Source organism: Hemitrygon akajei, chromosome 2 (genome assembly GCF_048418815.1).
Source record: "Hemitrygon akajei chromosome 2, sHemAka1.3, whole genome shotgun sequence".
NCBI lineage: Eukaryota > Metazoa > Chordata > Chondrichthyes > Myliobatiformes > Dasyatidae > Hemitrygon > Hemitrygon akajei.
Window position 1 is genome coordinate 87,128,439 of NC_133125.1, and position 72,089 is coordinate 87,200,527.

Genomic DNA, 72,089 nt, shown 5'->3' on the forward strand with positions numbered 1-72,089 from the left:
TGCTGAAAGTAGCCATCTTGATATTATATTGGGGTAGTGATGAGATTTGCATAGATTTTGGTTCAAGAATCAAACGTTCTTGAACCTGCTGATGTGGGTTTGAGGCTGTGTACCACCTCCCCAGTAGTAGCTGTGAGAAGATAGCCTGGCCCAGATGGTGGGGATCTTTAACAATTGCTGTTGTCTTCTTGAAGTAGTTATTTAGGATGGTGAGCAAGGAATGCATTCATGATGTAAACAACTGAGTCCACTCCTCTCAGCAGCTTCCTGCACATTTGGATTGCCATACCAGACCATGATGCAACCAGTCAGTCAACTTTCATCTGTAAGAAGTCTGTGAAAAGCTTTCAGTGTTGTACGGAATTGTCTTAATCTAAGGAAGTAGAAACACTGGCATGCCTTCCTTTGATTTTATCTATCTGCTGAGCCAAGGACAGGTAATCTGGTCTGTTATCACCCATTAACTTAAAGCTGCTGACCCTCTCCATCACCGATCCACCAAAGTAGATTGGCACAAGTTCATCCTCCATCCTCTTCCTAAAGCCAATGATCAGTTGTTTAGATTTACTGATGTTGAGTGAGAGGTACCACTCAATCTCGCTGCTGTACACTGCCTAATACACTGACCACCTGTGATTTGTCAAACAACAATTTTGCTGGAATGTGTTGCCATGGCGGTAGTCAAGGGAGATCTTGCTGTGGATCTTGTACTTTGCTGTACTGTCCTGTTCTGTGTCTGGCTGAGTCAGCTAAGGCTTTTCTCTTTGGATCAAAGGCAGGTAAGAGGAAACTTGATAGAGGTACGTAAGATTACAGTTTAAGAGTGGACAGCCAACTCCGTTTTTCCAGGGCACTAACATGTAATAGCATAGGACATCCTATTATGGCGAATGGAGAAAAAACTTAAGGGAGGTGTCAGCGGTAGGCTATTTACACAGTGTTAGGTGCCAGTGCTGGTGGAAGAGGTGGGCAGATTAGGGACATTTAAAAGACTTGCACACAGGCACATGGATGAAGGGAAATGGGCAATGTAGGAGGAAAGGATTAGATAGATAAGTAAATGAAAGGATATGGAGATGGATAGGGTTATGGCATTAATGAATTCCTCTTGTAGAGAGCAAGCAGGATTTAATGGGCAGAATGGCCTCCTCTGTTGTAACCTTTGTGACTCTAAAAGCCGTGGTTAGCAAGTTCCTTTCATGCACCTCGACCTCATAAATGGCATTGGGCTGACACAAACTCTAATTAGCTCGCGCTTGGATTTGCAAAGCTTGCAGTTAATGGATTCTTGAAAATGTATGAGCTGACAGTTTGCCCACAAGGCATTCACTTGGCAAAAAGGAAATCTTCCAACGTGAATAAAAAACATGATCTTCTTTAACAAGATCCTGTTACGTTGACACTTGGCAAGCAGAAACTTTTGTAAACTGCTTGTAAAACAGTTTCAAATCTGCAAGCAGATTTATTTTAAAAGATCAGTCATGTTAGAAATCTGTCAAATAGGGGCAGTTGCTTTTATATAGTGCCTGTTATCATCTCAGCCAGTCCCAGTATCTTTCACAGCCAATAGGTCTGATAGCTCTGGGCCTGCACTCACTGGAGTTTAGAAGAATGGGGGGGGGGGGGCGGTGGGTTCTTATTGAAACCTCCTGTATATTGAAAGACCTGGATAGAGTGGATGTGGAAACAATTCTTCCAATAGTAAGAGAGTCTAGGACCAAGGTGCACAGCCTTAGAATACATAAATGTCTATTTAGAACAGAGATGAGGAGGAATTTCTTTAACCAGACTGAGGAATTCGTTGCCATGGATGGTTGTGGAGGCCAAGTCATCGGGTATATTTAAAGCAGAGATTGATAGGTTCTTGATTAGAAGGGTGTCAAAGATTACAGGGAGAAGGCAGAGGAATGGTGCTGAGAGGCCCTGATGGAATGGCGGAGCAGACTTAATGAGCCAAATGGCCTAATTCTGCTCCTATGTCTTATAGACTTATGCTCTTTTAGGACATGATGTTATTGCCTGTCACAGAACACAGAACAATAAACATAGAACAGTACAGACAAGAACAGGCCCTTCTGCCTGTGACAAATGGACTGAACACAATGCTACCATAAACTAAATCTCACCTGCCTGTGCATCATCTATATCCCTCCATTCTTCATCTTCAGGTGTTGGCAGTTTGTCTGTTATAAGAGGACATAACGTTAAAGTGTCAGGAGGAATGTATGAGGGGCATGTCAGAGGTAAGTGTTTTACACAGAGAGTGGTGGGTGCATGGAACACATGACCAAAGCCAGTGGTAGAGGCAGATACATTAGGGAGATTTAAGAGGCCCTTACTTGGCCACATGGTTGAAAGGAAAATGGAGGCCTATGTGGGAGGGAGGGGTTAGATTGATCTTGGATTTAGATGAAAGGTTGGCACAACTGTGCCACGGACATCACTGTAGCATAGTGGTTAGTGTGATGCTATTGCAGCTGGGTGTTGGAGTTCAAGTATGGCATCATCGGTGAGGAGTTTGTACGTGAGCTCCGGATTCCTCCCACAGTACAAAGACGTACCGCTTGGTAGGTTAATTGGTCATTGTAAATCGTCCTGTGTTTAAGATAGGGCTAGGGTTGCTGGGCATTGCGACTCATTAGGCCATATGGACCTGTATCTCTAAATAAATAAAAATAAGTAAATATTGTAGGCCGAAAGGCCTGTAAAGTTCTATGTTCTATTTAACAGCCTATTGATAACCACTGCCACCTCCATCCATCCAGAATGTTCCAGGCACCTACTGACCTCTTGGTAAATAAAACTTGGCTTGCACATCTCCTTCAAACTTCCCCTGCTTTCCCTAAATGCATGTCCTCGATGGTTGACATTTTTACATAATCTCTCACTTAATGTCAGCAAGACCAAGGAACTGATTGCAGATTTTGGGAGAGGGTAACCAGAGGTCCATGATCCAGTCATCATCAAAGGATCAGAGGTGGAGAGGGATAGCAGCTTTAAATTCCTGGGTGTTACTATTTCAGAGGACCTGTCCTGGACCCAGCATGTAAATGCTATTGTGAAGAAAGCACGACAACACCTCTACTTCTTTAGGAGTCTACTGAGATTTGGTATGACATCAAAAACTTTGACAAACTTCTATAGATATGTGCTGGTGAGTGCATTGACTGACTGTATCATGGCCTGATATGGAAAGACCAATGCCTTTGAATGTAAAATCATTCAGAAGTTAGTTGATTCGGCCCAGTACATCATGGGTAAAGCTCTTCCAACTATTGAGCACATCTATATGTAACTCTGTCATAGGAAAGCAGTATCCTTCATCACAGATTCTCACCACCCAGGCCATGCTCTTTTCTTGCTACCAAAGATACAAGAGCTCAGGACTCGCACCACCAGGTTCAGGAACAGTTACTACCCCTCAACCATCAGGCTCTTGAACAAAGGGGATAACTTCACTCCCTTGCCCCTTCCATTGAGATATTCCCACAATCAATGATGCCACTTTAAGGACTCTTCATCTTGGTATTTTATGTTCTCATTATTTATTCTACTTATTTATATTTGCATTTGCAAAGTTTGTTTCTGCACTCTGGTTGATCTTTCATTTATCCTGTTATAGTTACTATTCTATAGATTTGCTGAGAATGTCCACAGGAAAGTGAATCTCAGGGTTGTACGTGGTAATATATGTGCACTCTGATAAGAAGAATCACTTTAAACTTTGAGTCATAGATCCTTCGACCCAACTCATCATCATCAACCAAATTGCCCATTTAACCTAGTACCATTTTCCCACATATCTCTCAAAACTTCCTAACCATGTACCTGTCCAAATGTCTTTTAAATGTTGTATTTGTATCACTTCTGTGGCAGCTTGTTGCATACACACATCACCCTCTGTGGGAAAACATTGATACACAAGTCGTTTTTAAATCTTTCCACTCTCACTTTAAATCTGTGCCCCCTAGTTCTTGACTCCCCTACTCTGTGGGAAAATGTCGATACACAAGTCGTTTTTAAATCTTTCCATTCTCACTTTAAATCTGTGCCCCCTAGTTCTGGACTCCCCTACTCTGTGGAAAAGACTGGATCTCTTCGCCTTGTCTGCGCCCATCCTGATTTTATAAACTTCTATAAAGTTTATAAACTACATATACCTGTCTGGACACGCCCCTCTGCTGACTGCTCCTGTGGCTCCTCCCACAGACCCGTGTATAAAGGCGATTGGAGGCACTGCTCCTCCCTCAGTCTCCAGGATGTTGTGTGGTGGACTCTTGCAGCTAATAAAAGCCTACCGTTTGCCTCCCGTCTCCGAGAGTTATTGATGGTGCATCAGTCACCCTTTGGCCTCTTACACTCCAGGGGAAAAATGCAAAATCTATCCAGTCTCACAAACAAAAGGAAAGTTCTCAAAGTTTCAGCAGGGTCTTGTCCAGCTCAAACAATGGCAGATGGAACTGAATTGAATTGACTTTATTTCTTACATCCTTCATACACGTAAGGAGTAAAAATCTTCACGTTAGGTCTCTGTCTAAATGTACAATTATAGTAATAGTATGTACAACAGGACAGTCAATATATCATAGAAATACAATTGTATCAGCATGAATTAAGCAGTCTGATGGCCTGGTGGAAGAAGCTGACCTGGAACCTGTTGGTCCTGGCATTTATGCTGCAGTACCGCTTCCCGGATAGTAGCAGCTGGTTAGTTTGTGGTTGGGGTGACTCGGGTCCCCAATGATCCTTCGGGCCCTTTTTACACACCTGCCTTTGTAAATGTCCTGAATAGTGGGAAGTTCACAACTACAGATGCACTGGGTTGTCAGCACCACTCCCTGTTCCCATACCAGGCAGTGATGCAGCCAGTCAGGATGCTCTCAATTGTGCCCCTGTAGAAAGTTCTTAGAATTTGGGGACCCATACCAAACTTCTTCAACTGTCTGAGGTGAAAGTGTCATGGACTAGATGGGCCAAAGGGCCTCTTTCTTTGCTGCAACGTTCCATGATTCTATGTAACTTAAAACCTCCAGGCTCAGTAATATCCCTGTAAAACTTTTTTTGTATTTTTTCCAGTTGATATCCTTCCTAGAGCAGGTATCCAGAACGATAAGTGGTATCGGAAATGTGGCCTGACCAGTGTCATTTATATTTGTAACATGACACACTGACTAATATCCATTGCAAAGCTGAGTCAGTGCTCTGGATTTTTTCTTTGGAGCAAAGGTGGACAAGAGACAACTGACAGAGGTGCATAATGTTCTAAGAAAGTCCAAGATTCAAGATTGTTTATTGATATTCTTCAGTATCAGAACAAAAGCATCTGATGCAGCATAAAAACACACAATAAGCATAAAGCACACAATTAAAACCAAAACCAATGCAATAAATATAAATATAAAAGCAATCCAATAAAGCACAGTGCACCAGTACCTGTGAAATACAATCATATTGTATGTACCTGCACATAAAGATGAGTGTAGCGATGTGCTACACACAGCGCTGAAACAATGACACGCAGTTGGAAAGTCGTTTGGAGACTAGTTTATTCAAACTTCGCGGCGCTGGCATTTAATCCCTAGCGCCCGCCCTCTCCGGGTGGAAATGACGTCAGAGGTGCATTACCAAAGTCTCCCCCAGTGTGCTGGCTATTTGTGAGCTGGTTCACCTGCACAGAAAGTGGGTCACCACATAAACCCCCCCCCCCCCCCCCCAGAACCGGCGATACACCCCCCAATGTCCACAGTCTGGATCAGCCTCTGTTTGGGAGGTCTGCCTCTGCGCCGCGGTACCTGAACCTCGACCGGCTGCGCCAAGTCCACATGGGCTGGTTTGAGTCGGTTCACCATGAAAACCTCCTCTCTCTCCCCAATGTCCAGAACGTACATGGACCCGTTGTTGTTGATCACCTTGAACGGCCCCTCGTACAGCCGCTGTAGCGGTGCCTGGTGTCTGCCCCTTCGTACAAATACAAACTTACAGCTCTGCAGCTCTTTTGGTACATGGGTCGGGGTCCGTCCGTGCTGTGAAGTCGGTACGGGGGCCAGGTTGCCGAGCCTTTCATGTAGTCTGTCCAGGACTGCTGCAGGTTCTTCCTCTTGCCCCCTTGAGGCTGGTATGAACTCTCCTGGGACGGCCACGGTTGCGCCGTACACCAATTCGGCCGACGAGGCATGCAGATCCTCTTTGGGCACTGTACGAATTCCAAGCAGGACCCAGGGAAGCTCGTCCACCCAGTTAGGTCCTCTCAGGTGGGCCATGAGAGCCAACTTCAAGTGACGGTGGAAGCGTTCCACTAGTCCGTTCGACCGTGGGTGGTAGGCAGTTGTGTGGTGTAGCTGCGTTCCCAACAGGCTGGCCACAGCCAACCACAGGCTGGAGGTGAACTGGGTACCTCTGTCGGAGGTAATGTGGGCCAGTACCCCGAAGCGTGCTACCCAGGTTGCAATCAGCGCTCGGGCGCAGGAATCGGCAGATGTGTTGGTGAGCGGGACCGCCTCTGGCCACCTCGTGAACCGATCTACCATAGTTAGGAGGTACTGCTCTCCTCGGGACACTGGTAGGGGGCCCACGATATCCACATGAATGTGGTCGAACCTCCGGCGGGTGGGTTCGAACTGCTGCGGCGGGGCTTTAGTGTGCCGCTGCACCTTGGCTGTTTGGCACTGCGCGCACGTTCTGGCCCATTCACTGACCTGCTTGCGAAATCCGTGCCACGCGAACTTGCTGGAGACCAGCCGGGCGGTTGTCCTGATAGATGGGTGCGCCAAACCATGTATGGAGTCGAAAACTTGCCGCCTCCAGGCTGCTGGGACGATGGGGTGAGGTTGGCCGGTAGCCACGTCGCACAGGAGGGTCCTCTCACCTGGGCCTATGAGAAAGTCCTGCAGCTGCAAACCCGAGACTGCGGTCCTGTAGCTGGGCATCTTGTCATCTGCCTGCTGCGCCTCTGCCAGTGCTGCATAGTCCACCCCCAGGGACAGGGCCTGGACAGCTGGTCTGGAGAGTGCGTGCGTCATGAAGTTGTCCTTTCCCGAGACATGCTGGATATCCGCTGTGTACTCGGAGATGTAGGACAGGTGTCGTTGCTGGCGAGCCGACCAGGTATCGGACACCTTCGTGAACTCGAAGGTCAATGGTTTGTGGTCCATGAACGTGGTGAACCTGAAGTACCTGAAATGCCGGATTGCCAGATACAGTGCCAACAGCTCCCGGTCGAAAGCACTGTACTTGAGTTCGGGTGGTTGTAGGTGCTTGCTGAAGAACGCCAGGGGTTGCCAGTGCCCCTCGATGAGCTGCTCCAGCACCCCACCGACTGCTGTGTCAGATGCGTCCACCGTGAGTGCGGTCGGAACGTCCGTTCTGGGGTGCACCAGCATCGTGGCATCTGCCAAGGCTTCCTTGGCTTTAACGAAAGCGGCCGCGGCCTCCTCATCCCAAATAATGTCCTTGCCTTTACCCGGCATCAGGGTGCACAAAGGGCGCATGATACAGGCTGCTGAGGGGAGGAAACGGTGGTAGAAGTTCACCATACCAACGAACTCCTGCAGGCCTTTGACCGTGTTGGGTTGGGCAAAGTGGCGGATCGCGTCTACCTTGGCGGGCAGACGTGTTGCCCTGTCTTTGGTAATCCTGTGGCCCAGGAAGTCGATGGTATCAAGACCGAACTGGCATTTGGCCGGGTTGATCGTGAGGCCGAAATCACTCAGGCGGGAGTAGAGCTGGCGGAGGTGGGACAGATGCTCCTGGCGACTACTGCTGGCTATAAGGATGTCATCCAAATAGATGAACGCAAAGTCCAGGTCACGTCCCACCACGTCCATTAGCCGCTGGAACGTCTGTGCAGCATTCTTCAGGCCGAACGGCATTCGGAGGAACTCGAACAGGCTGAACTGGGTGATGAGTGCTGTTTTGGGGATGTCTTCAGGTTGCATCAGGATTTGATGGTATCCCCGGACGAGGTCTACTTTGGAAAAGATTCTTGCCCCGTGCAGGTTTGCTGCAAAGTCCTGTATGTGCGGCACGGGGTAGCGGTCTGGAGTAGTAGCCTCGTTCAGTCTGCGGTAGTCGCCGCATGGTCTCCAACCCCCGGCTGCTTTGGGCACCATGTGCAGGGGGGAGGCCCATGGGCTGTCGGACCTCCGTATGATCCCCAACTCGCCAGGCGGAGCTTTTCTGGGGGGAGCCTTCATGCGCGGGCATGGAGGGGTCGGGATGTGGTGCTGAACCCTGTGTCTAGACATGGCTGCCGTGAACTGCGGTGCCAGAATCGATGGAAAGTCCACCAGGATTCTGGTGAATTTGTTGTCCGACAGCGTGATGGAGTCCAGGTGTGGGGCTGGCAACTTGGCTTCACCCAGGGAGAATGTCTGGAATGTCTCGGCATGTCCCAATCTTTTCCCTTGCAAGTCGACCAGCAGGCTGTGAGCTCGCAAGAAGTCCGCCCCCAGGAGTGGTTGGGCCACGGTGGCCAGTGTGAAGTCCCACGTGAACCGGCTGGCGCCGAACTGCAGCTGCACTGTGCGTGTGCCGTAGGTCTGTATCGTGCTGCGGTTTGCGGCTCTCAGGATGGATCCTGGCTTCCTGTTGCGGGTGTCATACCCCATCGGGGGCAAGACGCTGATCTCCACTCCGGTGTCGACCAAGAAGCGGCCTCCCAACTGTCTGTCCCAGACGTACAAGAGGCTGTCCTGGTGGCCAGCCGCCATAGTCATTAGCGGCAGCCGGCCCTGGCCCTGGCCCTTGCAGGGCGGGTGACAACGGCGGGCTTTTGTGCCCCATCGCTGGTGGTAGAAACACCACTGTTCACTGGCCTCCTCACTCCTGCCTCTGTGTTGTGTGCGCCCCCCTGCCGGGCCCGGTCTGGTCTGCTGTTGGGTGCGTGGCCTGGTAATCTGACCGACGGACCCCACGCTCTCCCTCTTGGCTTTCCACAGCACGTCTGCCCGGATCGCCACCTTCCGGGGGTTTCTGAAATCTGCGTCGGCCAGCAGCAGATGTATGTCCTCGGGCAGTCGATCTAGGAACGCTTGCTCGAACATGAGGCAGGGCTTGTGTCCGTCAGCCAGGGCCAGCATCTCGTTCATTAATGCTGACGGCAGTCTGTCTCCCAAACCATCCAGGTGAAGCAGGCGGGCACCCCGCTCACACCGTGAGAGGCCAAAGGTCCCAATGAGCAGCACCTTGAATGCTTCATATTTGCCTTCTTCCGGGGGCGACTGTATGAAATCCGCAAACTGGGCGGCCGTCTCCTGGTCAAGGGCGCTCACCACGTGGTAGTAACGCGTGGAATCAGAAGATATCTGCCGAATCTGGAACTGGGCTTCTGCTTGGTTAAACCACATGCGTGGTCGCAGCGTCCAGAAAGTCAGCAGTTGTAGCGAAACTATGTGAACAGAAGAAGAGTCGGTCATCTTTGGTCCAAATCCCATTTGGACCATCGGGGTCACCAATGTAGCGATGTGCTACACACAGCGCTGAAACAATGACACGCAGTCGGTAAGTCGTTTGGAGACTAGTTTATTCAAACTTCGCGGTGCTAGCATTTAATCCTTAGCGCCCGCCCTCTCCGGGCAGAAATGATGTCAGAGGTGCATTACCAAAGTCTCCCCCCGCACACTGGCTATTTGTGAGCCGGTTCGCCTGCACAGAAAGTGGGTCGCCACAAGTGTGTAATGGGGGCTGTATAGAATAAAGTGGCTTGGTGATGAGTGTGCAATGGGGTGTATAGAATAAAGAGAGGCTCAATGATGAGTGTGTATTGGGGGTGTAGAGAATAAAGAGAGGCTCGGTGATGAGTGTGCAATGGGGGAATGTACAGAATAAAGAGAGGCTCGGTGAAGAATGTGTAATGGGGGTGTATAGAATAAAGAGCGGCTCGGTGATGAGTGTGTAATGGGGCTGTATAGAATAAAGAGAGGCTCGGTGATGAGTGTGTAATGGGGCTGTATAGAATAAAGAGAGGCTCGGTGATGAGTGTGTAATGGGGCTGTATAGAATAAAGAGAGGCTAGGTGGTGAGTGTGTAATGGGGCTTGTGACGAAGGCCCGTCACTGATTACGGACGGCACATGGCACATTCAGTAAAACACTCAAAGGGTCATCCACACACATTATTCCCCTCTGTCGTTGTGGTGAGTGCACGCATCACAATAAATCCACAGTCACAATTTGACACTCATCCCCAGCAGTAATAGGTATGAAAAAAAAGAAACACACTGTGTCACAGTTTAATTATCTCAGGTCAATTTATTCATATTCATCTTTCCAATAAGTGTTTTGCCGAAGTGTCATGATAATCTGATGTTCCTCTCCTCCACAGTCACTGGGTCTGAAACAGAGCTGCTACATAGAGCTGTCTAATATAGAGGCAGCAGCGACCTGCACAGGTGTGCTGATGGTGGAGGATACCATCTTTAACTGGGTCAAGGATTATGTTACCTAATTACTCATCTTGTGGTAAAGTTTGGGGGTTTATTTAAGTTATTTAACTGGGAAATGGTGACTCCTATAATGAGGTATATGTGTTTATTGTGAGAACTGGCAGTAGAGTTCCAGATTGTGTGAAATGGAAGATAATTGAGTTAGTTAGCTTCTGGTTGGTCTGAGGGAGGGGCTTAGCAGTTATAAGCCTCGGGTTACCAAGGCTTTGGGGTTTTCTTTTCTGTTTAGTCTGAGAGTGGCTGTTAACCAGACAGGTGACAATTGCAAGCTGTATACATATTGTATTTTTTTTCATTCTTTTTCTAGTTTTGATGTGGATGTCCAGGTTTTTGTTTTTCCACTATTTTTGTAAATAAAAGCATCTCAATCTATTTTTGTGACTCAAGCCATCTGGTTATTCTCTTAGACAGTTGACCCACAGTTATTTGTAACAGGGCTGTACAGAATAAAGAGAGGCTCGGTGATGAGTGTGCAATGGGGGAATGTACAGAATAAAGAGAGGCTTGGTGATGAGTGTGCAATGGGGTAACGTTCAGAATAAAGAGAGGCTCGGTGATGAGTGTGCAATGGGGTAACGTTCAGAATAAAGAGAGGCTCGGTGATGAGTGTGCAATGGGGGAATGTACAGAATAAAGAGAGGCTCGGTGATAAGTGTGTGATGGGGGTGTATAGAATAAAGAGCGGCTCGGTGATGAGTGTGTAATGGGGCTGTATCGAATAAAGAGAGGCTCGGTGATGAGTGTGCAATGGGGGAATGTACAGAATAAAGAGAGGCTCGGTGATAAGTGTGTGATGGGGGTGTATAGAATAAAGAGAGGCTCGGTGATGAGTGTGTAATGGGGCTGTATCGAATAAAGAGAGGCTCGGTAGTGAGTGTGTAATGGGGGCTGTATAGAATAAAGAGAGTCTCAGTGATGAGTGTGTAATGGGGATGTATAGAATAAAGAGAGGCTCGGTGATAAGTGTGTAATGGTGGTGGGTGTGTATAGATTAATGATAGTTTCCTGATTGATCAGGGCACCAAAGGTTGCCAAGGAGGGCAGGTGTATGGGGTTGAGTGGGATCTGGGATCAGCCATGATGGAATGAAGGAGCAGACTCGATGGGCTGAATGGCCTATTTCTGCTCCTACGTCCTATGGTCATATGGAAGGGTCTCATAGTTAGGCACATGGATGAAAGGAAAATGGAGGGTTATGGGATACATAGATTGATTATTGAGTAGGTTGAAAGGTTATCCCAACATTGTGATCCAAAGGGCCCATGCTGCATTGGTCTATGTTCAATGTGCTGAGGTAGCAAAGGATATCAGAAGTGGAAATCGACTGGATCGTGGAGAAAACATGGATTGAAGATAAACATAAGTTCATTAAGGCAGAAGTGGCTGAAACAATCAGACAACTTAGACTGTCCTGTTTGTAGATTTATTAAATTTTTTAAAATTTTATTTTATTTAGAGATACACTGCACAGTAATCCACCCTTCTGTATCTACGGGCCCGCACCACCCAATTACACCCACGTGATTAGCTAACCTACTAATCCTCACGTCTTTGGAATGTGGGAAGAATCAGGAACATCTGGAAGACGCCCAGACAGTCACAGCGATAACGGAGAAACACATTATCAACAGGGGCAGAACTGAAGTTGGGTGGCTGACGTAATAAAAGCACGTACACCACGACATGACCACGCCGCCTCAAATCTGGAAGCCGTAGAGGGAAGTTCTCCTGAGGAAATGAGATCCACAAATATGTGAGAGACAGTGGCCTGATCCCCACTTGTGGATTCATGGTCCAGTGGGAGGTTTAGGAATGTGTCTGAGAGTTGATGTTCATCCTCTGATATCAGAGGTCCCAGTGGCTCCAGCCTTGTAATGTTCTGAAGATTGCTTCTTAGTGAGTGAAGTGATGCAAGTTCCAAAGAAGAGTGAGTGAGGAGACTGGAAAAATCTCAGTGCAATGTCATGTTGGCACTGAACGACAAAAACACCAAAGGGAGGATACTACGTGTATCAGGAGTGTGGAGATGAGGGAACATGGGGTGAGGATTTCTGGCAAGGAAAGAAGGCACAGAAATGGCAGAAGCTCAATGTTATGCCAAGCTTGGAGTTCACTAAGATGGTATCAAAGTTATTTTTTTTTACTGAGGACTGATTGTTCAGGAGCAGAGAGGAGTAAACCAAAAGGGATGGTACAAGCCGCACAGACAGAGAAACTGGAGGAAGAGATGAGATCAGGAGAGGGTGAAGAGGCAGGAAGTTCAGGGAGGGGTGTTGGGATTCACAAGCTGCTGGAGTTTGTAAATTTTGATGTATGAAAGGAAGGAAATAACCTCACCTGCTCATGGACTGTTTGTCCCACTCCCATCGAGGGGGAGGCTACATAGCTTCCACACCAGGACCACCAGAGTCAGAAACAGCTACTTTCCCAAAGCAGTAAAGCTGATCAACACCTCCACCACTACTTTATTATTTAACATTAGTCACCTTATGTAGAGTCTAGCATCACTTTATGGACATACAATCAATCTATGTATAGAAGCTATTTAATGTATTTATTTGTATTTGTTGTGCTTTTAAAGTTACATTCTTTATCTTTTGTGAATTTTTGAGCTGCAATTGGATCTGGAGTAACAATTCTCCTTTACATTGTGTACAGGAAATGATATTGAATAAATTGATCTTACTGCAGCATTGAAAGCACAGAAGAATAAAATGGAGCAGTTGACCATGACAGCTTTGTGGTAGAGTAAGTCAGTGTCGATGACAGACAGGACAAAAGCTGAAACCTTCTGACCAGTTGAATGTATGCAGAGTTTTATGTTGTAATATACCAACTCCTTGATCTTGCATAATACACCATTTGTCTTTTTAATTTTTGCTGCACTTATATAACCGTTATGACACATAAACAGGCCTTTTAGCCTCTCTCCTGAAGAATGTTTTTTTCTTTTTCATCCATAATTTCTCTAACTTCCATTTCCAGTTCTTCCATTCCTGACTTTTGCTTCTGCTCTTGTTTTGAGATGAAAGAGTTATGCTACTAAAACTGGCCCAAAAGGTAGACACAGGGAGATTCATAAACACAGGGAGATTCTGCAGATGCTGGAAACCTTGAGCAACATTCAAGAATGCAGAAACCAAAATCAGGTGAGTGGAGAGGAAGGAGTACAAGCTGGCAGTGACTGGTGAGACCGGGTGAGGGGAAAGTGGGTGGGAGGGGGGAACAAAGTAAGAAGTTGGGAGTGGATAGGTAGAAGAGGCAAAGGATTGAAGAAGGAAGAATCTAATAGGAGAGAGCAGAGGACCATGGAATAAAGAGAAGGAGCAGGGAGGTAATGGGCAAGTGAGGAGAAGAGAAGGGGTGAGAGAGTAACCAGAATCGGAAATGGAAAAAGAAAGAGAAGGAGGGAGGAGGAAGAAATTACCAGAAGCTAAAGAAATACAGTACATCTTCTGGCAAAGGTGTATTTGGTAAATGGGAAGCCTTCAAAACTGAAATTTTGATAGTACAGAGTGATATGTTCCTGTCAGAATAAAAAGCAAGGTTGACAAGTTTTTGGAACCTTGGTTTTGGAGAAGCATCAAGGCCTTGGTTAAAGAAACAAAGGAGGTGCATAGCAGGTATAGACAGGCAGGAACAACTGAAGTAATTGAGGAATATAAGAAATGCAAGAGAACACCTAAGAAGGAAATCAGGAGGGCTAAAATAAAACATGAGGTTGCTCTAGCAGACAAGGTGAAGGAGAGTCGTAAGGGCTTCTGCAGATATATTAAAGGTAAAAGGAGAGCAAGTGACAAAATTGGTCCTTTGGAAGATCTACGCATGAAGCTGATAGAGTGGGAAGATCTGAAAAGGATATTTTGCATCCGTATTTACTCGGGAGACGGACACAAAGTCTATAGAAGTGAGGCAAAGCAGCAGTGAGTTCATGGACCCTCTACAGATTACAGAGGGGGAGGTGTTTGCTGTTTAGAGGCGAATAAGGGTGAATAAATCCCCAGGGTCTGACAAGATGTTTCCTTGGACCCTGTGGAAGGTTATTGCAGAAATTGTAGGGGCCCTAGCAGAGATATTTAAAACATCCTTAGGAGGGGCTTTTGGGATTCACTAAATGAGGTGATTCAAAAAGTGAGGTGCTGGAGGATTGGATTACATCTAATGTTGTTCCACTGTTTAAGGATAAACCAGGAAATTGTAGGCTGGTGTGCCTTACGTCAGTAGTGGGAAAGTTACTGGATGTGTTCTATGGAACCGAACAGGTTAGTATACGAACAGACAGGGACTCATTAGCGATAGTTAACATGGCTTTGTGGATGGTAAGTCATGTCTAACCAATCTTATAGTTTTTTGAAGAAGTTACCATGACACTTGATGAAAGCAAGGCAATAGATGTTGTTACGTATTCAGGCAACAATAAATATATGTGAGTTAGGCAAGGGTTTTTATAACAAATAACACGTTTATTAAACACTGAAAACAAACCCCCCAAAAGTAAACAAACACTAACGTAATCGGAAATCAGCTGCTGTGCGGCAGCTTAAACAGTTCTTAAAGCGATATTGCCAAAAGTTCAAAATGCTCAGTCCATTTAAAAGGAGAGACTTTTTAAGGCGATTTAAATTCTCTTCCACGTCATTTTCCTTCAATCCCTGGCGTCGAACTCTTCCCACGAATAATTTTATGAAACGTAACGGCTTAAAGGCACTGACCTTCTCTTCCACACTATTCTCAATCTCCTGCTATCCCGCAGAGATTAACACGAGAACAGTCAATGAAATCCTTCCAAATGAGGATCACACAAGGTCGAACCCAATCCACCGTCGAAAATCGATTCTCCTCGATCTTTAACTTCCGAACTTTTATCTTCACTCTCCACAGTAAAGAAACTGCTGGCAATGACCTTTTAAACTCTAGGCATTAGATAAAACTTCATTTTTCAACTAAACTGCATCATCACATTAAATCACGCAGTGGCATAAAGTCAACTTGGCAAATCCAGCCACGAACTGCCCCTCCCCACAGGGTGGGGTCTTCCTTTTATAACCTGTAAAAAAACCTGTCACGTGACCTCTACTGGCGGGAAAATGACGTCACTCCACCATCACAAGAACATTACCTCAAGTCCAGTATAACTTCAACCCCAGTCACGTGACAAGGGTACCACTATCACGTGTCACGAGTACGTAACACCTCCCTCCAAAAAAACATTTTTGGTCTAACAAGAACAAAAATTTTAACAATTACTTACAAGAAAAACAAATGTATAAATTATATAACATACACAATATACAATACCATCATATAACATCTTACAACTCACAATACAGTAGGAGTGTTACAATTGAGAAAAAAAAACCACTCCATAAAAAAAATTACATTGTACATTCAACATCGAGATAGACAATCAGCAACCACATTATCTTTACCTTTAACGTGAGTTATCACAATATTGTACTCTTGTAACATCAAACTCCAATTCAATAATCTTCTGTTTTTGTTTTTCATCTTACTCAGAAAAACTAACGGATTATGATCAGTGTAAACAATAAGTGGTTTTTGAGTTGTACCAACATATACCTCAAAATATTCTAAAGCTAAAACAAGAGATAACAATTCTTTCTCTATTGTCGAATAGTTTCTTTGATGCTTATTAAATTTCTTAGAAAAGTAAGTTACTGGATGATCAACCTCATCACCCTCATTCCTTTGCATCAATACTGCTCCCGCAGCCTCATCACTAGCATCTACAGCTAATGAAAAAGGTTTTTCAAAGTCAGGTGCCTTAAGCACAGGTTGTTGACATATCATTGTTTTCAATTTTTCAAATGCTTCTTGACAAGGCACTGTCCACATAAACTTCACATTCTTCTGCAAAAGGTTAGTTAATGGAAGGGCAACATTAGCAAAACTCTTACAAAATTTTCGGTAATATCCTACCATTCCCAAGAATCTTCTCAGAGTTTTTTTCCCGTTGGAGTGGGAATCTCTAAAATTGCCTGAACAGGAGCTACCTTACCTTGACCCACAACATAACCAAGGTAAGTCACAGTGGCATGTCCAAATTCACTCTTAGCTAAATTAATAGTTAAGTTAGCTTTTGAAAGCCTTTCAAACAATTTCTCTACCGCAATAATGTGTGCTTCCCAAGTATCATTTCCTGTCACTAAATCATCAATATAGGCATCAGTATCTTTCATTCCCTGAATCACAGAGTTAATCATCCTCTGGAAAGTACCTGGGGCATTCTTCATCCCAAATGGAAGAACATTATACTCATATAATCCAGATGGAGTTACAAATGCAGAAATCTCTCTACCTCTGTCCGTTAATGGAACACACCAATACCCTTTCAATAAATCAATCTTTGTAAGGAACTTTGCTTTTCCAACCTTATCTACACAATCATCTACTCTAGGAATTGGATATGCATCTGTTTTCGTTACAGCATTCACCTTCCTATAGTCCATACAAAACCTAATACTACCATCTGGTTTTGGCACCATAACACATGGCGAACTCCAATTCGAGTTAGAATGTCAAATAATATCATTCTCTAACATGTATTCAATTTCTTTCTCAGCAAGTTCACATTTTTCCATGTTCATCCTATATGGATGTTGTTTAATAGGTTTGGCATCTCCAACATCTACATCATGTGAAGCTATAGTAGTCCTTCTCGGAACATCTGGAAACAAATCCTTATACTTAAAAATCAATTCCTTCATCTGCTGTTTCTGCTCTAGCTGTAAATGTGCTAATTTCTCATCCATATTTTCCAGAATGGTTGAATTTGGTAACCTAACAGAAACAATGTTAGATTTAGAATGAAAGTCAGATGAATCATCTATCATGTTCCCAGTTACATCAAACTCATTCTCACTAACCACAACAGTCACAATATCAGATTATTTCTCAAAATATGGTTTAATCATATTTATATGGCAAAGTTGTGTTGACCTTCTACGATCTGGAGTTCTTATCACGTAATCCACATCATTGATTCTAGACACAATTTCATAAGGACCATGAAATCTAGCTTGTAAAGGATTTGTCTGCACTGGGAAAAGAACCAACACCTTATCTCCAGGCTTAAACATCCTCATCCTAGCTTCTTTATCATACCAAGTTTTCATTTTCTCCTGAGCCAACTTTAAATTTTCCTTGGCTAAGCTACAAGCTTTATGTAACCTGTCCTTAAATTTCAAAACATAGTTCAACAAATTAGTGTGTACTTCCTTACTAATCCACTGTTCTTTCAATAAAGCTAAAGGTCCTCTAACTCTATGCCCAAACACAAGTTCAAATGGACTGAAACCTAAAGAATCCTGTACCAATTCCCTTACTGCAAATTAAAGTAAGTTTATACCCTCATCCCAGTCACTTTCATTTTCCACACAATATGTCCTAATCATATTCTTGAGGGTAGAATGAAACCTCTCCAAGGCACCTTGCGACTCTGGATGGTATGCAGATGAAGTGATTTGCTTAGCTCCCAATTTATAAACTATCTGTTGAAACAATCCAGACATAAAATTACTGCCTTGATCAGTTTGTATTTCCTTAGGTAATCCAAAATAAGTAAAGAATTTTATAAGAGCCTTCGTCACAGTTTTAGCTTTTATATTCCTTAGTGGTACTGCCTCTGGAAACCTAGACGAAGTACACATGATAGTCAACAAATACTGATAACCAGTTTTTGTCTTTGGTAATGGACCAACACAATCTACAATAACTTTAGAAAATGGTTCACCAAATGCTGGAATAGGTTGTAATGGAGCTACTGGTGTAACCTGATTTGGTTTACCCACAATTTGACGAGTATGGCACGTTTTACAAAACATCGCCACATCTTTTCTTAGACCAGGCCAGTAAAAATGTTTTAAAATCTTGTCCACAGTTTTCCTTACCCCTAGATGTCCACCTAAAGGCACACTATGAGCTAAAGTCAAAATCTCATTTCGATAAACTTTAGGAACAACTACCTGGTAAACAACATTCCATTCCTCACTTGCAGGAATTGTAGGCGACCTCCACTTCCTCATCAACACTCCTTTTTCCAAGTAATATCCTACTGACACCTTCTCAATTTCACTATCTAGTAAAGCTTGCTCTCTTAACTTTATAATCTCAGGATCTCTATTCTGCTCTGCTATCATCTCCTTCCGAGACAGAGATAAATCTTCATAGTCAGACATACTCCCAGAATCTTGTTCAAGCAACGCAGGTAAGAAAGTCTCTGACACATCCTCAAAACTCGAATCCTGAGTTGAACAGTCATGAGTAACAACCTCATTCTGCACATCAATCTTTTTAGCCATAGCTCTAGTCACAACACAGGAAAAATCTGTGTTAGAATTCATCTCTGGTTCCTCTGACTCCATTGTCAAATGCACTTCAGGAAAAACTTGTCCACCTCCAAGTCATTACCTAACAATAAAGAAATACCCTTCACAGGTAAGCTATGTTGTAATCCTACTTTAACAAATCCTGTAACTAACCCTGACTTTAAATTTACTTTATGTAAATGTACAGGCATAAAATCACTCCCAACACCTCTTATGTAATTTACCTCACCAGTATCACTCTCTTCATTAAACTTCAACACACTGTCTAACATCAGTGATTGAGAAGCTCCAGTATCCCTAAGGATTTTTATTGGTACTAGAGTAGATCCTTCTTTCAAGGATACAAACCCTTCAGTTATAAAGTGATCATATCCCTTTCTAACTTGGTCAGACTCTAACAAAGCCTCATTTGTGTTTACCAAATCCTGTAATTTTACAGGTGCTTCAGTATGTTGCACACAAGCATCTGGAACTGCTTCCTTCTCTTTCTTTTTCAATTTGAAACAGTTAGCTATTACATGGCCAAATTTCTTACAATAGTTACAAATAAGACCAAACTGTCTTTCCTTCACAGGTTTTCCTTCCTCCTTACCTTTCTCATTAACCTCTGACTTAATTTCTGATTTACCTTGAGTCTCCATATTATTTTTCCTCTTAAAAATTCTACCCTGAGGAAATTTATTCTTATGGATTAAAACATACTCATCAGCTAATCTAGCACAGTCCTGCAATTTATCAGTATCCCTCTCATTTAAGTAGGTCCTTACTTCAACAGGAATGCTTCTTTTAAACTCCTCCATCAAAATCAGCTCTCTCAATGTATCATAGTCCCCATTTACATTTTTAGAAGAAACCCATCTCTCAAAACACACAGCTTTATCATAGGCAAATTCCACATAAGCCTTTTCCACAGACTTTTTCAAACTTCTGAATCTTTCTCTATATGCTTCTGGGACTAATTTGTACGCTTTGAGAATATGCGTTTTCACAATATCATAATCAAGTGCTTGCGCAGCAGTTAAAGCTGTGTAAACTTGTTGTGCTTTACCTTTAATTACACTCTGTAACAACACTGACCATTTATCTCTCGGCCACTCTGACATCCGAGCAATAGTTTCAAAATGTTGAAAATATCTTTCCACTTCTGTTTCACTAAATGGAGGGACCAATTTAATTTCTTGACTAGCAACAAACGGTTTTTTAGAACCAGAAGACTGATTCCCATACCTTAATTTCTCCATTGCATATTCAAACTCCCTCTTTTTCTGTTCAGCCTCTAATTTACAACGCTCTAACAACATTTGTTTGATTTGCAACTGCATCTCCAAATTACTTACTAAAAACGATTCTAAAATTGAATCATCAAAAACACCCGAATCCACATAGTGAGACGCGATTTTTCTCTGTATTACAGCTTTTGACGTAGTCGTCAAAATACCTTTAAGTTGCAATCTACTAGCAATCTCAGTCACCTCAGTCTTTTTCGCCTTCGCTAACAAATCCGCGCCTGGCGAATCCAGAAACTCATCAATATTCATCGTTGCCGAATACTACTCACAAGCCAATCAAACAAAAGAATCGAGTAATCCCCGTTTCCAAAACACCGACTCAAAATTCAACAAGCATTTAAACTCAAACGATCCAATCTGGGCGCAGCCCCCATATTTATGTTACGTATTCAGGCAACAATAAATATATGTGAGTTAGGCAAGGGTTTTTATAACAAATAACACCTTTATTAAACACTGAAAACAAACCCCCCCAAAAGTAAACAAACACTAACGTAATCGGAAATCAGCTGCTGTGCGGCAGCTTAAACAGTTCTTAAAGCGATATTGCCAAAAGTTCAAAATGCTCAGTCCATTTAAAAGGAGAGACTTTTTAAGGTGATTTAAATTCTCTTCCACGTCGTTTTCCTTCAATCCCTGGCGTCGAACTCTTCCCACGAATAATTTTATGAAACGTAACGGCTTAAAGGCACTGACCTTCTCTTCCACACTATTCTCAATCTCCTGCTATCCCGCAGAGATTAACATGAGAACAGTCAACGAAATCCTTCCGAATGAGGATCACACAAGGTCGAACCCAATCCACTGTCGAAAATCAATTCTCCTCGATCTTTAACTTCCGAACTTTTATCTTCACTCTCCACAGTAAAGAAACTGCTGGCAATGACCTTTTAAACTTTAGGCATTAGATAAAACTTCATTTTTCAACTAAACTGCGTCATCACATTAAATCACGCAGTGGCATGAAGTCAACTTGGCAAATCCAGCCACGAACTGCCCCTCCCCACAGGGTGGGGTCTTCCTTTTATAACCTGTAAAAAAAACCTGTCACATGACCTCTACTGGCGGGAAAATGACGTCACTCCACCATCACAAGAACATTACCTCAACTTCAACCCCAGTCACGTGACAAGGGTACCACTGTCATGTGTCACGGGTACGTAACACTGTGTTGACTACATGGACTTTAGCAAGGCCTTTCACAAGGTCCCACATGGTAAGTAGATCAAAAAGGTTCTGTCACTTGGCATTCAAGATGAGGTAGTAAACTGGATTAGACATTGGCTTCACAGAAGAAACCAGAGTGATTGTAGATGGCTGCTTCTCTGGAGGTCTGTGACTAGTGGAGTGCTGCAGGGATCAGTGCTGTGTCTATTGTTGTTTGTCATCTATATCAACAATCTGGATGATAATGCGGTAGACTGGGTCAGCAAATTTGTGGATGACACCAAGACTGGAGGTGTAGTAGATACCAAGGAAGATGATCAAAGCTTGCAACGGAATCTGGACCAGCAGGATAAATGGGCTGAAAAATGGAAGCTGGAATTTAATGCAGACAAGTATGAGGTTTTAGGACCAGCCAGGGTAGGTCTTACACAGTGAATGATAGGGCACTGAGGAGTGTGGTAGAACAGAGGGAACTGAGAATACAGGTCCCTAATTCCTTGAAAGTGGTGTCACAGGTAGACAGGATCCTGAAGAAATCTTTTGGCAATTGACCTTCATAAATCAATGTACGGAGTACAGGAGGTGGGATGTTATGTTGGAATTGTATAAGACCTTGGTGAGGCCTGATTTGGAGTATGGTATGCAGTTTTGGTCACCTACTTACAGGAAAGATATAAATAAGATTGAAAGAGTGCAGAGAAAATTTACATAGATGTTGCCAGGACCTGATGACCTGAGTTACAGGGGAAGGTTGAATAGGTTAGTAATTTATTTCCTCGAAGATTGAGGGGAAATTTGATAGAAGTGTACACAATGATGAGGGGTATTGACAGGGTAAGTGCAAGCAGGCTTTTTCCACTGAAGTCGGGTGAGGCTACAATTAGAGGTCATAGGTTAAGGGTGAAAGGTGAAACTTGGAGGGTGGTGAGAGTGTGGAATGAGCTGCCAGCACAAGTGGTGGATGTGGGGTTGATTTCAACATTTAAGAGTTATTTGGATAGGTACATGGATGAGAGGAGTATGAAGGGCTATGTTCCAAGTGCAGTTTGATGGAATTAGGCAGATTAATGCTTTGGCACAGACTAGAATGGCCCAGGGCCTGTTTCTGTGCTCCAGTGTTCTAAGACACTCTGAATCTAAATCAATATTTTTGGCTTCAGATTAGAGGCTATCGAGGCAGAATATGAGGTGTTGCTCCTCCAACCTGAATTTGGCCTCATCACAGTAGGAGAGGAAGCTATGGCCAGGCACGTTGGAATAGGACTGAGAAGGTGATTTGATAGGATAGGCCCATTATTCATGTCTTTTTCAACAAACAAAATGCTGGAAGAACTTGTTCTCCACTAGGCACTCATGGAGTGAGGTTGGATCCGGCTTTTTTCTATTGGCATTATTTTTAACCCAGGATCACCCTTATTTAACCTACTCTTATCTACACTAGAAGACTCTTATTCTTGAACTTCTTCTGGGGCTTTGGTTGAGAACTTCTGAAGACACGTGCATAGAAATCAGTATGATGTCCACAAGAGCTAAAGGGACTGATTCCAAAGATGGGAAAGATACCGATGGGAACGGCAAGAAGAAAAGAGGTGAACCTAATCAACCTGAATTAACTTACGAGACAATGTTGGAGCTTTTGAAGGCACAATCTATTGAGCTACACCAAAATATTAAAGAAGATTTTAAGGTACTTCAGGACTCTCTGGCTGCGCTCAATCACAAAGTTAGACAACAACAATCTGAAATCAAAGAACTACGGGATGATGCTCGGAAGAAAGATCAGAAAACTGATCATTTGCAACAAATGCTGTCTTCGACAGTTAAACAGTTGGAGGATTGTAAATCCAAGATTATTGATCTTGAAAATCGATCTAGAACACAGAATCGACATGTAATCAGGATCCCCGAAGATATCGAGAAAGGGGACCCAGTAAAAAAATTTTCTCAACTTTTAAAGGATGCGTTTACCTCTGTATTTCCAAATGAACCCCCATTGCTGGAACATGCTCATCGCTCCTTTCCCCGACATTTGAGCTCTGGAGGCAAACCGAGAGCGGTGATTGTCCAGTTCCACTATGTGCATGTTAAAGATCATCTTCTTCACGTCGCTCGTCAACTGGGTTTGATTCATCATCAAAACTATCAATTCCGTCTTGTGCAGGATTATAGCCCAGAAGTAATGAAGGCATGATTGGCTTTTAAACCTTTGATGTGGGAATGTTATGAAAAGGGTGTTACTCTACCAGGCGCAGCTCAGAATTACAATCCCTGAAGGGCAATGCCATGTTTTTCTCATTACAGCCGCCGCTCGAAGTTTTTTAGGTGAACATTATCCACCTGCTTCGGACACTCATTTTTAATTATTCTATGGTATTGTAGTCCTGGTTTTTTGCTTATCTGCCTTTTTTTAAAAGCCTATAATTACCCTATGAAGTTCGATCTTTATAAGCTAGTGTAGTGATATTTTACATTTTAATCAGTTTTTTTTACTCAAAACACTTGGTCTTTTTTTCTCTCCTTTGAAATTTCTTAATCTTTTGTTTAAATTTTTGATTTTTGACATTTTTATTAATGATCGACGGGGGATTTTTATTTTTTTTAGGAGAAATATCTTGTTTCTTTCTCAGTTTTGTACAATCAAGATGGCGGTTCAGTGTTCTGATTTCATATTTCCTTTGTTCTTTCATTCCATCATTTTTTTCCTTTTTTTTTGCATTCTCCTTCCCATGACGCCTTTGTTTTTTTTAAATGTTATTTTTAATTACTTATGTATTTGTTTTTGATTTATAATATACGCTGCTGTTTACTTTTTCTTTTTGTTGTTAGAAATTACTTCATGAAGATTGTTACAGGCAGTCCCCGGGTTATGTACGAGTTCTGTTCCTGAGTCCGAATTTAAGTCGGATTTGTACGTAAGTCGGAACAAGTACATCTGGTATTATTTAGCGTCAGTTCATCAAACATTTGTCTTAGTATATAGTAAATATTTTACCTTTCTATGCATATAAAACACTTAAGAAACATATGTATTCCAATAATTAAACCACTGCATTGCTTAGTAATAATTGTAGCTTTCATTGGGGCAGGGCTTTTCACATGCTCCATTATTCTCATTTTATCCGTTATCCTTTAAAATTGTTCCCATCGTTGGCCTAACGTTTTTCTAATGACCGATAGCGTTTCACCTCTTTCCAAACACTGTATTATTCCACTTTATTTTCAATCGCGATCGTTTCCCGTCAAAGGAACAGAAACACTGCGGGCATCGGATCTCAACCTCTGCTGGCTCTCAAGGTCCGCTGGGTCCTAACTACCACCGTACACCATCAATGGAACAGAAACACTGCAGGCAGCGGGTCCCGAGCTCCGCCAGCTTCCGAGGTTCGCTGGGTCCTAACGACCACCGCACTGAGACAGGCTGAATGGGACAACTAGGGGGTGTGCTGGGTTTGGGTATTTGATCCTCCACAATATTCTGTGTGGGAATTTAAACTGGAGGTGGAGGTGTTTTTTTTTACGAGGTCGAGTTGAGAGCTCGACATCAGCCCGGCACGGATGGTACGGAAGTCACTGGATCAATAACAACCCGGCACGGGAGCAGTCTGTCAATGGATCGAACTCGCGAACCTCTGTTCTCCAGCTGGCGCTGATCTCACTGCGCCACCAGCCGACGGAACGGGGGTGGGGGGGCGGGGTCAGGGTGAATCTTACTAAGAAAAATTTTAAGCCAAATACAAAGTTAAGCACTCAACACAGTTTCAACGGCAACAACTTAAAATGGCGGACGGCGTTCTCCTTCCTTGGTTCGTAAGTACGAGTTGTCTGTAAGTCGGATGTTCATAACTCGGGGACTACCTATATATTATAATCTTTTTTGGGGGATTTTGGGAGGTCTTTATTTTAACATATACTTTTGGAGTTGCCTTCTGGAGAAACAGGGGTAGATTTAGTTTATTTCTCTTTCTGACCTTCTTTAGGCTCAGTCTGAGGGCTTTGTGGGTGGAGGATAGGGGGTCTTTCAATTTTTTCAGTTTTCTTTTTTGGGCTGATTTAGAACTACAAAGATGTATACAGTGTTGTCACCTCCAATTCCTCCCTAAGCTTTTGTTCCTCTTCCGGGTTCATGAGTTCACATTATGCTTAACTCTTTACATACCAAAGGGTTGATCTTATGTAATTATGGCTCAGAGTATTAATTTTGTCTCTTGGAATACAAATAGTTTAAACCATCCGCCTAAACGGAAGAAGACTTTTAAAGTACTTCAAAGACTAAATGCTCATATTATTTTTATACAAGAAACTCATGTAAGGAAAGAGGATCATCAGTGTTTTTTAGGTTTTGGAAGGGTTATCAGTTTCGCCTGAATTTGCAGGCTAAAATAAGAGGTGTTTCAATTTTTATTGATTCCTCAATTACATTTGTTCATCATGACACTGTTTCTGACCCGAATGGCAGATCTTTATTCATTACTGGGTTACTATTTAATAAGAAAGTGGTTATAGCTAATGTTTATGCTCTGAATGTGGATTATCCGGAATTTTTAAAGAAATTATTTACTGACAAACAACTAAATATGTCAGGGATGGAGTAAGAAGGGGAGGAGGGGCATTAACGGAAGTTAGAGAAGTCAATGTTCATGCCATCAGGTTGGAGGCTTCCCAGCCGGTATATAAGGTGTTGTTCCTCCAACCTGAGTGTGGATTCATCTTGACAGTAGAGGAGGCCATGGATAGACATATCAGAATGGGAATGAGACGTGGGATTAAAATGTGCGACCACTGGGAGATCCTGCTTTCTCTGGCGGACCGAGCGAAGGTGTTCTGCGAAATAGTCTCCTAGTCTGCATCGGGTCTCACCAATATATAAAAGGCCACACCGGGAGCACCGGACACAGTATACCACACCAGCCGACTCACAGGTGAAGTGTCGCCTCACCTGCAAGGATTGTCTGGGACCCTGAATGGTGGTGAGGGAGGAAGTGTAAGGGCAGGTGTAGCACTTGTTCCGCTTACAAGGATAAATGCCAGGAGGGAGATCAATGGGAAGGGATGGGGGGGACGAGTGGACAAGGGAGTCACGTAGGGAGCGATTGCTGCAGAAAGCAAAAAGAGGGGGGAGGGAAAGATGTGCTAGGTAGTAGGATACCGTTGGAGGTGGCGAAATTTATGGAGAATTATACGTTGGACCTGGAGGCTGGTGGAGTGGTAGGTGAGGACAAGGGGAACCCTATCCCAAGTGGGGTGGTGGGCGGATGGGGTGAGGGCAGATGTGCGGGAAATGGGAGAGATGTGTTTGAGAGCAGAGTTGATGCTGGACGAAGGGAAGCCCCTTTGTTTAAAAAAGGAAGACAGCTCCTTCGTCCTGGAATGAAAACCAGAATGGAGTTTTACATGCATAGTGATAAATCCGGTAAATTATTAGCTAACCAATTAAAAACTGCCTCGGTTAAGCACCAAATCGTTAAGATTCGTAAAGAAGATGATAATTTGACAGTTAATCATGACGAAATAAACAAATCTTTTCAAGATTTCTATACAGCTTTATATCATTCTGATTTTCCCAAGGATCCTAATACTATGTATGACTTCTTAAGGAAATTGAATTTTCTGAAATTATCACCGGAAGAATGTTTAATATTAGAAACTCCTATTACAGATGAAGAAATAAAAGGTGTTATTCATTCAATGAATTCTGGTGAAGCACCAGGTCCAGAAGATTATACAGTAGAATTTTTTAAATGTTTTTCTTTTATTCTCTCTCCCTGGCTAGTAGAGTTTTTATAGAAACAATCAAATTGGGTAAATTACCATTGTTACGAACGTGCCACAACTCTGAGGGGCCGAAGGGTACAAAGTAGCCCCCTCCTTTTTGAGAATCGCAAGATCGCTATTAATGCAGGTCTGGGACCCAGGAAATGAGAGAGAGACACGCAGAATCCACAAGGGGTTTGGAATATCCTGGCCCCTCAGCGATACAAAGCCACGGAAAACGGCCATTGTCTCTTGGAGACGGAACTGTGTATTGAGTACTGTACTATTCATTGAAGCCCTCAGGGAATGATCAGAGGGGGCTGGTTGAGGGATGGCATCATTCCAACCTGATTGACATCTGAGACCCCGTGAGTAAGGATAAAAGAGGGTCTGTGGAACAACCCCTTTAGACGCCCTAGGAGAAACGCTAGAAATCCCATGACGGCGTTTAATAGCGACAGCCCGCGTGCGTCCTTTTCCATTTGCCTCGGAATTGGTGGGCCTTACCACTGAAGAACGGCTTTAGCTAAAAGGAGAAACCACCACCAACGACATTTCGAAGGATTGACGTCATAAAAAGGAAAAACTGGCAAGTTCTAAAAATCCGTCTCTCTCTCTCCAACCAAACGCTGCAGCCTGAATGAACTTGAGTGACTTTTATATTTCCATCGGACAATACATTATCCCCTAGACAACGATACAGCTATTTCTTATTGATTATTATTATACCCGTGCTTTTAGATTTAGTATTGACGACGTATATTATCTGTATGTTTGCATTGATATTATTTTTGTGTATTTTTATCAATAAATACTGTTAAAAATAGTACCATCAGACTTCAATGGACCTCTCTATCTTTGCTGGTAAGTGACCCAGTTACGGGGTATGTAACACCACAATCATTTTATAGGGCTTCTATCTCCCTAATATTAAAAAAAGAATAAAGACCCCACTGAGTGTGCATCATATCAACCAATATCTTTGTTGAACGTAGATTCCAAGATTTTTTTCTAAGATATTGGCGACTAGGTTGGAGAAGGTGTTACTTCAGATTATTTCTGTGGATCAAACTGGATTTATTAAAAACTAGTACTCTTCTTTTAACATTAGGAGATTAATGAATATTTTTTACACTCCATGTAGTATTCTAGAATGTGTCATTTCATTGGATGCTGAGAAAGCATTTGACAGAGTTGAATGGCCATAATTATTTACTGTATTTGAGAAATTTAGTTTTAGTTCGACATTTATATGTTGGGTTAAATTGATATATCATTCCCCAGTAGCTTTGGTTATTACTAATAATCAAAGATCTTCCTTTCTTCATTTATTTCGGGGCACCAGGCAAGGTTGTCCTCTTAGTCCATTACTATTTGAGATTGCTCTGGAAACTTCAGCGACTGCTATTCGAGAATCACCTAATATTTTTGGTATTACACATGGGAATGAGATGCATAAGTTATCATTATATGCAGATGATTTATTATTGTTTTTTTGTAATTTATTTTTTTATTGAAGTTCATCAAACAAACATTTCCATAAGATGTATTTCAGACATTGTACATATATATCACAAATTTCCACAAAGTATTTCTCTGAGGTATACACATAGAAAGGAGTGGAAAGAAAAAACAAGCAAAAGGAAAGAACTATGTACACGTAGGGAGTGATCTTTTTTTTACAACAGATTCATTGATTTGTGAGAATAAAATCAGGCCTATGAGGCATTATGTAGTTAAACCATTTTACCCAGTATGAATCAAATTGTTCCAGCTTATGATTAACAGATGCCGTTAGCTTCTCCATTTTGTAAATGTCCATTGTAATTTCCATCCATGTATTTAAAGTTGGGCTCTCTTGTGATAACCATTTCCTAGTAAGAGTCTATTTACCAGCCACCAGAAGTATATTCATTAAATATTTATCTCTTTTCAACCATTCTTGAGGTATATATCCAAAATATATGGTCTTACTCTCTAAGGGTATTTCACATTTAAAGATGTCTTGTAGGGCATTGTGTATCCCCCTCCAATAGCTTTTGATAACAGGGCAGTCCCAAAAAATATGATAATGATTTGCATTTTAATTTCCACAATTTCTCCAGCAAACAGGAAGGTTACTATCATAATGGGATTTCTGAGAGGGTGTAATAAAATATCTTATCAAGTTTTTCCATCCAAACTCCCTTCATTTCTGTGAACTGGTACACTTCCATTGATATCTCCATATTGTTGTCCATTTTTCCTCAGATAGAAATATCCCTCCTTTCTTCTCCCATTTTGTTTTAATGTATGAAATCGAATGTGTTTTAAGATTTGACAACCCCTTCTACATGCTTGAAATGATTCTACTACCATTATCTGAATTATATGCTTTTCTAAAGAGCTCTATCAAGTACGTATTTGCCTTGGTTACATTTTTAAGCGTTTTATTAACATATTGTCGTATCTGAAAATACCGATAAAAATCTTGTTTTTCTAAAAAGTGTTTCTCTTTAAGCTTTTCAAAACTGAACAGTGTTCCTTCTTTCATTATGTTGCAAAGAAATGTTATTCCTTTAGCTGTCCAGTCCTTAAATCTAATATCCAATTTATTTGGTGTAAAATCCGAGTCATATGCACACCATTTAAGAATTGCAATATATCCCTCTAGATTATATTCTTTTACAGTAGTTTTCCATATTTTAAGAGTCAATTTCACCCATGGGTTATCAATAGTATTTATGTACCTTTGCAGGTTGTTATCAGCCAAAATTGCTTGTATGGGGATGGGAAGTACCCGCTCCTCAATGTTTTTCCATTGAGCCTCATATGATGGGTTGCACCAACATATCACAGCTCTCAAATGTGCTGCAAAATAATAATCTCTAAGAGAAGGCAAGCCCCATCCCCCCTTTTCCTTTGCTCATTGCAAAGTTTTGAGACGCACTCTAGGCCTTTTACCCTGCCAAATATACCTTGATAGCATCTTGTTCCATTCATTGAATTGATTTTGATTAATCTCTATTGGTAGGGTCTGAAAGCGATATAACAGTCTGGGCAGTATATTCATTTTAATAGACTCAACCCTTGAACTGAGACTGAAAAAAGGCATCAGGTTCCATCTTGCCACATCTTCCTTAATTTTTTTATATGAAGGCTGATAATTACATTCTGATAATTTTGCCAAATCTTTGGGCATAATGATGCCCAAATATTTGAAAGACTCTGTGTGCCATGCCCAGGGGTATCGACTTTCAATTTCTCTTGGTGGGCTATAGTAATATGAAAGTAATTGGGTTTTATCTATGTTGATCTTGTATCCTGATAATTGACCATATTGTTCAAAGGATTGCATCAATTTAGGTAAAGAGTATGTTGGTTGCCCTAGATAGATCAAAATGTCATCCGCATAACATGCCAATTTATGCTCTGTCCCTTTAATAGTAATTCCCCTGATATCTTCATTTTGTCTGATGTATTGAGCTAATGGTTCCAGATATAACACGAAAAGTAGTGGTGACCATGCACAACCTTGTCTTGTGCCCCTTTCTAGGGTAATACTATTTGATAAATATCCATTGATTTTAATCCTAGCAGTAGGATTGTCATATAGTGTCTGTATAGTTTTAATAATTGTGTTTTGGAAACCAAATCTATGTAAAACTCTGTAAAGAAAATTCCAATTAACTGAATCAAATGCTTTTTCAGCGTCCACGCTTATCACTATTGCTTTGATTTAATTTTTTTGTATATGATCCATAATGTGAAGTGTCCTTCGTATATTGTCTTGTGTCTGGCGTTGTCGTATAAAACCTGTCTGATCATTACGTATCAGTATGGGTAGAAACTCCTCTAATCGTTCGGCCATGATGGAGGTAAATAACCTATCATCTACAATAAGAACGGATATTGGTCTGAATTACCCGCATTCCATTTTATCCTTGCCTTCTTTCGGTATAGTTGAGATTATCACTTTGTTCCAACTGGGTGGCATTTGTGCCTTTTTTAGAGCCCAGTTCAGTGTGGGGAGTAAAACAGGAATTAACTCATTTTTAAATTCTTTGTACCACTCTGCCGTATACCCATCTGATCCTGGTGACTTGCTTAATTTAAGCCTACTAATTGCAGCTTTTAATTCAACTTCGGTTATGTCAGCTGTCATCGTTTTATTTTGTTCTTCGCTTAAAGTGGGTAACTCTAGAGAATTCAAGAAGGAGTCAGTTTGGGTTATGCTTCCCCCTGGAACTTTGGTATATAGAGTTTTGTAAAACACTTCAAAAGCTTCTTGAATTTCACTTAGCTTATTTTTTATCATTTTCGTTCTTGGGTCCCTAATTCTATGAATTGTATTTTCTGCTATTTTTTTTTTCAGTTTCCATGCCAGTATTTTCATAGATTTCGATCCACTTTCATAATGTCTCTGTTTCAGAAACATTAAGTTTTTCCTGATTTCTTGCATAGCCAAATTATTTATTTAATTCCTAATTCTTTTAATTTCCCCTAATGTATCCAGTGCCAAATTCAATTTGTGTTTTTTCTCTAGTTCCTTCAGCCTATTTTGTAATTCCTCTAATGTTTTATTCCTTATTTTTTTCTTATATGAAGATATCACTATAATTTTCCCTCTTAAGACCGCCTTCAGAGTATCCCATAAAATGGGAGGTGAAACCTCTCCATTATCATTAAATTCTAAGTAGAGACCAATTTATTTTTTAATTTTTTCCTTAAAGTATGGATCATTGAGTAGACTTGAATTTAGTTTCCAAATAGTATTCTTTGGTTGTAGGTCAAAATCAACAGATAAATATATAGGTGCATGGTTACTTACATCTATTGTCCCAATTCCACAGGTGTTTATTTTGTCTTTGTCTTTTCCAAATGTTATGAAATAGTCTATTCTTGTATATACAGAATGTGGAGCAGAATAATGAGTGTAATCCCTTCTGTCAGGGAAAAGGTCCCTCCGTATATCAATTAAACCAACATCCTCAATAAGTGTATTAACTTTCTTATGTAAAGATTTTGTTTCATAGGTTTTTCTATTGCAAGAGTCTAAGTTTGGTTGTAATTGTAAATTTAAGTCTCCCCCACATATCAGGAGACCTTCTGTTTCCGTTACCATAATATCAGTAACTTTCTGAAAGAAACCAATATCACTTCCCAGGGTTGCGTATATATTCAATAGAGTAACTGAATTGCCATCTATATTCCCCCTTACCAGAATATATCTGCCCTCTTTATCTCCCATTTCGAATACTTTTTCAAAATTTAGCTTACTTGAGATAAGAATAGCAACTCCTCTCCTATGTCCTGATTTATATGAGAAAAACAGATTAGTGAAGCCCATTCTCTTTAGTTTTTTATGCTCATTATCACTTAAATGAGTTTCCTGTAAATATACTACACGGGCTTGTTCTTTTTTCATTTTGGATTAAATTCTCTTACGTTTGATTAGATTTAATAGCCCATTGACATTAAAAGAAATGAATTTTATCTTGTCCTTAGCCATCTGTATTTATCTGTCAATGTATCATTGAAATTAGAATAAAACTTAATCGATCTATTCCCTGAACAAATAAGAACCGAGAAACGCAAATAATAACAAAAATGGCAATGAACGTGTGATTCCAAGGCTGAGGTCTCTAGTAGATGACCCTGCATTGAGCTAGAGGAAATGTCTAGCTGTGAGGGATAACCCCTCATATTTGTGAGTTGAGGGCCCCCATTGCAGTATTCATAAAAGTCAGTGAACAAATCCATTACACAGAAAAGTTTTCCCTGTGTATTCCTATATATATATATATATATATATACATATACACACACACACACACACACACACACACAAATATACATATATATATAAATATATATATACACATATATACATATATACATACATACACACACATTACATACATACACATATATGCACACATATATATATTCTCATTTTGGTGGTGTAAAAGGAGTAAGTGAGCGAATAAAGAATTACAACTAAGTAATATAAAATCCACATTATAATAAGTATTTCTCGAGATAGGTATATCACCGTGTACTTTTGCTTCCGTTTAGCTTCTCAACATTTTTAAAGTTAGCCAAACCTTATGGCTCTTCTGAAGGAGGTGAGGACTGTCTTTGGGAAACTCCTGGTCTCTTCCTGATATATTTCTCTCAGCCTCCTCCCGTCTCGTGCCTTCTCGATTCTCACACTATTTCCCAAGCGGAGCGGGATAATTCCTCAGTCATGCTTTCCCTCGTTTTGGTCACGCTGACGGGCAACCCTCTGGCCTTCATGTCTGTAGTCGCCTCTTCCACTGTCTGGTACAACCGCGTCCCATCGTCATAAAACACTCGAAGTTTAGCAGAGTGTGGAGTTTGAAATCTAATCTTATTTTGCCTTAGTACTCGCTTTACTTCAGAGTATTCTTTGCGTTCCTGGAGGACCCCGGGGCGGGGGGGGGGTAATCTTGGTCGAAATATATTAATTTATCCTCTAAAAACACTCTCTTCTTACCCCAGGAACCTTCGTAGAATCTCCGCCTTGGTGCTGTACTAAAGGAATTTAATTATTATTGAGCGTGGCTTTCTATCCTGGGTAGGTTTTGGGACTAACGCGCGGTGGGCTCTTTTGACTTCCAGCTTCATAGCCGGGGGAAGATCCAGCACATCCTGCAGTAACTTTCCGACCTCCATCATAGACGAGCCCTCCGCTCCTTCGGGAACGTTGTAGATTCTGATATTTTTCTGCCGTGATCTTCCCTCCAGGTCAAGCAGTTTACCTTCTTGGTGATTTAATATTTTTATTGTCTTACTCAGTATCCGTTTCATGTTTTGAACGCAATCTTCCACCTTCTCAATTCAAGTCTCTGCCACCGCTATTTTTTGATTGACACTGGTGAGCTCTGACTTAATATCATGGAGCTGCTGCTTTATATCTTTCTGGACCATTATTTCTTTCAGGATTTTGAAGATATTCGCCACTTCACCTGAACGAGGCCCAGCATCCACCTCGCTTGCACGCGGTCGGGTAGGAGAGCCACTCGCTGCACTCCTCTTGGCCGCAGGCTCCGCTGTATCGCTTTTTTTATTTCCATTCTTGCCCCTCTTTTCAGTTCAAATATTTTTCAAAAAATATTATATTTGATGGGTTAACGGGGCTTAATACGCATTTTTCTGGAGGAGCTAGTGACTTAAGCTGCCATTCTCGACGATGACGTCACCGGAAAAACGATAATTTATTATTGTACATTTCTAATCCTGAGGAATCCATTCCTGCAGTTTTATCTTTGTTGGCTCAGTTTAGTAATTTTTTGGGTTATAAACTGAACCTTAATAAGAGCGAATTATTTCCTCTAAATATGCATGTCTCAATATATGGACGGTTACCTTTTAAATTGGTTACTGACTATTTTATATACTTAGGGGTTAAAATTACCAAGAAACATAAAGATTTATTTAAGGTTAACTTTTTACCTTTAATTGATGAGATTAAACAGTTTTTTACTAATTGGTCACCAATGTCTTTGTCATTGATAGGCCGGATCAATGCTATCAAGAAGTTTATATTACCCAAATTATTATATTTATTTCAAGCGGTACCAATTTTTATTCCAAAATCTTTTTTTGATAGTGTGGATTCTAAAATCTCTTCTTGCAAAGTTATGAAGAACATAAATCTTAGAACAGTACAGCACAGTGCAGGCCCTTCAGCCCATGATGTTGTACCGATCTTTTAACCGGTTCTAGGATCAATCTAATGCTTCCCTTCCATGTAGCCTTCCCTCCATTTTTCTTTTATCCATGTGCCTATCTTAGAGTGATCTTAATGTCGCTAATGTATTTGCCTCTATCACCACCCCGGCTGCTTATTCCATGCATTTACCATTCCCTGTGTTATAAACAGATCTCTGACATTCCCCTGCCCCCATACTTCCTCCAATCACCTTCAATTTATAAGCACAAGAGATGCTGCAGATGCTGGAAATCCAGAGCAACACACAGAAAATGCTGGAGGAACTCCAAAGGTCAGGCAACATCTATGAAGAGGAATAAAGGGCCAGAGTTTCGGGTTGAGACCTTTAATCAGCACTGGAAAGGAAAGGAGAAGATGCCAGAGTTAGAAGATGGGTGGGGGGGGGGGGGTGAAGGAATACAAGGTAGAAGGTTGTAGGTGAAGCCAGGTGGATGATCTGGTGGGTGGGGGGTGGGGAATGGTGAGAAGCTGGGAGATTCTGGGAGGATATTAAAATTATGTCCTTCCATACTAGGCATTGCCACCCCTGGAAAGAAGCACTGGTTGTCTATCGTTGTCTTTTAGCATCTTATACACCTCTATCAAGCTATCAAGTCACTTCTCATCCTCCTTCACAAGAAAAGCTCTAGCTCTCTCAACATTTCTTCATAGGACATACTCTCTGATTCAGACAGCATCCTGGTAAATCTCCTCTGCACCCACTCTAAAGATTCTACATCTTTCCTATAATGAAATGGTCTGAACTGAACCCAATATTTCAAAGTAAATCACTTAACACTCTTTTGGGTTGAACTCCATCTTCCACTTCTCAGCTCAGTTTTGCACCCTAGCAATGTCCTGTTGCAACCTACACCATCTGCACTATCCACAACTCTACCAACGTTGGTGTCATTCGCAAACTTACTAACTCACCCTTCCACGTCCTCATCCAACACAGAACAGAACCCTGCAGAACGTCACTGGTACCAACCTCCAGGCATAACACACTTCATCTACTTCCGCCCTCCGCCTTCTGTGGGCAAGCCAATTCTGTTTCCACACAGCAAAGTTCCCCTGGATCCCATGCCTTCTAACTGTCTGAATGAGCCTACAATGAGGAAACTTATCAAATGCCTTACCAAAATCCATATACACCACACCCACTGCAATGCCTTCATCATTGTGAATGTTGTCCCCAAGGTGCCTCTGCTCCTCCAAAATGAGTCTCTTCACACTTTAATGACACAGTTCAGGTTGATGGGAATGATGGGATAGTTCTGACAAAGTGCCGGCACAGCCATGATGGACCGAATAGCTTCCTGCAGTATTGCACTTTTCCACTAAACAGATCACATAATGCTAATTTTTGAAATGTGTTTTGCTGTGAAGGTGAATCTGGGTCATGATTAAAACTGACCAGTTTCAAATATTCTTGTTTACCCTATTCACCTGCATCATGAATGCCACAAAAGGAACAGGAGACTATGGCCTCAAGTCATAATTTGAAGGGAAATGGTCTGAAAAATGACAATTCACACCATAATTGATTCACCATTCAGCAGAATCTGAGGTGAAGCCGCAGCAGATGATTTAAAACGGATCATTGCGTGAGACTTTATTGCGCAAGAGAAAAGACCTCATTTTTATAATCTAATCTATTCTACATTTACTGCAAAAATTTTCAAATCTTTGGTCAGCTTTTTTACAATGCATTTTGCTTTGGAAAATAGAGGCTATTTTCCAATAACCAACCAATGATTCAGGCAGGAAATAGCCTTTATAGCTTACTTTCTGGGATACCTCTTGATAATATATGATTATAGCACAATCCGCGATACAAATTGGCTAACCAGTTACTTCAGTGTCTTGCTATCAGGCTCAAAACACACATTGTGTTGCTGTACTAATTCCTTCATCTGCAGGTGATCTACTGCATATTTTGAGTTACGGATTCACAGGGACCAAATAGTAGTGACTCATAAAACTGTAAGACTGTAAGACAGAGGAGCAAAATTATGCCATTTGACCCATTGAGTCTGCACTGCCATTCTATCGTGGCTGATTTATTTTCTCTCTTAACCCCATTCTCTTGCCTTCTTCCTCCATTGACTCTCTCTGCACTTCCCACTGCCTGAGAGCAACTGTCAACAGAATCTCTTGATAGGTCTTCAATAGGTCTCTTGATGAGCTCTTGACCTCCCAGTCCATTTCACCATGACCCTTGCACTTCATTTGTCTACTTGCACGATAGTTTCTCTGCAAATATAACATTATATTCAGTATCCTGTTGTCACTTTATGCTTATGTATGGGTTACCTGTTCGAATAGCATCCAAACAAATGCCCTTCACTTTATCTCAGGACACATGCCAACAATAAACCAATACCATTACCGATATTGTGAATGCTATCAATTGCCTGTGCATTTTACTATGGTTTGATCCTACACAGTGCACTGCTAAGTACAGGCATTCTACATCAGTCTACCTACCATCTCTATGGCATAATCTGTCTGCGTGCGTGGGATGCAAACAAAAGTTTTTCACTGTATCTCAGTACATAAAACTTCTAATTCTGATGCACAGTATAAACTAAGGAACACTAAGTTCAACCAAGTTTAACCAAGAAATCAAGTGAATGTAATCTAATACAGATTTGTTAATGAATCGCTACGTCTGACGACATTGGTTGGAATTTTTGATGGCTGACCAAGGATGGTTAATAACGACAGTATATACAGTATGTTTCAATCTTCAGCAAACCTTTTGACAAGGTCACCTGATGAAAAATGTAAAAGGGAAACCAGTAAATTGAATCCTAACTTAGCTTAGTGGCAAGAATCAAAGGATAATAGCAGATGAGTGGAAGGCAAGAAAAATAGCTTTTCAGATGATATAGAAATTGGCCACATAAGTGACCACATGAGAGAAAGGTTTAGACTGCAGAAAAGTGAAAAACGGAAGACCACAAGACAGCAAAATTAGAGCAGTTGGACCACCGAGTCCTCTTGGACATTGGATCATGGCTGCTTTATTTTTTCCTCTCAATTCTATTCTCCTGCTTTCTCCCTGTAACCTTTATACCCTATGACTTCGCCTCTACAGCCATCTGTGCAAATGAATTTCACAGATTCACCGCCCTCTGGCTGAAGAAATCCCTCCTCAATACAGTTCTAAAGGGATGTCCTTCTAATCCGAGGCTGTGTCCTCTGGTCCTAGACTCCCCAGCCTCTCCACATCCACTCTACCTAGGCTTTTCAATGTTCAGTAGGTTTTAATGACATCTATCGAAACATAGAAGTTTCCAGCACATTACAGGCCCTTCGGCCCACAATATTGTGCTGACCATGTAACCTACTCTAGAAAATGCCTAGAACTTTCCTACCACATAGCCCTGGATTTTTCTAAGCTCCACGTACCTATCTAAGAGACCCAATTGTATCCATCTCTACCACCTTCACTGGCAGTGCATTCCACGCACCCACCACTCTCTGTGTAAAAGGTTTACCTCTGACATCCCCCTTGTACCTACTTCCAAGCACCTTGACTTTCAGACGTTTGATCAACCTTGGAGCTTTGACCTTTTGTATCGACTATAGGAGGCCAAATGGCCGGTCTGGAATTCTGGACTTACTTGCTCGCATAACTAGGGAGTATCTGGCCCTTGTGTCCCTTGCCTGCGTGGAGCTCTAATCCTGGGACCCACGTCACCAGGTCAAGAACAGTTCTTATCCTGAACCATCAGGCTCGTGAACCAAAGAGATAACTTCACTCAACTTCACTTCAAATGTTCCCACAACCTATATTCACTTTCAAGGACTCTTCATCTCATGTTCTCGATATTTATTGCTTATTTATTTATTATTATTATTCCTTTCTTTTTCTATTTGCATAGTTCATTGTCTTTTTCACTCTGGCTGAATGCCTAATTTATTGCAGTCTTTCATTGATTTTATTTCAGTTATTATTCTATTATGGATTTATTGATTGTGGTCATAAGAAATTGAGTCTCATGGTTGTATATGGTGATATATATGTACATTAGCAATAAATTTACTCTGAACTTTGCCCAATAACTAATAAAGTGGTCACTGAGTGTATACGGCATATTGTGCTTTCAGAGATGTTCTGCATGCCACTGTTGTAACGTGTGCTCATTTGAGTTACTGCCGTCTCCCTCTTGGCTTGAACCAGTCTGGCCCTTCTCTTCTGACCTCTCTATTAACAAAGCATTTTCACTCATAGAACTGCTGCTCAATGTGGATTTTTTTTCTTTGCTTTCCACACCTTTCTCTGTAAACGCTAGAGACTGTTGTGCATGAAAATCCCAGGAGAGCAGTAGTTTCTGAGATACCCAACCCCCACCCCCGTGGGGAACAAACAATCATTCCATGGTCACAGTCACTTTGGTCATATTTATTCCGTATTCCGGTGTTTGGTTTGAGCAACAACCACTTGGCCATATCTGCATGCTTTTATGCATTGAGTTGATAACACATGATTGGCAGATTAGATATTTGCTTTAAAAAGCAGCTGTACAGATGTAGCTAATTAAGTGGCTACTGAATGTAGTAGCTTCTCCAGTTAATTCACATAAATCAAGTGGTCTACAAGTTAAGACCAGAGGACACGTAGAACCATTGACAACATTGCCAATCCTTCACTCTTTCAAGGGTTCCAAGGGCATTTTCAAAACCATTCCAGTGAAAGGATGCCTGGAGATCTCGAAAGTGATACCAACAACATAATTTCCCTTTTATCCACAATGTCCCCAATAAGATTATTTTTACAACTGATGTCCCCATATATGGAATGAGCTGCTAGAGGACGTGGCTGAGACAGGTACATTATCAATATTTAAAAAACACTTGGAGATGTACATATATAGAAAGGTTTAGAGCGATATGGGCAAAACATGAGTAAATAGGACTGGCAGAATGGCATCTTGGTTGGCATGGACCAGCTGGACTCGAGGACCCGATTCTTTGCAATATGTCTCTTTAATGTTGAATGAAGTCTTTGGACCAGAATGGGCACCGGAGAGCATCAGGCCTTGGTGCTGTGATGCAGCTCAATGTCAATGATTTGTTTAACTAGAACCTGTTAGCCACCTGGCTTTGCTGTTAACTCTCCAGGTATTCGAAGCAAGAAGGCTGCGAGTGGAACGACTAAGGATTTCCAGAGCGAAGGCATTTTACTACTCGGGGTAAAGAGAGGCAAAACTGCTCAGGCACGTGATGTCAGCCAATAGATCGGGTAAAGTTTAAAAAGAAGACCGCCATATCCAGCAGGCAGCGGAGTGAGAGGGCTTTGGCTCAACGGGATTAGGTGGTAATGGGACGAGGTGAGGTAGGTTTACCCATGTTAATTGCAGAAAGGAAGTATGTGTGTGAGGAGGTGTTCTGTGCTTGGTGTCAGATGTGGGAGGTCCTGGAGTCTCCCAGCCTCCCGAATGGCCACATCTGTACGTGGTGTGTCGAGCTGCAGTTCCTAAGGGATCACGTTAGGGAACTGGAGATGGAGCTCGATGACCTTTGCCTGGTCAGGGAGAGCGAGGAGGTGATAGGAGATATAGGCAAGTGGTCACACCGGGGCCACAGGAGACAGACAAGTGGGTCACAGTCAGGAGGGGGAAGGGGAAGAGTCAGGTACTAGAGAGTACCCCTGTGGCTGTCCACCTGAACAATAAGTACTCCTATTTAGGTACTGTTGGGAGGGACAGCCTGCCTGGGAGAAGCAATACTGGCCATGCCTCTGGCAAAGAGTCTGGCCCTGTGGCTCAGAAGGGTAGGGAAGGGAAGAGGATGGCAGCAGTGATAGGGGACTCTATAGTCAGGGGGTCAGACAGGTGATTCTGTGGATGCAGAAAAGAAACTCAGATGGTAGTTTGCCTCCCAGGTGCCAGGGTCCGGGATGTTTCAGATCACGTTCACGATATCCTGCAGTGGGAGGGAGAACAGCCAGTGGTTGTGGTACATATTGGTACCAATGACATAGGTAGGAAAAGGGAAGAGGTCCTGAAAGAAGACTACAGGGAGTTAGGAAGGAAGTTGAGAAGCAGGACCGCAAAGGTAGTAATCTCGGGATTACTGCCTGTGCCATGTGACAGTGAGTATAGGAATAGAATGAGGTGGAGGATAAATGCGTGGCTGAGGGATTGGAGCAGGGGGCAAGGATTCAGATTTCCGGATCATTGGGGCCTCTTTTGGGGCAGGCATGACCTGTACAAAAAGGACGGGTTGCACTTGAATCCCAGGGGACCAATATCCTGGCAGGGAGGTTTGCTAAGGCTACTGGGGAGAGTTTAAACTAGAATTGTTGGGGGGTGGGGAAGAGGAGGTTGGCTTACAAAAAGAGAAAGCTTGTAGACAGTGTGAGAGGGAGGATAGGTAGGTGATAGAGAAGGGACGCGCTCAGACCGACAGTTTGAGATGTGTCTATTTTAACGCAAGGAGTATTGTGAATAAAAGCAGATGAGTGTGGATCAGTACTTGGAGCTACAATGTGGTGGCCATTACAGAGACTTGGATGGCTCAGGGACAGGAATGGTTACTTCAAGTGCAAGGCTTTAGATGTTTCAGAAAGGACAAGAAGGGAGGCAAAAGAGGTGGGGACATGGCACTGTTGATCAGAGATAGTGTCACGGCTGCAGAAAAGGTGGACGTCATGGAGGGATTGTCTATGGAGTCTCTGTGTGTGGAGGTTAGGAACAGGAAGGGGTCAATAACTTTACTGGGTGTTTTTTATAGGCCGCCCAATAGTAACAGGGATATCGAGGAGCAGATAGGGAAACAGATCCTGGAAAGGTGTAATTATAACAGAGTTGTCATGAAGGGAGATTTTAATTTCCCAAATATCAATTGGCATCGCCCTAGAGCTAAGGGTTTAAATGAGGTGGAATTTGTTAGGTGTGTTCAGGAAGGTTTCTTGACACAATATGTAGATAAGCCTACAAGAGGGAAAACTGTACATGATTTGGTATTAGGAAAAGAACCTGGTCAGGTGTCAGATCTCTCAGTGGGATAGCATTTTGGAGATAGTGATTGTAACAGACAAGTTAGAAAAGCATTTAATTGGACTAAAGGGAATTATGAGTCTATGAGCAAAAACTTGGAAGCTTAAATTGAGAACAAATGTTCTCAGGGAAAGGTATGGAAGAAATGTGGCAAATGTTCAGGGGATATTTGTGTGGAGTGCTGCTTAGGTACGTTCCAATGAGACAGCAAATTTATGGTAGGGTACAGGAACTGCGGTGTACAAAGGCTGTAGTAAATCTAGTCAAGAAGAAAGGAAAAGTTTATGAAGGTTCAGAGATCTAGAATATTATAAGGCTAACAGGAAAGAGCTTAAGAAGGAAATTAGGAGAGCCAGAAGGGGCCATGAGAAGGCCTTGGCAGGCAGGATTAAGGAAAACTCCAAGGCATTCTACAAGTATGTGAAGAGCAAGAGGATAAGACGTGAGAGAATAGGACCTATCAAGTGTGACAGTGGGAAAGTGTGTATGGAACCGGAGAAAATAGCAGAGGTATTTAATGAATACTTTACTTCAGTATTCACTATGGAAAAGCATCTTGGTGATTGTAGTGATGACTTGCAGCAGACTGAAAAGCTTGAGCATGTAGATATTAAAAAAGAGGATCTATTGGAGCTTTTGGAAAGCATCAAGATGGATAAGTTGCCAGGGCCAGATGAGATGTACCCTAGGCTACTGTGGGAGGCAAGGGAGGAGATTGCTGAGCCTCTGGCAATGATTTTTGTATCATCAGTGAGGACGGGAGAGGTTCCGGAGGATTGGAGGGTTGTGGATGTTGTTCCCTTATTCAAGAAGGGGAGTAGAGATAGCCCAAGAAATTATAGACAGTGAGTCTTACTTCAGTGGTTGGTAAGTTGATGGAGAAGATCCTGAGAGGCAGGATTTATGTACAGTTGGAGAGGTATAATATGATTAGAAATAGTCAGCATGGCTTTGTCAAGGACAGGTTGTGCCTTACGAGCCTAATTGAATTTTTTGAGGATATGACTAAACACATTGATGAAGGAAGAACAGTAGATGTAGTGTATATGGATTTCAGCAAGGCATTTGATAAGGTACCCCATGCAAGGCTTATTGAGAAAGTAAGGAGGCATGGGATCCAAAGGGACATTGCTTTGTGGATCCAGAACTGGCTTGCCCACAGAAGGCAAAGAGTGGTTGTAGACAGGTCATGTTCTGCATGGAGGTTGGTGACCAGTGGGGTGCCTCAGGGATCTGTTCTGGGACACTTACTCTTCGTGACTTTTGTAAATGACTTGGATGAGGAAGTGGAGGGATGGGTTAGTAAGTTTGCTGGTGACACAAAGATTGGGGGTATTGTGGATAGTGTAGAGGGCTGTCAGAGGTTACAGAGGGACATTGATAGGATGCAAAACTGGGCTGAGAAGTGGCAGATGGAGTTCAACCCAGATAAGTGTGAAGTGGTTCATTTTTGTTGGTCAAATATGATGGCAGAATATAGTATTAATGGTAAGACTCTTGGCAGTGTGGAGGATCAGAAGGATCTTGGGGTCCGAGTCCATAGGACACTCAAACAGCTGCGCAGGTTGACTTTGTGGTTAAGAAGGCATACGGTGAATTGGCCTTCATTAATTGTGGAATTGAATTTAGGAGCTGAGAGGTAATGTTGCAGCTATATAGGACCCTGGTCAGACCCCACTTGGAGTACTGTGCTCAGTTCTGGTTGCCTCACTACAGGAAGGATGTGGAAGCATTAGAAAGGGTGCAGAGGAGATTTACAAGGATGTTGCCTGGATTGGGGAGCATGCCTTATGAGAATAGGTTGAATGAACTCGGCCTTTTCTCCTTGGAGCGACAGAGGATGAGAGGTGACCTGATAGAAGTGTATAAGATGATGAGAGGCATTGATCATGTGGATAGTCAAAGGTTTTTTTCCCAGGGCTGAAATGACTGCCACAAGAGGTCACAGATTTAAGGTGCTCAGGAGTAGGTACAGAGGAGATATCAGGGGTAAGTTTTTTACGCAGAAAGGGTTGTGTGCGTGAAATGGGCTGTCAGCAACAGCGGTGGAGGCAGATACAACAGAGTCTTTTAAGTGACTTTTGGATGGATACATGGAGCTTAGAAAAATAGAGGGCTATGGGTAACCCTAGTAATTTCTAAGGTCAGGACATGTTCAACACAACATCGTGGGCCAAAGGGCCTGTATTGTGCTGTGAGTTTTCTATGTTTCTATGTTTCTTGCCACTTGTTTTTTGAATGCGGGTTCCTCATGCATCCTATTATTTGCTTATTGAGTTTAGAGTTTGATGCACACAGATTCCTGTGCAAAATGCACTAATTAAGTTCACCATGATCAGCATTCATCACTGAGTCCTGAATTTGGGTTCCGAGTGAAGCAAGATGCTGTGTACTCTGGAGAGAAGTAGCATGCTGTGTACTCTACCCCTCTTGAGTAAGTATGCTCTGAGTCATTTGTTATGTCTCTGTTATATTCTTTGAATAAATCCTCGTCGTTACTTTTGACCTTCGAGCCTCAAGTTTACTCCGTCATTGGGTTTGCTTGCTCAAAGATCTCATCACAGCAATAAATTTTTAGATAGCTCTGCTTTGGATTTTGGACTAATTCCACTTCAGTGAAGCAACTTGGAATGTTTTTAAAGATGGTCTATGAATGATGGAGCTCAGATTGAGCAGGATGTGATATACAGAATGTTTCATGGAACCAGATGCAGTTGGCTAAGATGTTGGTGCTTCAATCCATCTCTGTTCAAAGATGGTATAAAGTTCCTCAGCACAGCGAGAAACTGTTGCTCTTTAGAAATTCTGCTCCTGGGACTGCCACACCTAGCAGATAGTAAGTTTAAAGTTCAAAGTTGTTTTATTATCTAAGTATGTATATGTCACCATATACTAATTAAGATTCATTTTCTTGTTGGCATACACAGGAAAATAAAGAAATATAATAGAATTTGGGTAAAACTTTACTTAACAAAGACTGGCAAATATCCAATGTGCAAAAGAGGACAAACTGTGCAAAAAATAAATTTTAAAAATGTAAATAAATAATACTGAATCACAGAGTCCTTGAAAATGACTCTCTAGGTTGCAGAGTCAATTCAGTGTTGAGATGAGTGAAGTCATCGACTAAGCCAAATTCGTAGACAATATGAAGATAGGTGGAGGGGCATGTGGTGTTGAAGAAGCAGGGTGTCTGCAGAACAACTCAGACAGATCAGGAGAATGGACAAATAAGTGGCAGATGGAATACAGTGTTGGGAAATGTGTGATCATGCACTTTGGTAGAAAGAATAAAAGTGTAGACTACTTTCAACACTGGGAGGTACAAAGAGACTCTACAGAGAGTTCTCGTGCAGGATTCCCTGAAGGTTAATTTGCAGGTGGTGTCAGTGGTGAGGAAGGCAATTGTGATGTTAGCACTCATTTCGAGAGGACTAGAATATAAAAGCAAGGATGTAATGTTGAGGCTTTATAAAGCACAGGTGAGGCCTCATTTGGAGTATTGTGAGCAATTTTGAGCCCCGTATCTAAGAAAGGATGTGCTGAGATTGGAGAGGGTTCAGAGGAGGTTCATGAGAATGATTTGGGGAATGAAAAGGTTATCGTATGAGGAGCATTTGATGGTTTTGGGCCTGTACGCGCTGGTATTTCGAAGTATTAGTGAGGATCTCAGTGAAACCTACTGAATGTTGAAAGGTCTCGATGGAGTGGATGGGGAGAAGATGTTTTCTGTGATGGGGGGAGTCTAGGACCAAGGGACACAGCCTCAGAATAGAGGACGACCAGTTAGAATGGAGGTGAGGACGAATGAGGAGAGGGTGGTGAATCTGTGAAATCTGTTGACAGCTGTGGAGGCCAGGTCATTCATTGTATTTAAGGTGGAGTTGGATAGGTTCCTGATTAGTCAGAGCATGAAAAGTTGCAAGGAGAAGGCAGGAGAATAAGGTTGAGAGGGAAAATGGATCGCCATGATGAAATAGCAGTGAAGACTTGATGGGCTGAATGGCCTAATTCTGCTCCTATGTCTCATGTTTTATGGTTATGAGCCTGATGGTTGCTGAATAATGTGGGTGCTTTCTATAACACTCAACTCCAGTAATAAAAATGCACAGATTAATCTAATTCTATGAACCTCCAAGCCTCAGCCTTAAAGTTCAATACCCTAAATACTCCCTCAGACATCCGTAAGATGTATCTATTGTACAGAGGGAAATTAGCTGTGTTAGCATTCTGCTATCAAACTATTTCAAAAGGTTACTACATTGTTAAAGGTGAGATAACTTGGGCTTCTTTCAAACCAACATGAATGGGATTATTTTATAATATTTCATCTTTCTTTCATAGTGAAGTAAAAACGATGCAGAAATTTGGGGTTTATACTCTGCAAGGTCAGCTCACAGGATGTGAAGTAATCATTACTGCTCTGATTGCTATACAGCTACAGAGTTTTACACACAATCTGATCTTGGAAAGGCGGTAGACTTGTTTTTTGTGTTGCATTTATCTTCCTGGAACAGGCAAGTAATAATTGACCCTTCTCACCAGCAGATTTTTCCTCCGTCTCAAAAACCATTCTTAGTTTCGTAGTTTCCGTGGAGACGTTTCTTCATACTTCCTTTGTTATTGAGATGAAAGATGGGAACCCTCAGCTGCTCAGCAGCAGAGAAACATCTCAGGATTCTGATTTTTAACAAAGGCCACATAGAACGCTCCAGTCCTGCTCGAGCTGCTGATCGCTGATTAAAAGACATTTTGTTAGACAAGGGCATGAAAGGTTACATGAAGCAAAGTGTTTAGAGAGAGTTAATATGTGAATAGCACAACAGACATGAGGAGGCTGAGAAACCCAATTCTGTTCCAAGGCATCCCTGCTGCAGAAACTTTACAATGTAGCACTGGGAAAAAGATAAAGCAGTGGGAAATATTAGCACCACCTATTGAGGAAACTACATCTACATCTACTTATTTATTTAAACATACAGTGTGGTCAGGATAGCCCCTTCTAGCCCTTCGACCTGCAATCACTGACAACAATAATTTAACCCTAATCCAATTATGGGACAATTTACAATGACCAATTAACCTACCCGTAACACCGTTAGACTGTGAAAGGAAACCCGAGCACCTGGAGCACCCACACATTCCACAGGGAGGACGTACAAAAACTCCTTACGGAGGACATCGGGATTGTACTCTGAGCTGTAACAGTGCCCTTTCAGGACAACTTACCTCATTTCCAAAGTAAAGTAAATGTACAGTATGATTATCAAAGTACATATGTGGCACGATATACTACACTACCCTGAGATTCATTTTCTTGTCAGCATTCACAGTAAATACAAAGAAGCACAATAGAATCAATTGAAAACTGCACACAAGACGTACAAAAAAACAAGCTGCAGAAGACAATACATAGTGAAAATACTAAAAAGGAAGAAAAGCAAACAAAATAATAATAAAAAATAAACAACAAATACCGAGAACTTGAGATGGAGACCTTGACAATGAGTCCGTAAGTTGCATTAGCTTTTAACATAATTTCTTTTTTAAAATTCCACCAATCTCTCTGCTGCCTCTATTACATTATTGACTCAGTTTCAATTACATTTCTTAGCAATTTTATTTCAGTAAATACATTACTCACAAGATTGGAATTTATCACTCGTCGTTAATTGTTCTTGAACAAAATAGATTACTGGGCCAGTTCAGAAGACAGGCAAAAATCATTCACATTCAGATCACAATCATCCAGAGAGAGCAGACCAGATATAAATGGCACTCATGGTCTGTGTACCAGGAATGGGGAATCAAGAACTTGAGGGGATAGGTTTAAGGTGAGAGGAGCTAGATTTAATAGGGCAATTTTTTTCACCCAGAAACTGGTCACTAAGTGAATCAGCTGCCGTTAACAACATTTAAAAGACATTGGGACAAATAATTGATAGGAAGGGTTTACAGTGATCTGGGCTTTCTCACCATGGCCAAAGGTCCTATCTCGATGCTGTATGACTACATGATTCTATAATAAATTGATTTCCCCAGAGGAAAACAGAGGTTTTTTTATGGTCAGGCAAGATGTTTTCTCCCTCACTGTTCAATCTATTTTCTCCCTCTCTATCCTATCAATCAACTCTATGAACCACATTTAGAAAGCTTGGTCTCATTGCATCTGCAAGGGACAAAGGATTTAGTGGAAGACAATGAAGATAGCTATTCTTCATGGAATGAGTTCCTCTTGAAAAGCTAAACCCTCAAAGTTGCCCTGCAAGTTGATAGGGTGGCTCAGATGGTGTAGGGTGTTTTGCCCTTCACTAGTCAGGGGATTTCATTTGAGAGCTGTGAGGTAACGTTACAGCTCCTAAAATCCTGGTTAGATCACTTTTTTTAAAATTTATTCACCTACAGGATGTGGACGTTGCCAGCTAGACCAGCATTTATTGCCCATCCCTAGTTGCCCTTGAGAAGGTGGTGATGAGCTGCCTTCTTGAACCGCTGCAGTCCCTGAGGTGTAGGTATACCCACAGTGCTGTTAGGGAGGGAATTCCATGATTTTGACCCAGTTACAATGATGGAATGGTGATATGTTTCCAAGTCAAGATGGTGAGTGACTTGGAGGGGGATTTCCAAGTGGTTGTGTTCCCAGGTATCTGCTGTTTTCGCCTCTCTCGATGGTAGTGGTCATGTATCGGAAGGTGCTGCCTTAGGAACTTAGGTGTGTTGTTGCAGTGCATCTTGTAGATAGCACACACTGCTGCAACTGTTCATTGATGGTGGAGCGATTGGATGCTCGTGGGAGGGGTACCAATCAAGTGGGATGCCTTGTACTGGATGGTGTTAGGCTTCTCGAGTGTTGATGGAGCTGCACTCATCCAGGTGAGTGGTGAGTATTCCATTACACTTGACCTGAGCCTTGTAGATGGTGGACAGGCTTTGGGGAGTCAGGAGGTGAGTTACATGCCACAGGAATCCTAGTCTTCAACCTGCTCTGGTAGCCATGGCATTTATATTTTATTTATATTTATAGACCAGTTCAGTTTCCTGTCAATGGTTACTTTAGAAATATTGCATTCAATTCTGGTCCCCTCATGGATGTGGAAGCTTTAGGAAGGATGCAGAGGAGATTTAGCAGGATGCTGCCTAAATTACAGAGTGTTTCTTATGAGGATAGGTTTAGCAAGCAAGTGCTTTTCTCTTTGGAGCTAAGGAGGATGAAAGCCGTACAGGATGATAAGGTCATAGATCAAGTAGATAGGCAGAGACTTTTTCCAGGGCGAAGATGGCTAATACAATGTTAAAGTAGAAAGCATAGGAGGATGTCAGAAAAGCATTTTGTTACACAGAGTGTAGTGGGTGCATGAAGCACCCTGCCAGGGGTGGTGATAGAAGCTGATACATTAGGTGTGACTCATGAATGATAAAAAATGGTGGTCTATGAGGGAGGGAAGGGTTAGATTGATCTTGGAGTAGGTTAACTGGCTGGCACAACACTGTGGACTAAAGGGCCTATACTGTGCAGTAGTGTTCTATGTTCCATGTTCTAATTGCCCCTAAAAAGTAGTGGTGAGTCACCTCCTTGATCCACTGTAGCCATTCTCGTGGTAGAGAGATCCAAGAATTGGATCTAGTGATGATGAGCAAACATAGAAAATCTAAAGCACATTACAGGCCCTTCAGACCACAATGTTGTGTCGACCATGTAACCTACTCTAGAAGCTGCCTAGAATTTTCCAAGCGCATGGCCCTCTATTTTACTAAGTTCCATGTACCTAGCTAAGAGTCTCTTAAATGACCCTACTGTATCTACCTCCACACCATCGCTGGCAGTGCACTCCACGCACCCACCACCCTCTGTATGAAAAACTTACCCCTGACATCCTCCAAGCACCTTCTTCCTAACATCCTTGTGTTAGCCATTTCGGCCCTGGGGAAAAGCCTCTGCTATCCACACCATCAATACCCCTCAAAATCTATTTTCCAACTCAGGGCTTGGATCGGAACTTACGGTTGGTGGCATCCTCGAACATTTGCCTTCCAAATACCCCTAGTGGAAGGGATTGCATGTTCATGGGATGGTCTCAAGGAAGCTCTGGGATTCACCGCTTTTCCCCTTGTTGCTGTGACCACTGTGTAATAGGGTTAGACTGAAAGAACATTTGGGTGAGAAAATAGGTCAATCAAAATCAAGTTCATTGTCATTTGTACAAGTACACATAAGCATTGGTGCAATGAAAAACTTATTTTCAGCAGCCTCACAGACCCACAGCATCATGCAGGCAGCACACACAAGAAAATCATCAACTAAAAAACAACGTTATGAGAAGGAAGACAACAAAGGAAAGTGCAATTAGTGCAAATGATCGGGGTGGTCATAATGTTGTTAAGCTGCAGGGATAGGATTGTGCTGGCTAGTTCAAGACCTGAATAGTTGAAGGGAAGTAGCTGTTCTTGAATCAGGCAACGTAGGACTTCAGGCTTCTGTATCTCCTGCCTGCTGGTAGCTGTGAGAAGATGGGATGGCCAGGAGAGTCAGGATTTTCATCATGGACATTGCCTTCTTGAAACAGTGCCTCCTGTAGATACTACTGATGGTGGAGAGAGATGTGCTTGTGATATGTTGGTCCGAGCCCACTACCCTCAGTGGTTTCTTACAGATCCTGCATATCTGAATTACCGTACCAGAACACGATAAGCTGGTCAGTGGTGTAGTGGCATCCGCGCCAGACTTTGAGGCGAATGGTCCTAGGTTCGAATCCGGTCGGCTCCTTGCACGCTTTCCATCTGCGCTGGGTTGAGTGTCGAGCTAGCAACTCAGCTGTGGAAAAAGCATACAAAAATGATAAAGAAATGGCTGCCCAGTGGATCACAGGGTGTGGAGAGGAACAACAACAGTAGCCAGAACCAGTCAGGGTACTTTAAACTTTAGACCTGTAGATGTTCGTTAGAGTTTGGTGACAAGTTGAACGTCCTTAACCTCCTAAGAAAGCAAAGGTGTTGGGGTGTTTTCCTTGTGATTGTACAAGGTCCAGAACAGGTTATCCAATACATTATCACTGAGTTTCTTGATTGTTACTGTTATGGATTCGGCAACAACAAACATACAACTGTGTGCTGCCTTTATGGCAGTTATTTAGTTTATAATATTTTCGCTTAGTAATTCATTTGTTAGCATTTTTTAGTTAAAGTTAGGGTTGTTTAAGTAAATTCGTTGTCCGTAATATATCGCGGCATGCGATGACGTCACATCCGGTTTCGCCGCGTCTTGTGGGAAAATACAGGTTTGGGAAAAAAGGAACGGAGGGGGCTCACACACGTGTGAGACCAGCGCAAAAAGTTGTCTCTCTACGCATTAGAAATCACAGTGGAGATACGCTGTAAGTTCATAGATAATCGATATGTTGAATTAAAACGTTAACGCTGATTCCGTTAAAAGTAATGACGGTCGATAAGGTTTATGTTTCCGTTAGTTAAAGAGTTGCGGATAGTTTGTGTTGAAGTGTATTTAAAGCAGTCAATGGCGTAAGTAGATTCTGACTGTATGCTGCACTTTAATGTAATGTAGTTGTTGTAGTTTTACCTTTACAAGTATTCACGATGTAAATGTGATATCTAGAAGGAAACAAACACTGTACAAATCTTGTATTGTTTTATCAACAGTTTTCACCATACGTTAATGTGGAAGAGTGAACAGTAAATGGTTAATCTTACTGCGATCCTGTTTTCATTAACGACAGTTTACCTCGGTGTTTAGTTCAGTGTTCCCTTACACCTGAGCGAGAACACTACAGTGAAAAGGCGGCATTATCAGGTGTTTCAAGTGCAACAATGACAACTCGGTCCAGCATCAAGTCGTTGCCATCCAGCGACAGGGGCAGTAGGGCATCATCAAGTAAGGCCGCCCAAGCAAGAGCTAAAGCAGAATCCGCCAAGGTGCGAGCGTTCTACGCCAAACAAGAAGCAAAATTGAAAATGAAAGCGGCTGCCAGAGAAGCCAAAAACCAGTTGGAAAGGGCAAGGATAGCAGCAGAGTTAGAAGTGCTGATGCTAGAACGAGAAGAAGAAGCTGCCAGGGTGGAAGCAGATTACATAGAAGAGGCTGAAGGTATGCATGATCTGGTTGATGTAAAATCTACTTCAGAAAAGATCAGATTGGAATGCACTAGCGACAATGTCCAATCTCAAATAGACAGGTAGACTCGTCCTTCCTCTCCATACTTATCTGATAACGTCCCACGTCATGAGGAGCCTCAGAGAGGCCCGATCGCATCACATCCATCCGAGGAAATCAATTTATGCTTGCAACTCCGCGACGAACTCAAGAGTGAAAGGGCTCACGACAAGTACTTCTCGACACCAAACTTACCAGATTTGCTTGGGGAGAAGAGAGGCAAAGACCGAATTCAGAACAGCAAATTCCATAACAGATGTACGCCTTCAGTCGTATACCCACCGACGTATTTCCCCAGCCCGCATGCCACTTGCAGTCGAACCCATGGCACGGTATTTAGCACGACGGGATCTCGTCACTTCAGGACTATACCAGTTTGATGATAAACCTGAAAATTACCGTGCATGGTACTCCACATTCACCAACGCTATCGACGGAGCCCAGCTCAAAGCAACCCAAGAGTTGGATCTTATGGCGAAATGGCTGGGAAAAGAATCATGTGAACAGGTGAGACGCATACGTTCAGTGTACATCAACAAACCCGAGCTAACCTTGAGCAAAGCATGGGAGAGACTTCGGGAGGGCTATGCAGCCCCCGAAATTATTGAAGCAGCGCTATACCGACGTCTGGAAAATTTTCCTAAGGTGTCAGCCAAGGACCACATTAAGTTAAGGGAGTTCAGAGATTTACTCATGGAGATTCAAGGCGCCAAAGAAGATGGCTACTCAACTGGTCTAGTATACCTAGATACTCCATCCGGGATTAGACAAATCGTGGACAAACTTCCATTTGGGCTGCAGGACAGGTGGGTGTCTGTTGCCTCAGAGTACAAGGAAGACCACAATGGTCGATTTCCTCCCTTTGAGTGTTTCACTAGGTTTGTGTGCAAAGAGGCGAAGAAGCGAAACGACCCTAGCCTCGTGGGTCCAGGAAGCAGTGCAATTTACACCAAGCCAGATAAATCCTCTTTGAATAATTTCAACATTAATAAACCCATCTCAGTGCTTAAGACTGAAGCCTTTACAACTAACAACGACCCTAGCAAGAATTGTCCATTGCATAACAAACCCCACCCCCTCAAAAGATGCAGAACGTTTAGGGAAAAACCCCTTGAAGAGAGGATGGCCCTTCTCAAGGAGAAAAGAATATGTTTTAAATGCTGTTCCTCGACCTCTCACTTTGCTAGAGAGTGTACGATCGCCGTGAAGTGCCCGGAATGTAATAGCACTAATCACGATGGGGCCATGCATCCCGGCCTGTTACCGCGAACCGACAACGCTCCTTCACCCCCACAACAGGACGGCGGGGAGGGAGAAGCTCACTCCAGGACAACTGTTGTCAGCTCGAGCTGTACAGAAGTTTGCGGTCAAGCTCAGTCAAGCCGTTCTTGTTCAAAGATCTGCCTCACTAAGGTATACCCTAAGGGAGCCGAAGACAAGGCCATCAAAGCCTACATAATTCTGGATGATCAGAGCAATCGCTCGCTAGTCAGTCCAGAGTTCTTTAACTTGTTCAACATTGAGAGTGAGCAGTTCCCATACTACCTTAGAACTTGCTCAGGCAACAAGGAAACTTACGGAAGGAAGGCAGAAGGCTTCCAGCTCAAGTCCCTGGATGGTAAAGTCGTCATCTGTCTCCCTCCACTCTTGCAATTAAATCTTGAATAACCGCACTGAGATCCCGATGCCAAGTGCGGTGCTACACCAGCCACATCTCCACCACATCGCCAAACACATCCCAGAACTGGATCCAAAAGCAGAAATACTCTTGCTATTAGGAAGAGATGTTCTTCGGGTGCACAAGGTTAGGTAGCAGGTCAATGGACCACACGACGCCCCCTTTGCGCAACACCTGGATCTGGGTTGGGTGGTGATAGGAGAGGTGTGCCCTGGCCATGTACACAAACCGACGGTTAGCACACTCAAGACCAATGTGCTAGAGAGTGGCCGCCATTCGATTCTTCAACACCGCACAAGTTCCATGTGTATCGAGGAAGCACGACAAAGCTTTAACAAGCGCAAAGTAACTGACGAGACGCTGGGTCAGTCAGTCTTCGCTCAAACGGAGCATGATAATAAACTTGCTCCAACAGCTCAAGATGCCATTTTCTTAAAAACAAAGGACACCAAGGTCTTCAGAGATGAAGCAAATAATGGGGTTGCCCCACTGCCTTTCAGAGAACCACGCCAGTGCTTGCCAAACAACAAAGAGCAGGCAGTCAAGCGGTTCACGTCCTTGCAAAAAACTCTGAAAAGGAAACCTGAGATGCAGCAATGCACCAGACCGACCCACGAGGTACTGGGCACACTAATAGCAGAGGTCGCAGCCATTATAAATGCACGACCACTCCTACCCATGTCTTCTGACCCAGAAAACCCCTTCATACTCTCGCCATCAATGCTCCTTACGCAGAAGGCAGGAGCTCCCCCTCCACCAGGGGACTTCTCTGATAAGGATTTGTACACAAAGCAATGGAGACAGGTCCAGGCTCTGGCAAATCGGTTCTGGTCTCATTGGAGACAGGAATATCTACCTTTGTTGCAACACAGACAAAAGTGGACAGAACCCGGCAGGAATCTTCAAGTTGGAGATTTAGTCCTGCTCAGGGACAAGCAAATCGCCCACAACTGCTGGCCAATAGCCAGAATTACTGCCTCATTCCCTAGTAGGGATGGACATGTCAGGAAGGTCGAGTTGAAAACTACCGACCAAGGCGATGTGAAAATTTACCAAAGGCCAGTTACAGAAGTCATTCTACTTCTACCTAATGACTGATTTAGAGACTGAAGTTTTGTATTATGTTCATTGTGACCTTACGAAGGTCAAGTGGGGAGTGTGCTGCCTTTATGGCAGTTATTTAGTTTATAATATTTTCGCTTAGTAATTCGCTTGTTAGCATTTTTTAGTTAAAGTTAGGATTGTTTAAGTAAATTTGTTGTCTGTAATATATTGCGGCTGCAATGATGTCACATCCGGTTCTGCTGCGTCTTGTGGGAAAATACCGGTTTTGGAAAAACGGAACGGAGGGGGCTCACACACATGTGAGACTAGCGCAAAAAGTTGTCTCTCTACGCATTAGAAATCACAGTGGAGCAACGCTGTAAGTTCATAGATAATCGATATGTTGAATTAAAACGTTAACGCTGATTCCATTAAAAGTAATGACGGTCGATAAGGTTTATGTTTCCGTTAGTTAAAGAGTTGCGGATAGTCGTGTTGAAGTGTATTTAAAGCAGTCAATGGCGTAAGTAGATTCTGACTGTATGCTGCACTTTAATGTAATGTAGTTGTTGTAGTTTTACCTTTGCAAGTATTCACGATGTAAATGTGATATCTAGAAAGAAACAAATACTGTACAAATCTTGTATTGTTTTATCAACAGTTTTCACCATACGTTAATGTGGAAGAGTGAACAGTAAATGGTTAATCTTACTGCGACCCTGTTTTCATTGACTCCGGTTTACCTCGGTGTTTAGTTCAGCGTTAGCTTACACCCGAGTGAGAACACTACAAACTGAGGCAGGCTTTTTATAACAAATAAAACATTTATTAAACACTGAAAAAAAATCCAAAAGTAAACAAAACTAACGTAACCGGAAGTCAACTGCTCTGCGGCAGCTCGAAGAGTTCTTAAAGCGATAATGCGAAAAGAGTTCTTAGAAGTAGTAATGCAAAAGTCCAAAGTTTTACCAAGTCTGTTAACAATAGTCTTTCCTTTATAACTTAAGTTCCCTTTCATGGCATTAATGTTGATTCCCGTCGAAGGATCTTTTTTTTCCCGGAGAATTTACGAAGCGAATAATGAAACGGCTTAAAGGCACTGACCTTTCCTTGGCGAAATTTTACCCAACCCTCTATTCTTCTGGCAGAACAGGAGTCATCAGGGCAAATGAATTTCTTCCGAATGAAGATTAAACAAGGTCAAGCCTGCTTTACCCGTTGAAATCAACTTTCCCCGATTCTTCGGGGGCTCTGAATGTCGGTGAATTTTACTCTCCACAGCTGAACTGGCAGTATTAATGGCGAAACTGCCAGCAATAACCTTTTTAAAATTTAAGGCAGAAAATAAAACTCCATTTTTAAACGAAACTGCATCATCATATCAGAATACACAGCAGCATGGTGTCACCGGTGAAGTCAACCACTGACTGCCCCACGTCACAGGGAGGGGTCCTCCTTCTATACCCTGTTGAAAAAACCTATCACATGACCTCTCACTGGTGGGAAAATGACGTCACCCCTCCATCACAAGACCATTACCTCATCTCCAGCAGCTCAACACCACGGTCACATGACAAGTACACGATACTCACGAGTACGTAACATTACTCTAAGTGTATTCACCCTGGCATGTGGGGAGTCTTCTATCATATTCTTGACTTTCTTGTTAGTGAATGACATTTGATAATCAGTAGACAAGTTATTCATTGCTGCCTACCCACCTCTGACCTATTGTTCTTTGACACAGTATCAGGTAGGCAAATCATATTCTTCAAAAGAAAATGTCTTACCTATTATTCACTTTACAGTACCTCAGCCGAGTCTCAGAATTCATTCGAAATATTTTTACTGAAGTCTTTGCTAGCTCGTATTTAAATTATTTGTGCATTACCCTTTGCTAAATGTCAGAAGAATTTTGCTTCTGACATTGGAAATTGGAAGAAGTAAAGGGCATAATATGAATATGGTCAGAATGGAAGTACAAATTGTAAATTCAAATTCAAAGCAAATTTATTATCAAGGTACATTTTTATCACCATATACAACCCTGAGATTCATTGTCCTGCAGGCAATCACAGTAAGTACAAAGAAACACCATAGCATCAGTGGAAAATCACACACAAAGACTGACACACAACCAAAGTGCAAAAGACAACAAACTGTGCAAATACATAAAGGAAAACAAACTAATAAATTCATCAATAATATAGAGAATATAAGTTGTAGAGTCCTTGAAAGTGAGTCAATAGTTTGTGCAATCAGTTCAGTGTTGGGGTGAGTGAAGCTATCCACTCTAATTTCAGGAGCCTGATGATTGAATGGTAATAATAATATCTCAAGTACTGTTTATTCAGATACAAAGGTCGTAGCAGGTATGGAGTGAAAAATAAGCTGACTATATTCATTATTCTTTTTATTTCTTATTCAGGAGATATGGACAATACTTGTTACTCATTCCTAATTGCCCTTGTGAAGGTTCTGGTGAATTGCCTCCTTAAATTGGTGCAGTTCTGTCACGGATTGTACCCTGACAAGTTCTGTCAGGAAATGAACTCCCAGAGTCTGGCCTAAAAATGACAAAAGATGCTATTTTACATGTCCACTTCTCCGCATTTATACTGAATAAACAGTACTTGAGATGTCACAACTCTACTTCCAGTTGACCATATTTCCATTATACCGTAAACTTATTCCAATTTTTTAAAAAATGCTTCTGACCTTTAGCAAAGAGAAATGCACAAGTAATCTAAAAGCAAGTTAATAAAGGCTTCGGTAAAAATTATTCTACACTCACAGCTAGAACATCATAAACTGCAAAGTGAAAAAAAGCAAGACTATTTTAATGAGTATGGTTTGCCTATCTGCCTTTGTGTAGAGAACAACAGGTCAGAATTAGGTATGCTGTGTGAGTGTGAAAAATCTTTTCTACTGATTATCCAATGTCATTCACTGACTAAGCAAGTCAGGAATGAGATGGAAGAGTCCCCACATGCCTGTGTGAATACGTTTATAGCAACATTCAAGAAACCCAACATTACTACAGAGGATGACTTGTCCTGGATCCAGCACATAGATGTAATCATACGAAAAGCCTCCTAGAGTCCTGATGAAGGATTTCAACATGAAACATCAACTGTTCACCTTCCAACATAGTTGCTACCTGAACTTCTGAGTTCCTCCAGCATTTTGTGTGTGTTATTCAAGATTTCCTGCATCTTCAGAGTCTGTTACGTTTATGCTCAACCCATTCTATTCTTCTTTTATTCATCTCAGAATCAGAATCAAATTTATTATCAATAGACATACACTTAGTGGCCACTTTATTAGGTACACCTGTACTCCTGCTCATTAATGCAAATATCTAATCATGTGGCAGCAACTCAATGCATAAAAGCTCACAGACATGGTCCAGAGGTTCAGTTGTTGTTCATATCTTAAGTGACTTTGACCATGTTTGACCATGATTGTTGGTGCTTGATGGGGTGATTTGAGTATCTCAGAACCTGATGGGTTTTCACTTACAGCAGTTTTGAAAGGTTATAGGGAATGGTGCAGGAAACAGAAGAACATTCAATGAGTGGCAGTTCTTTAGGCATAAATGCCTTGTGAGTGAGAGAGGTCAGAGAGGAATAGTCAGACTGGCTCATATTGACAGGAAGATGACAGTAACTCAAATACCACGTGTTATAACAGTGGTGTGCAGGAGGGCATCTCCAAACACACAACACATCAAACCTTGACATAGATGGGCTACAGCAGCAGAAGGTATACTCCTGTACCTAAAAAAGTGGCCACTGAATGAATGCTGCAAAATGTGTTATTTTCAACAACAATTCAGTACAAAGTTAATGAAGTACTATAAATTACAAACATAAATAAGGCAAGGGATCAATGGGTTTTGTCATGGACCATTGAAATCTCATGATGGCAGGAAGAAGCTGTTCCTGATTTGTTGAGTGTGGTCTTGAGGTTCCTGTACCTCCTCTGCAATGGTCATAATGAGTAAGGGACATTTTCTAGATGGTGAGATTTCTTACCAATAAATATCACCTTCTCGAGGCGTAATTGCTTGCTGATGTCCTCAGTGGTTGGGAAGGCTGTGCCCATGCTGGAGTTGTCCTGAGTCTACAGACCTAAGCCTCTCTTACAATCCTGTGCTTGGAAGCCTCAACAGCAGGTTGTAGCTGCCCCAAGGTCATCTTGTTTAGTTCAATGCATGTGCTTCTTCCCCTTGATCATCCTCCAGTGAAACTGTTTCTCTGTTAAAGTTCTTGTTCAGAAACAAATTGGCATCTCCCAAAGAAAGGAGGCATTATCATTGATCTGAACGGAGGAGCTGTTTTTACAGTATTTCTATCCCAGGAAATGTTCTGAGGAATTCTTAAATGTCAGTTCAAGGGAAGAAGATAAAATGAAAGGCAAGCTCCTGTCACAAAGAGAACTGAACCCTATCATGTCAGGTCTGTCCATTTTTAAAACATTGTTTCTTGCAACTTACAATTCCTCTTTAGTCCTAGACAAAGCGTCTTGAGGGATAAGGAATTTCCAATCCAGCTATCATTCTGTCAGTATAAATAACTCAAGTTAAAGTTCTTGTACTTATCACAGGAATGCAAATGTTGTATCTGAACAGTAAGTTGTTATTTGTGATCATGCCCATCTTTAAGTGACAAAATAAAAGAACTGCACCACAGCATTTAGTGTCCTTTCAAGATGTACTAGTTCAAAGCTTGAGGAGATAAAGGCCATCAGACATAGGATCAGAATTTACCCATTCGGCCCTTTGACTCTGCTACAGCATTCCATCATGGCTGATTTAATACCTCACTCAACCTTTAGAAACATAAACATAGAAAACCTACAGCACAATACAGGCCCTTCGGCCCACAAAGTTGTGCCCAACATTTCTCTCTATAATCTTTGATGCTCGTACGAATCAAGAGCCTATCAACTTCTGCTTTAAATGCACACAGTGATTTGGCCTCCGCAGTCATCTGTGACAATAAATTCCACAGATTCACCAACCTGACTAAAGAAATTCCTCCTCATGTCTGTTCTAAAGTGACATCCTTCTATTCTGAGGCTGTACCCTTTGGTCCTAGACTCCCTCACTATAGGAAACATCCACTCATTCTGTCTCCTCTGGTCCTAGACTCCCTCACTATAGGAAACATCCACTCTTTCTGTCTCCTCTGGTCCTAGACTCCCTCACTATAGGAAACATCCTCTGTGTCCTCTGGTCCAAGACTCCCTCACTATAGAAAACATCCACTCTTTCTGTCTCCTCTGGTCCTAGATTCCCCCACTATAGGAAACATCCACTCTTTCTGTGTCCTCTGGTCCTAGACTCCCTCACTATAGGAAACATTCACTCTTTCTGTGTCCTCTGGTCCTAGACTCCCTCACTATAGGAAACATCCTCTGTGTCCTCTGGTCCTAGACTCCCCCACTATAGGAAACATTCACTCTTTCTGTGTCCTCTGGCCCTAGACTCCCCCACTAAAGGAAACATTCACTCTTTCTGTGCCCTCTGGCCCTAGACTCCCCCACTATAGGAAACATTCACTCTTTCTGTGCCCTCTGGTCCTAGACTCCCTCACTATAGGAAACATCCTCTGTGTCCTCTGGTCCTAGACTCCCCCACTATAGGAAACATTCACTCTTTCAGTGTCCTCTGGTCCTAGACTCCCCCCACTATAGGAAACATCCTCTGTGTCCTCTGGTCCTAGACTCCCTCACTATAGGAAACATCCACTCTTTCTGTGCCCTCTGGTCCTAGACTCCCTCACTATAGGAAACATCCGCTGTGTCCTCTGGTCCTAGACTCCCCCACTATAGGAAACATTCACTCTTTCTGTGTCCTCTGGTCCTAGACTCCCCCACTATAGGAAACATCCACTCTTTCTGTGTCCCCTGGTCCTAGACTCCCTCACTATAGGAAACATCCACTCTTTCTGTGTCCTCTGGTCCTAGACTCCCCCACTATAGGAAACATTCACTCTTTCTGTGTTCTCTGGTCCTAGACTCCCTCACTATAAGAAACATCCTCTGTGTCCGTCCTCTGGTCCTAGACTCCCCCACTATAGGAAACATTCACTCTTTCTATGCCCTCTGGCCCTAGACTCCCTCACTATAGGAAACATCCTCTGTGTCCTCTGGTCCAAGACTCCCCAACTATAGGAAACATTCACTCTTTCTGTGTCCTCTGGTTCTAGACTCCCCCACTATAGGAAACATCCACTCTTTCTGTCTCCTCTGGTCCTCGATTCCCCAACTATAGGAAACATCCACTCTTTCTGTCTCCTCTGGTCCTAGATTCCCCCACTATAGGAAACATTCACTCTTTCTGTGTCCTCTGGTTCTAGACTCCCCCACTATAGGAAACATCCTCTGTGTCCTCTGGTCCTAGACTCCCCCACTATAGGAAACATTCACTCTTTCTGTGTCCTCTGGTTCTAGACTCCCCCACTATAGGAAACATCCTCTGTGTCCTCTGGTCCTAGACTCCCCCACTATAGGAAACATTCACTCTTTCTGTGTCCTCTGGTCCTAGACTCCCTCACTATAGGAAACATTCACTCTTTCTGTGTCCTCTGATTCTAGACTCCCTCACTATAGGAAACATCCTCTGTGTCCTCTGGTCCTAGACTCCCTCACCATAGGAAACATCCACTCTTTCTGTGTCCTCTGGTTCTAGACTCCCTCACTATAGGAAACATCCTCTGTGTCCTCTGGTCCTAGACTCCCTCACTATAGGAAACATCCTCTGTGTCCTCTGGTCCTAGACTCCCTCACTATAGGAAACATTCACTCTTTCTGTGCCCTCTGGCCCTAGACTCCCCCACTATAGGAAACATCCTCTGTGTCCTCTGGTCCTAGACTCCCTCACTATAGGAAACATCCTCTGTGTCCTCTGGTCCTAGACTCACCCACTATAGGAAACATTCACTCTTTCTGTGCCCTCTGGTCCTAGACTCCCTCACTATAGGAAACATCCTCTGTGTCCGCTGGTTCTAGACTCCCTCACTATAGGAAACATCCACTCTTTCTGTGTACTCTGGTCCTAGACTCCCCCCACTATAGGAAACATTCACTCTTTCTGTGCCCTCTGGTCCTAGACTCCCTCACTATAGGAAACATCCTCTGTGTCCGCTGGTCCTAGATTCCCCCACTATAGGAAACATTCACTCTTTCTGTGTCCTCTGGTCCTAGACTCCCCCCACTATAGGAAACATTCACTCTTTCTGTGCCCTCTGGTCCTAGACTCCCTCACTATAGGAAACATCCTCTGTGTCCGCTGGTCCTAGATTCCCCCACTATAGGAAACATTCACTCTTTCTGTGTCCTCTGATCCTAGACTCCCCCACTATAGGAAACATCCACTCTTTCTGTGTCCTCTGATCCTAGACTCCCTCACTATAGGAAACATCCTCTGTGTCCGCTGGTCCTAGACTCCCTCACTATAGGAAACATTCACTCTTTCAGTGTCCTCTGTTCCTAGACTCCCCCACTATAGGAAACATTCACTCTTTCTGTGCCCTCTGGTCCTAGACTCCCCCACTATAGGAAACATCCTCTGTGTCCTCTGGTCCTAGACTCCCTCACTATAGGAAACATCCTCTCCGCATCCACCCTATCTATGCTTTTCAATATTCAGTAGAATTCAGTATAAGGATCTGTCAGAATATTCTGTGATCATAGAATTGTCAGTTTTAGCAGTTAAATATGTTAATCATTACTTTGTCGATAAACATCTGTGCTAAGCAATAATAAAAACAAAATCAAACTTTAATTGCTAAAATATCTCGTTAAAATGAGGCAGTGTTCAATATAAGATGCAGCCAGTATTAATTTTTTTTAGAGGATCAATGCCTGTTTACTAGGAGCTTACCTTTTTGGAAATAAAATCATTTAGTTTGTACAAGACCCTTTACATCTGTAGCCTTGGTCCTTGAGAACTAATGCATTATTTTCTGAAATGTTTTGCATTACTTTGCATTCAAACGGAGGCTGCTAATTGGTTCTGTAAATACTAGAAAAAATGGTGAGTTAAATAATCAGCTATTTTCTCTTCTGTGTCTTTGGCTGAGAGATAAAAGACCTGGATGAAGAAGTGGAGGATGGGTTAGTAAGTTTGCTGATGACACAAAGTTTGGAGGTGTTGTGGGTAGTGTGGAGGGCTGTCAGAGGTTACAGCGGGACATTGATAGGATGTAAAACTGGGCTGAGAAGTGGCAGATGGAGTTCAACTCAGTTAAGTGTGAAATGCAATGACAGAATATAGTATTAATGGTAAGACTCTTGGCAGTGTGGAGGATCAGAGGGATCTTGGGGTCCGAGTCCTTAGGACACTCTAAGCAGCTGTGCAGGTTGACTCTGTGGTTAAGAAGGCGTATGGTGTATTGGCCTTCATCAATCGTGGATTTGAATTTAGGAGCCGAGAGGTAATGTTGCAGCTATATAGGACTCTGGTCAGACCCCACTTGGAGTACTGTGCTCAGTTCTGGTTGCTTCACTACAGGAAGGATGTGGAAACCATAGAAAGGGTGCAGAGGAGATTTACAAGGATGTTGACTGGATTGGGGAGCATGCCCTATGAGAATAGGTTGAGTGAACACGGCTTTTTCTCCTTGGAGCGAAGGAGGATGAGAGGTGACCTGATAGGGGTGTATAAGATTATGAGAGGCACTGATCATGTGGATAGTCAGAGGCTTTTTCCCAGGGCTGAAATGGTTGCCACAAGAGGACACAGGTTTAAGGTGCTGGGGAGAAGGTACAGAGGAGATGTCAGGGGTTAGTTTTTTACTCAGGGAGTGGTGAGTGTGTGGAATGGGCTGCCGGCAACAGTGGTGGAGGAGGATATGATAGGGTCTTTTAAGAGGCTTTTAAATAGGTACATGGAGCTTAGTAAAATAGAGGGCTATAAGTAAGCCTAGTAAATTCTAAGGTAGGGGCATGTTCGACGCAAATTTGTGGGCCGAATGGCCTGCATTGTGCTGTAGGTTTTCTATATTTCTACGTTTCTATAACTGGAGCTACGGAGCATTCAGCGGTAGAACTGGTTATTATGTAATTTTTCATCAGAAACATAGATCGGGTATAAAATTACATCCTCAATTGCTAAAAGTATATGTGCCATATTTCAGTGGCTGTGTTTTTGCAGTAGAGAGTAATACAGTACAGAAGCAGACCTTTTGGCCAATCTAATCCATACCAAACTATCGACCTGCACCTGGACCATAGCCTTACACACCCCTCTCATCTATGTACCTATCCAAATTTCTCCTAAATGTTGAAATCGAACCTGCAAGCACCACTTCCACTGGCAGCTCATTACACACTCTCACCACCCTCTGAACGAAAACATTCTCCCTCTGTTCCTTTTAAATATTTCACCTTTCACCCTTAACCCATGACCTCTAGTTCTGGTCTCACCTAACCTCAGTAGAAAAAGCACTCTCCCGATAACTCATTTGCCCACATTTGGCTCATATGCCAAACCTTTCCTTTTCATGTACTTATAAAAATGACTTTTAAATGTTGTTATTGTACCTGCATCGATGCTTCCTCTGGCAGCTCATTCCATTTATGTGCCACCCTCTGTGTGAACCCCTCAGATCCCTTTAAACCAGGGGTTCCCAACCTTTTTCATGCCATGGACCCCATTAACTGAGGGGTTTAAATCTTCCCTCTCTCTCTTTAACTTTATGCCTTCTAGCATTTGGTTCTCTTTCCCTGGGAAAAAGGAGCAGAATCAATATTAGAATGAGGTTTATTATCACTGATATAAGACTGTGTGCATTCATTTGATGTCCCTCACAAATTTATACATTTTATAAGGTCACCCCTCAGTCTCCGATGCTTCAGTGAACAAAGTCCTAGCCTTGCCAGCCTCTGGCTATTACTCAGGCCCTCGTGTCTTGACAGTATTCTTATGGATCTTCTTTGTACTCTTTCCCGTGTAATGACATCTTAAATATCGGGGTAACCAAACAGAAAAAAAACAACGTATTTGCCCACTGCAATAAGGCATCTCCTATAGTCAGTGCCCTGACTAATCAAGGCCTTATGTTTGAAATGTTTATTTACAGATACAGCATGACAACAGGCCTGCCCAGCCCAATGAGCTCTGTTGCCCAATTGCACCCTTTGTGATCAATTAACCCACTAACCCGTACATCTTGGAATGGGGGAGGAAACTGGAGCTCTCAGAGGAAACCCACACGGTCACAGGGAGAATGTACAAACTCCTTATAGGCAGCGGCAGAACTGAATGTTGGAGTAATAGCGCTATGCTAACTTCTACACTATCATGCCACATCCAATCAGGGCACTGAGTGCAGGCCTTAGAGATAGACGGTTTGGGTCACTTTGTTTTCTACTTCATACGTACTAGTTAAAGACAATGGAACCGATTGCAGAAGCAGAATACAATGGACAACCATTAAACTGTTGCATGCTTACAACAGGCAACACAAATGATGTTTGATCATCGTCAAAGTGCATCACTCTCATAGCCAATGCCGTTTTATTGCAGCCACAAACATCTGGAATGGCCTTGAATCTGTGCCTCTGTGGCTGATAGACATGAAGCACTCTGTTCATTTCTGGTCACCTAATTATAGGAAGGATGTGGAAGCTTTAGGGAAGGTACAGAAGGGATTTACTAGGATGCTGCCTGAATTAGACAGTTCTGACGAAGGGTCTTGGCCCGAAACGTCGACGGTACTTCTCCCTATAGATGCTGCGTGGCCTGCTGTGTTCCACCAGCATTTTGTGTGTGTTGCTTGAATTTCCAGCATCTGCAGATTTCCTCATGTTTGAACTAGACAGCATGTCTTATGAAGACTGGTTAAGCGTATCCTCAAGAAGGCAGCATCTATCTTCGAGGACCGTCACCATCCAAGCCATGATTTTTCTCACTATTACTATCAGGAAAAAGGTACAAGAGCTCTAGGTCCCACGCCACCAGGTTCAAGAGCAGTTATTACCCTTCAAACATCAGGCTCCTGAACAGGCGTGGACAATTTCAATCACCTCAACTAAGAATTGATTCCATAAATTATAGACTCACTTTCAAGGACTCTCCAACACTCATTCTTCTTATGTACGTATGTCTTTAAAATCCAGTTACTTCTTTGTTTATTTGCATATTTATTAATTTATTATTCATTTATATACTTATTTATTGATTATCTAGTTATTCGTTGTTATATATATATTTATCGATTTTGTATTTGCACAGTTTATCTTATTTTTGCACATTGGATTCTTACCCGCCTTTTTTGTGTAGTTTTTCATTGATTCTGTTGTGTATTTACCATGTATGTCTGCAGGAAAACGAATCTCAGGGCTGTATGTGGTGACATATACATACTTTAGTAACAAACTTACTTTGAACTTTGAACATTGGCATGAAGGAGAATGACAGGTGAGTTGATGGAGGTGTGTAGTATAAAATAGTGAGCAGTATAAACAGATTGGACAGCCCGCACCCTTTTACCAGGACAGAAATGGCTAATGCCAGATGACATATTTCTAAGGCGAGTAGAGAAATGTTCCGGGGAGAAGTTAGGGCTGTTCTTTACACAGAGACTGGTGGGTGCCTAGAATGCAAAGCCGAGGAGGTGGTTGAGGCTGATACACCAGAGATTTTTTAAAGACTCTTAGGTAGGCACGTGGATTTAAGAACAATGGAGGGTTATGTGCTGTGTAGGGCAGGACAGTTAGACTGAATGTGGTGCAAGTTAAAAGGGTGCCATCGTTGTGGGCTGAAGGCCCCACACAGTGTTGTATGTTGTATGTTCTCACAGTCAACTATCACAGGAAGGCCATTTATCCAAACATTATTAGTTCATCCACAGAGATACAGCAAACTGTCCTTGTCTGTTAAATGACAACAACATTTTTGCCTTTACAGAAATACTTAGTTTATTCTTGTTTTTCTGTGTAGAGAATAATTTAGTGCAATTTGTATAAAAGGGCCCTTGTCTGCTTTGAAGCATAGCTCTTCCTTGCAGTTATTTATAAGTAATATTCTAGTTCCACTTTCATACAGTTAATCTTATACAATGTTAATAGCTATAAGTTTCAAAGACTGGTTTCTGCTCTATAAAAAATTTATTGTTGAGAGCAGACAGACAATTTATCTTTCATGGTTTGGGTTATGATATGGGGGAGATATTCATTTCTGCTGTGAATATCTGACAAAAAAAATAACTGCACCAGCCTATAAATTGTGTGGATGCCTTCTCTTTAACAGTCCCTGGAAGCAATCAGAATCAAAATCAGAATCCGGTTTATATTACCGGCATACATCGTGAAATTTGTTTATTTTGTGGCAACAGTACAATGCTAGATATAATAAAAAAGTAAATTACATTAAGAAGTAAATGCTAAAAAATTCAACTAAATAAGCAATGCAAAAAGAAAGGAAAAAATAGTGAGGTAGTGTTCATGAATTTATTGTCCATTCAGAAATTTGATGGCGGAGGGGAAGAAGTTGTTCCTGAAATGTTTAGTGTGTGTCTTCAGGCTCCTGTACCTCCACCTTGACAGTAGCAATGAGAAGAGGGCACATCCTGGGAGATGGTGGTCTTTAAGGGTTTAAAAAGCTAGATGAACTCGGCAGGTCAGGCAGCATCTGTTGACTGCTCATTTCAACGGATGCTGCCTGACCTGCTGAGTTCATCCAGATTTTTTGTACGTCTTGATTTGACCACAGCATCTGCAGTGTACTTTGTGGTCTTTAAAGGTTGCAGCCTTCTTGAGGTGTTGTCTTTTGAGGGTGCCCTGGATGCTTGTGAGGCTAGTGCTTCTGATGGAGCTGGCTAGTATGCAATCCTCTGCAGCCTTTTCCAATCCTATGCAGTGGCCTCTCGATACCGGATGGTGATGCATCCAGTTAGAATGCTTTCCATGGTACATTTACAGAAACTTGGGAGTATCTTAGGTAACATACCAAGTCTCCTCAAATTCTGGAAGAAGCATAGCTACTGTCTTGCCTTCTTTGTATAATTGCATAAATACATCAGGCCCAGGATAGCTCTTCAGAGATACTGACACACAGGAACTGAAACTGCTCATCCTTTCAAATTCTGATCCTTCGATAAGGACTTGGCTGTGTTCTCTTGAAGTCCTCAATAAATTCCTTAGTCTTACTGACATGGTGTGCAAAGTTGTTGTTGCAACATTACTCAACCAGCTGATTATCTTGCTCCTGTACCCTCCTCATCACCATCTGAACTTCTGCCAACTATGGTTGTGTTATCAGCGAATTTATAGATGCTGTTTGATTTATGCCTAGCCACAAAATCAGGGTGCAGGGAGAGTAGGACATTGGGCTAAGCACACATCCTTGAGTGGCACCAGTGTTGATTGTCAGTGAGGAGGAGATGTTATTTCTGTTTCGCGCTGATTTTGATCTCCCGATGAGGTAGTCAAGGATTCATTTGCAGATAGAGGTACAGTGGTCCGGGTTGTGGAGCTTGCTGATTAGAACTGACGTATGACTGTGTTGAACATTGAGCTGTAGTCAATAAACAGCAGCCTGTTGTACAGTAGGACCTATTCTCCAGGTGATCCAAGTCCACGTGGATGGCCAATGAGATTGTATCTGCTGTGATCCTATTGTGGCAATAGGCAAATTGCAGTGGCTCCAGGTCCTTGTTTAGGCAGGAGTTGATTCTGGCCAAGAACAACCTCTCAACGCACTTCATCACAGTAGATATGAGTGCAACTGGGCAATAGTTGTTAAGGCAGTTCACCCTGCATATGAGTGCAACTGGGCAATTGTTAAGGCAGCTCACCCTGCTCTTCTTGGGCACTGGTGTGATTGTTGCCCTTTTGAAGCAGGTAGCAATCTCCACCTGGTGCAATGAGAAGTTGAAGATATCCTTGAACACATCTGCAAGTTGGTTGGCACAGGTTTACACCATCACCATCAGGTCAGCCATCTTGCAAAGGTTCACCATCCTTATTGACATTCTGATGTCACCCTCGAGACAGAAATCACAGAGTCACCAGATGCTGCAGGGATTTGCACAGGTTTAATTTAATTATCACTTTCAAAGCGTGCATAAAAGAGTCTGACTCATCTGGGAATGAACCATTGCAGACATTCATGATGCTAAGATTTGCATTGTAGGAAGTAATGGCCTGCAAACCGTGCCAGAGCTGACGTGCATCACGTGCCATCACTAGCCTCACTCAGTTTATGTTCTTCGCTCTCAAAATTGCCTTCGGTAGATCATATCTGGACCTCATTTATGGTTTTGGATCACCACTCTCGAATCCCACAGACCCAGCGCTTAGCAGGCTGTGAATATCTGTTCATCCGTGGATTTTTGTTTGGGTATGTCCAGCATGGTCTCAAAGGCACACACTCATCCACTGGTGAGTTCATTCAGACTCAAATCTGAATCCAAGAATATTTTCCAGTCCACCAACTCAAAGCAGTCCTGTAATCGCTCCTGTGCCTCTCTCAATCCTCCCCACTGGTGCTGAGGATTTTAGTCTCTGTCTCTATGCTGGGAACAGAGGTGCAGCCAGGTGATCAGGCTTTGCCAAGTGTGGGTGTGCGATGACACAGTAAGCATTCTTGATGGTGGTATGACAGTGGTGGCTCCTCTGGCTCCACAGGAGATGTGTCAGTGGTTGCTGCTCAAAGGCTTCTTCAAGCTGGTCCGGTTGAGATCTCCTGCGATGATAGGGAAGGCTGTTGTGTGTATTGTGATTATGGACCTTAGCTCCTCCAGTGCTGGCCTGAGCTGAAAGGTATACTGTAACCAGGATGATGGAGGAAAACTCCCTCAGCAGATGAAGAGGACAACATTTGACCGCGGTATGTTCCAGGTCATGTGAGCAGGACTGAGACAGAACTGTGCCCCACGATGAGTTAATCATAAAGCACATTCCACCTCCCTTACCTTTAGAAGACCGAGCCGATCGGCCTTTGATGAAAATGGTGACATCATTGGGCTGCAGCATTATGTCTGAAATGGCAGGGGACAGCCATGTTTCCATGAAGCAATGTACACATCAGTCCAGATTGATACACAAAAATACAACTGCAGATGCTGTGGATCAAAGAATACTTACACAATGCTGAAAGAACTCAGCAGGTCAGGCAGCATCCGTGAGAAAAGAGTAGCAAACATTTCGGGCCGAGACCCTTCATCAGGAATGGGGGGAGAGAGGACTGTAACGTTCTCGCTCGGGTGTAACGTAACGCCGAGTTAAACGTTGAGATAAACCGTAGTCAATGAAAACAAGGTCGCAGTAAGATTAACCATTTACTGTTCACTCTTCACATTAACGTATGGTGAAAACTGTTGATAAAACAATACAAGATTGGTACAGTGTTTGTTTCCTTCTAAATATCACATTTACATCGTGAATACTGGCAAAGGTAAAACTACAATAACTACATTACATTAAAGTGCAGCATACAGTCAGAATCTACCTGCTCCATTGACTGCTTTAAATACACTTCAATACAAACTATCCCAACTCTTTAATTAACGAAAACATAAACCTTATCGACCGTCGTTACTTTTAACAGAATCGGCGTTAACATTTTAACTCAACATATCGATTATCTAATGACTTACAGCGTTGCTTTCACTGTGTTTCTGGTGCATAGAGAAAACTAACTAGTGCTGTGGCGCCACATGTGAGCGACCCCCACCCTTGCGTTTATCCCAAACCGGTATTTTCCCACAAGACGCGGCAAACCCGGATGTGACGTCATCGCAGCCGCGATATATTACAGACAAATGAATTTACTTAAACAATCCTAACTTTAACTAAAAATGCTAACAAACGAATTACTAAGCGAAAATATTATAAACTAAATAACTGCCATAAAGGCAGCACAAGGACCGAAGCCCAGTAATAGACATAGGGGAGGGGGTAGGGCCTAGAGGCGCCAGCTGGAAAACCAATCAGAGGAAAGATAAATGGGGGAGGGGGAGGGGATAAGCATGAAAGAACTGTAGAGATAAAGAAGCAGAAAGTTGAAAGGGGAGAGAGGCAGAGAGGGACCTGGGATAGGGGAAGGGGGAGGGGGAGGGAATTACCGGAAATTGGAGAATTCAATGTTCATACCACCAGGCTGGAGGCTACCCAGACGGTATATGAGGTGTTGCTCCTCCAACCAGAGTTTGGCCTCATCATGGCAGTAAAGGAGGCCATGTATGGACATATCTAGATGGGAATGAGAGGCAGAGTTGAAGTGGGTGGCAACCGGGAGATCCTGTCTATTGTGACAGACGGAGCGGAGGTGCTTGACGAAGCGGTCCCCCAATTTGCGTTGGGTCTCGCCAATGTAGAGGAGGCCGCACTGGGAGCACCGGATGCAATAGATGACTCCAGCAGACTCGCAGGTGAAGTGTTGCCTCACCTGGAAGGACTGTCTGGGGCCCAGAATGGTGGTAAGGGGGGAGGTGTGGGGACAGGTGTAGCATTTGCGCTTGCAGGGATAAGTGTCAGGTGGGAGTTCTGTGGGGAGGGACATGTGGAACAGGTAGTCGTGGAGGGAACGATCCCTGCGAAAAGCTGAGAGGGGCAGGGAGGGAAAGATGTGCTCGGTGGTGGAGTCCAGACTGATGTCCCTCGGTACAGCAATCTTACTCTGACTCTTTTTCTGATCAGAAGTCTGTAATAGAAAACTGTAGTAGAGATGATTCTACTGGAGTTCCCTGGGTTCTAAGCTGGCTGATGAATCCAATACTTGATTTGCAAACTGTCACAGGTGGTATTTAACAGGAAGGGCAATGAGCTGTTTTGATTGTAACACGCTCTCTCTTCTTTGTGCATGTTGCCTGCACGTGATCCTACTAGAGGGACTAGAATGTTCAGTTTTGCTGAAGTGTCACCTCTTTCCATAGATACATCACAGGAAATGCCTCCCCACCATTGAGCACATCTACAAGGAGTGCTGCCACAGGAAAGCAGCATCCATCGTCAAGGACCCCCACCATCCAGGCCACGCTCTCTTCTCACTGCTGCAGTCAGGAAGGAGGTACAGGAGCATTAGGTCCCACACCACCAGGGTCGGGAACATTCATTACCCTTCAACCAGCATGCTCCTGAACCAGCATGGATAACTTCACTCAGCTGAACACTGAATGGATTCCACATCCTATGGACTCACTGTCAAAGATTATACTCCAAATTATTTATTTATTTATTGTTTTGCACAGTTTATCTTCTTTTGCACATTGGCTGTTTGTCCATCTTTGTGTGTAATTTTCCACTGATCGCAATGTGTTTATTTGTATTTACTATGAATCTCATGGAAGTACTTGGTGACATAGATAAACTTGCTTTGACCTTAGACTGCCTGGCGAGCTGAGGTTTTCCAACATTTTTTTGATTTTGTTTCAGATATCCAACATTTTTGTTCTAGTTTTTCATTCATCAGGACAGGAAAGTGAGTATCTAAGTCTGGAAGTAATGTTGGAACTGTATAAAA